The 72,089-nt window shown below is 37.2% G+C and overlaps 1 pseudogene; it reads left to right on the top strand.

The window, feature by feature from the left end:
• Window positions 1–25,363: 25,363 nt before the first annotated feature.
• Window positions 25,364–35,970, top strand: LOC140512380 (ATP-binding cassette sub-family E member 1 pseudogene; annotated as a pseudogene).
• The last annotated feature ends 36,119 nt before the right edge of the window (window positions 35,971–72,089 follow it).

Here is a 72,089-nt window from a genome sequence, read left to right as displayed (position 1 = left end):
GTATATGTTATTCCCTCCTGAAGCTGATGAGAAAAAGGCTCCCTTATTCCTTCTCCTTTTCCCCTTCTTTTCCTCCATCATAAAAGCTCTTTCTTGCCTCTTTTATGTGACATGACTTACTACCTTCTACCTCTCCCTTTCTCTTTCTCCTAGTACATTATTCTCAACACTTAATTTTCTTTTTTAGCTATTATCCCTTGTTAGGCCTAGAGGCCGATGGGCTACCTGAGTCTTCTTACCTTTTCACTGGTCTTCAGTGGCCAACCGGATAAACATATTGAGAGAAGAGACTTTCCAGAGTCAAACAAGGGTTAGGTTTTATTCAGGGTCTTAGTTATGTATCCATATGCAGGGTGAGTTCTTTCCCAGGAGAAAGGAATCCTCCTCCTCCCAAGGGGCAAGGATCATACAGCAAGAGGATGGGAGCAGAAGAGGGGAGGGACCCTCTTCCCTCTCAGGGCCCTGCAGCCAGAAGAGGGCCTTCAGGCTTTCCTGTCCCTACTTAAGCTCTCCCAGCCACATAGTTTGCACGTGAATACTGTGCATGCTCTCAGCCCCTAGCTAATTAACAATAGGTGTGCTCAGACCACGGACCAATCTCAAGGGTGGGATGCTCTCCCCAGCAAGTTTCCCACTGAGAAGAGGTGGAAATACACAAGATAGTCCGTGTTTCATGCCTCAATCCCCAGCTGTTCCCTGGGGGGCCTCGTGAGAGCTCTGAGGTTTAGAAGCCCTCACTTTTACCTGCCCAAAACCATTCACGTGAAAACTGAGCTTACATCCCCAACAATCCCTTCATAATCAGCTCACCCTGTGACCTCTGGCTCTCTCTGTATGTCTCTATCTCTCTCTCTTTCCACACACATACACACACACATACACACACACACACACACACACACACACACACACACACACACATATTCCCTCCAACTATCCTAATACTGAAAAAGGTCGCATGAGTTACACATATCATTTTTCCATGTAGGAATGTAAACAGTTCAACCTTTCAACCTTAATAACTCCCTTATGGCTTCTCTTTCCTGTTTACCCTTTCATGCTTCTCTTGATTCTTGTATTTGAAAGTCAAATTTTCTATTCAGCTCTGGCCTTTTCAACAAGAATCCTTGAAAGTCCTCTATTTCATTGAAGTTCCATTTTTTCCCCTGAATTATTATACTCAGTTTTGTTAGGTAGGTGATCTGGTTTCAATCCTAGCTCCTTTGCCCTCTGTAACATCATAATCTAAACTCTCCAATAACTTAGTCTTGTGTTATCCTGATTGTGTTTCCACAATACCTGAATTTTTTGTTTCTGGCTGCTTGTGATATTTTCCCCTTGGCTTGGGAACTCTGGAATTTGGCTACAATATTCCTAGAAGTTTTCCTTTTGGGATCTCTTTCAGAAGGTGATCAGTGAATTCTTTCCATTTCTATTTTACCCCCTGGTTCTAGAATATCAGGGCAGTTTTCCTTGATAATTTCTTTTTTAAAAAATTTAATTAATTTATTTGCTTTCAGTTTTCAACAACCAGTTCCATAAGTTTTAAATTTTTTACCCTTCCCTCTCCCCCCTGTCCCCAAGATGGTATGCACTCTTATATGGATTCTATACATTCATTTTTATTAAACACATTTTCGCATTAGTCAAGTTGCATAGATGAATTAAAATGAATGGGAGAAACCATGAGAAAAACCAAACCAAATCAAAACATAACGTAAGAGAAAATAATCTGTTTCATTCTGTGTTCCAATTCCATAGTTCTTTTTCTGGATGTAGATGGCATTTTGCCTCCAAAGTCCTTTGGAAATGTTTTATATCCTTATGTTGCTGTGAAGGACTAAGTATATTAGAAATTGTCCTCATACAGTGTGGCTGTTACTGTGTACAATGTTCTCCTGGTTCTGCTCATTTCACTCAGCATCAGTTCATATAAGTCTTTCCAGGTTTTTCTGAAGTCTAACTGTTCATCATTTCTTATAGCACAACAGTATTTCATTACATTCATATACTGCAACTTGTTCAGCCATTCCTCAATTGATGGATGTTCCCTTAATTTCCAGTTCTTGGTCACCATAAAAAGAGCTGCTATAAATATTTTTTGTACATGTGAGACCTTTTTGCATTTTTATGATCTCTTTGGGATACAGCCCTAGAAGCAATATTGCTCAGTGAAAGGGTATGTGCTAAAGGCCTTCCTAACCCACTTAGCCCGCCAACTGCCAGGCCTAGAGGCCTGTGGGCTACCCGAGTCTTCTTACCTCACCTCTCGAGGTCTTCGGCTGGCCAAGCCGGATGCTCGTATGAGAGAAAGGACGTTCCAGAGTCGAGCAAGGGTTGAGCTTTATTCAAGGTTCTGGTTACAAGTGCAGGGGAATTCTTCCTTAGCAGGGAGCGAAAAATCTCCCAAGGAGGCAAAGATCTTATAATAAGAGATTGGAAGTAGAAGTGTAAGTGGGGAGAGAGGGAGAGGGGAGAGAGGAGAGAGGAAAAGCGGAGCCTTCTGTCCTCACACGTGGCCCCTCCGCCCAAGAGAGCTTTCAGGCTTTCCTGACCCTACTTAAGCTCTCCCGTCGCGTAGTTTGCACGTCAATACCGAGCCTGTTAGGTAACAACAGGTGTGCTCCAATCTGGGGCAATCTCGAAGGCAGGGAGAGCTCTCTCCCATCATGTTTCTCACGGGAAGAGGCGGAAATACAAGAGATAGCTCGGTTCACCTCGATTCCCAGTCGTTTCCTGGGGGGCCTCGTGAGAACTCTAAGATTTAGAAGTTCCCACCTTTACCCGCCCGAGACCGCCCATACGGAATTGAGCTTCCAACCCCAGCAGGTATGCACATTTTTGTAGCCCTTTGGGTATAGTTCCAAATTGTTCTCCAGAATGACTGAATAAGTTCACAGATCCACCAACAATGAATTAGTGTTCCAACTTTCCCACATCTTCTCCAACATTTATCATCTTCCTGTTTTGTGAAGTTAGCCAATCTGATAGATGTGATGTGGTACCTCAGAGTTGTTTTGATTTTCATCTCTCTAACCCATAGTGATTTAGAGCATTTTTTCAGATGACTATAGATAGCTTTAATTTCTTCCTCTTAAAACTGCCTATTCGGCGGAGCCAAGATGGCGGAGTAGAGAGACACACATACACTAGCTCCAAACCCACCGCCCATAAAATATCTGTAAAAAAGAACTTCCAACAAATTCTGGAGCAGCAGAAGCCACAGAACAACAGAGTAGACAAGATTTCTGTTCCAGAGAGCCTGAAAATCTCTTGCAAAGGTCCTCGCACTGCTGACCCGGAGCCCAGCCCTGCCTTAGCCACGTGGTGCCAAGAGAAGCAGATCCAAACAGGGAGCAGATCCAAGCAGGCTTCAGGGACGGGATCTCCAGCGGCCTCGTGGGTCCCTCCACCCACAGGTGACAAGGGTTGATGAGAGAGTCTCTCTGGCGGGTCGAGAGGAGACTGGGGTGCCCCCATAACTCAGGCCGCCTCGGGAGGCAGCAGCGGACTGGGGCTCCCCAAGCAGGCAGGAGCCTGGATCCATTGTTAAAGGTCTCTGCACAAACCCGCTGAGGGAACTGAGCCCAGGAGGCGGCCCTGCCCCCACCTGAGCACCGGAACTTAATCTCACACTGAATAGCAGCCCTGCCCCTGCCCAAAGCACTGAGGCTGGGAAGCAGCATTGGAATCTCAGACCCCAAGTGCTGGCTGGGCAGATCTGGAGGCCAAGTGGGTGTGAAGAGAATATTCAGAAGTCAAGTCACTGGCTGGGAAAATGCCCAGAAAAGGGAAAAAAATAAGACTATAGAAGGCTACTTTCTTGGTGAACAGGTATTTCCTCCCTTCCTTTCTGATGAGGAAGAACAATGCTTACCATCAGGGAAAGACACAGAAGTCAAGGCTTCTGTATCCTAACCCACTCAGTGGGCTCAGGCCATGGAAGAGCTCAAAAAGGATTTTGAAAATCAAGTTAGAGAGGTGGAGGAAAAACTGGGAAGACAAATGAGAGACATGCAAGCAAACCATGAAAAACAAACACCCTGCTAAAGGAGACCCAAAAAAATGCTGAAGAAAATAACACCTTGAGAAATAGGCTAACTCAATTGGCAAAAGAGGTTCAAAAAGCCAATGAGGAGAAGAATGCTTTCAAAAGCAGAATTAGCCAAATGGAAAAGGAGATTCAAAATCTCACTGAAGAAAATAGTTCTTTCAAAAGTAGAATGGAACAGATGGAGGCTAATGACTTTATGAGAAACCAAGAAATCACAAAATAAAGCCAAAAGAATGAAAAAATGGAAGATAATGTGAAATATCTCATTGGAAAAACAACTGACCTGGAAAATGGATCCAGGAGAGACAATTTAAAAATTATGGGCCTACCTGAAAGCCATGATCAAAAAAAGAGCCTAGACATCATCTTGCATGAAATTATCAAGGAAAACTGCCCTGATATTCTGGAACCAGAGGGCAAAATAAGTATTCAAGGAATCCACAGATCACTGCCTGAAAGAGATCCAAAAAGAGAAACTCCTAGGAACATTGTGGCCAAATTCCAGAGTTCCCAGGTCAAGGAGAAAATATTGCAAGCAGCTAGACAGAAACAATTCAAATATTGTGGAAATACAATCAGGATAACACAAAATCTAGCAGCTTCTACGTTAAGGGATTGAAGGGTGTGGAATAGGATATTCCAGAAGTCAAAGGAACTAGGACTAAAACCAAGAATCACCTACCCAGCAAAACTGAGTGTAATACTTCAGGGGAAAAATTGGTCTTTCAATGAAATAGAGGAGTTTCAAGCATTCTTGATGAAAAGACCAGAGCTGAAAAGAAAATTTGACTTTCAAACACAAGAATGAAGAGAAACATGAAAAGGTAAACAGCAAAGAGAAGTCATAAGAAACTTACAAAAGATGAACTGTTTACATTCCTACATGGAAAGACAATATTTGTAACTCTTGAAACTTTTCGGTATCTGGGTATTAGGTGGGATTACACACACACACACACACACGCACACGCACACGCACACACACATAGAGACAGAGTGCACAGAGTGAATTGAAGAGGATGGGATCACATCTTAAAAAAATGAAATCAAGCAGTGAGAGAGAAATATATGGGGAGGAGAAAGGGAGAAATGGAATGGGGCAAATTATCTCTCATAAAAGAGGCAAGCAAAAGACTTATTAGTGGAGGGATAAAGAGGGGAGGTGAGAGAAAAACATGAAGTTTACTCTCATCACATTCCACTAAAGGAAGGAATAAAATACACACTCAGTTTGGTATGAAAACCTATCTTACAATACAGGAAAGTGGGGGATGAGGGGATAAGCAGGGTGGGGGGGATGATGGAAGGGAGGGCATGGGGAGGAGGGAGCAATCTGAGGTCCACACTCATGGGGAGGGACAGGATCAAAAGACAGAATAGAAGTAATGGGGGACAGGATAGGATGGAGGGAAGTATAGTTAGTCTTATATAACACGACGATTATGGAAGTCATTTTCAAAACTACACAGATTTGGCCTATATTGAATTGCTTGCCTTCCAAAGGGAGGGGGTGGGGAGGGAGGGAGGAAAAGAAGTTGGAACTCAAAGTTTTAGGAACAACTCTTGAGTACTGTTCTTGCCACTAGGAAATAAGAAATACAGGTAAAGGGATATAGAAAGTTATTTGGCCCTACAGGACAAAAGAGAAGATGGAGACAAGGGCAGAGAGGGATGATAGAAGAGAGAGCAGATAGGGGCAATTAGAATGCTCGGTGTTTTGGGGTGGGGGGAGGGGACAAAAGGGGAAAAATGTGGAACCCAAAATTTTGTTAAAATGAATGTTAAAAGTTAAATAAATAAATAATTAAAAAACAAACAAACAAACAAACAAAAACTGCCTATTCATATCCTTTGACCATTTATCAATTGGGGAATGACTTGCATTCTTGTAAATTTGACTCAGTTCTCTATATATTTTAGAAATGAGACCTTTATCACAGACACTAGTTGTAAAAATTCTTTTCCAGTTTTCTGCTTCCCTCCTAATCTTGGTTGCATTGACATTGTTTGTGCAAAAACTTTTCAATTTATTGTAATTAAAACTATCCATTTTGCATTTCATAATGCTTTCTATCTCTTGTTTGTCATAAATTTCTTCATTCTCCACAAATCTGACAAATACACTATCCCTTGCCCCCCTAATTTGTTTTATAGTATCAGCCTTTGTACCTAGATCATGTACTCATTTAGACTTTATTCTTGTTTATGGTGTCAGGCAATGGTTTATGTCCTACTTTTGCCACACTTTTTTTTCCAGTTTTATCCTTGATAATTGCTTGAAACACAATGTCTAAGCTTTTTTTTTTAAATCATGGCTTTCAAGGAGTCCAATAATTTTTAAATTATCTCTCCTGGATACATTTTCCAGGTCAGTTGTTTTTCCAATGAGATATTTCACATTGTCTTCTATTTTTCATTCTTTTGGTTTTGTTTTATAATTTCTGAAATTCTGCTAAAGTCATTAGCTTCCATTTGCTCCATTCTAATTTTTAAGGAATTATTTTCTTCAGTGTGCTTTTGGACCTCTTTTTCCATTTAGCCCATTCTGGTTTTTAAGGCATTCTTTTCATTGGCTTTTTGGATCACTTTTGCCATTTGTGCTAGTCTAATTTTAAAGTTGTTATTTTCTTCAGCATTTTTTGGTTTCCCTTTAGCAAACTGTTGACTCATTTTTCATGATTTTCTTGCATCATTCTCATTTCTCTTCCCAATTTTTCATCTACTTCTCTTACTTGATTTTTAAAATCCTTTTTGAGCTCTTCTGCAGCCTGAAACCAATTCTTATTTTTCTTGAAGACTCTGGATACAGGAACTTTGGCTTTGTTGTCTTCTGGATGTATGCTTTGATCTCCCTCATCACCACTGATGTCAGAAAATACCTCTTAACCAAGAAAGTAAGAATCTTTAGTTTGTTTCTTTTTCCTCATTTCCTCATTTCCCCAGCCAATTACTTGGCTTTTGAGCTCTTTGTTAAATGGAGGGCTCTAGATACAACCTCTGCTTCCACAGTGCCTGCTGCCACCCTGGAGCTAAGGCTGGACTGGAGCCAGAGCCAGGGCTGGGGCAGGGATTGGGTCTGGGACTAGAGCATGCTCCCTTCTCAGACAAGTGAGAAACTCTTCCCACTGAACTTTGAAGTTTTCTTTGGCTTTTGTGGGTTGAGTAATCTGGAAACCAAAGCCACCCCACCACTGATTCAGTCCCAAAGGCCTGCTCCAGCTCTGTCCATGCAGGCACATCCCATTCTGAACTGCACTCTGCTCTCAACCCAGTGCTATAGACCCTTCCTGTCAACCTTCCAGATTGTCTTGGCCTGGAAAGTTGCTTCAGTCTGTCATTTTGTGGCTTCTGCTGCTTTAGAATTTGTTTTGAGTCATTTTTACAGTTTTTTTTGAGGAGTCTGGGGTGAGAGTTCTAGCAGGTCCCTGTTTCTACCTTGACATTTTGGCTCTGCCCCCTGATATTCAGAATCTTAAGGAAGAAAATGACACCTTGAAAATTAGAACTGGGCAAAGGGAAGTCAGCAAAGTTATAAGAAAATCAAGAAATAATAAAATAAATATAAGGAACGAAGAAATAGAAGAGAAAGTCAAACATCTTACAAGAAAACAATTGATCTGGAGAGCAGATCAAGAACAGAAAACATAAGAATAATCAGACTACCCGAAAGTTATGATCAAAAAACCAAATCTTGATACAATAATACAAGCAAAATTAAATAAAATTGTCCTGAAGCATTAGAACAAGGGGGGAAAGTAGAAACAGAAAAAAATCTGTCAGTTACCACTTGAAGGAGACCCTATGAGGAAAACACAGGGATATTTTAGCCAAATTCCAAAACCCTCAACTGAAGAATAAAATATTAAAAGCAATAACAAAAAAAACCATTTACATATGATGGTGCCACAATTAGAGTCACACAAGGCCTAGCAGTGGAGACCCTAAAAGACCACAGGCCTTGGAATACTATATATTGAAGAGCAAAAGAAATGGGGTTCCAGCTGAAAATAATACATCCAACAAAGTTAAGCATAATGAATATTTGATCAACTGTGAGACTTTCAGGACTTGGTTTAGGAAAAAAAAACCCCTAGAATTTAATAAAATGTTAGACATACAAGAGCCAAGAGAAACATATAAAACATACAAAAGAATTACAAAGGATTCAATAAGGACAGACTGTTTACCTTTTCTGTATGTAAAATGTAAAATGTGTGTCTTAGATTGTCATTAATAATTTGGTAATTCATAAGAAGGATTGGGGTAGACCTGAGCATGATATGACTTTAAAAAAACACAGAGGAATTAGATGGGGGAAGAGGACTGGTAGTTCTGGTAACCTACTTTCATCTAGAATTCGAATTTAAGAGGGAACAATACTATATATATTTAGAAGAGTATAAAAATCTTCTAAAGAAATAAAATGGTTAGGGGATAGGAAGGGAGAAGAGGATAAGGGAGGGATCTCTAGAGGGGCAGGGGAGGAAATAGGTCAAAGGGGTTATAGAAGGCTGTTTAGATTTATGGGAACGCAAGGACAGGGGAGGGAACTTTAGAGCAGGGTTAGGCTAAGTAATAAGAGGGCAAGGCAATTGGTAGAAGTAGAGCAGTCAGGAGGGGTAGAAAATAAGAAATATGCACAAACATAAAAACAAAACTCAGGAGTCGAATTTGTTAGGGAAGATATATGAGTTGGATTCAGTTGAATTTTCCTTCAGTTGGATCTCTTTGTGCATTTCTTCATCTATAAAACTGGTGCTAGGTTAGATTTCTAAGTTCAGTTCCACAGCACTGAGATTCTATGAGGACCCATTACCTGCTCTGTATTATGTCTCCCACAGTGCCTTAAACATAGCAGGTCCTCAGTAAACATTAATAAAATAAATGAAAATCAAAAGACAATGAATTGTAACAGTATTGAAGACAAGATGAGTAGCAGAATATATTATATTGTCCCAGATACTTTCTAAGTGTCTAATCATAATGAATTTTAGAATAATGTAAGATAATGGACTTAGACACTTTAGAAACAGACATTTACCAACTGTGTGACCCGGGGCAAGTTACTTAACCATATTTGCCTCAGTTTCCTCATCTTTAAAATGACCAGGAGAAGGAATTGGCAAACCATTCCCACATCTTTGCCAAGAAAACCCCAAATAGGGTCACAGAGAGTTGGACATGACTGAAAAATTACTGAACAGCAACAATAGATTTAGATCTAGAATCTAGTGTCCTTCTCCCTACCCCCTTCTTATTTTGAAGAAGAGGAAACTGAAACATAGAAAGATTAAATGACTTGTCTGGTGCCATACAACCAGTAGATACCTGAAGTGGGATCTGAACCCAGCTATTATTTACTCACATTCACTGCCATACCCATATGTGGGTATATGTATTTACTATTTTATTTTCCCCAATTACATGTAAAAACAATTTTTAACATTTATTTAAATTTTGAGTTCCAAATTCTCTTGCTTCCTACCCTCACCCCTCACTGAGAAAGTAAGCAACTGATAATACTTAATATATAATACATCATGCAAAACATATTTCCATGTTAGTCACTATAAAATAAAATAGATCAAAAAGAAAAAAAAAGTTTAGAAAGTATGATTCAATCTGTATACAGATTACATCAATTTTTTCTCCAGAGATGCATAGCATTTTTCACCATAAGTCCTTTCGGTCCTTTGATCATTGTATTTCTAAGAATTTCTAAGTCATTCACAATTGATCATTATATAATATTACTGTTACTATGTACAGTGTTCTTCTGGTTCTACTCATTTCACTTTACACAAGTTCATGTAAATCTTTCTAGGTTTTTCTGAGAGCATCCTGCTTGCCATTTCTTACAGCACAATAATAATCCATCGCAACATATACCACAACTTGGTTAGTCATTCTCCAATTGATGGGCATCCCAATTTCCAATTCGTTGCCAAAGAAGCTACAATAAATATTTATTTATATGTACTTTTTGGGTTTTGTGTCTTTGGGATATAGACCTAGCAGGTGTGTTGCTGGGTCAAAGGGCATGCATGGTTTTATGACCCATTGTGCATAGTTCCAAATTACTCACTAGAATGGCTGAATCAATTTACAATTCCATGGACAATGCATTAGTTGTCTCAACATTCCCATATCCTCTCCAACATTTGGCCTCTTCATTTTTTATCCTATTGAACAATCTGATAGGTGTAGGGTGATACCTCAGAGTTAATTTTGATTTGTATTTCTCTCATCAAAAGTGATTTAGAACATTTTTCATATGACTGTTAATAGGTTGGATATTTTCCTATAAAAATTGCCTATTCATATCATTTTACTATTTATCACTTGGGTAATGTCTCTTAATTTTATAAATTTGACTCAATTCATCATATTTTTTGAGGAATTAGACCTTTAACAAAGAAACTTGCTCTAAAATTTTTCACATTTGTGATGACTATGTATTTCTCTCTATCCTATTTTTCCCCATTCCCCATTCTCTGACTCTCTTTTCATCTTGTCCATCTGACTACCTCTTCCTTGAGTTTTCCTTCCCTTCTATTAATCTGGCGTTATTCTCTTATCCCATTTCCTTTCTACTTTCCCATAGGGTAATACAGATTTCTATACCCAACTGAATGTGTATGTTATTCCCTCTTTGAGCTAATTCTGATGAGAGTAAGGTTCAAGCATCTCCCCCAGTCTTTTTTCTATTGTAAAAGCTCTTTTCTGCCTCTTATGTGAAATAATTTATTCCATTCTACCTCTCCTTTTATCCTTCTCCCAATGCATTCATCTTTTTCACCCCTTAATTTTATCTTTTTAGATATCCCATCATAGTCAACTCATATCCGTTTCCTTTATTTAATTATGCTCCTTCTAACTGCAAAAATAATGAGAAAGCTTTTAGGTGTTACAGGTATTATCTTTCCATGTAGGAATACAAACAGTTTAACCTTATTGAATCCCTATGATTTCTCTTTCATGTTTACCTTTTTATGCTTCTCTTGTGTCTTGTATTTGAAAGTCAAATTTTCTATTCAACTCTGGTCTTTTCATCAAGAAATGCTTAAATGTCCTCTATTTCATTGAATAACCATTTTCCCCCTAAAGGGGGTTAGATTCCACTGGGTAGGTGATTCTTGGTTGTAATTCTAGATCTTTTGCCCTCTAGAATATCATTTTTGAAGCCCTCTGAACCTTTAATGTATAAAGTGTCAATTTTGTTTTAGCCAGGGTGTGGTTCCACAATACTTAAATTGTTTCTGGCTGTTTGCAATATTTTCTCCTTGACCAGAGAACTCTGGTATTTGGCTATAATATTCCTGGAAGTTTTCATTTTGGCATATCTTTTAGGTGATTATCAGTGGATTCTTTCCATTTCTATTTTACCCTCTGGTTCTAGAATACAAGGACATTTTTCTTTGATAACTTCATGAAGGATAACATCTAGGCTACTTTTTAGATCATGGCTTTCTGGTGGTTCAAGAATTCTTACATTATCTATCCTGGATCTACTTTCCAGGTCAGTTGTTTTTCCAGTGAGATATTTCACATTGTCTTCTATTTTTCTTTTCATTCTTCTGGGGATTTCTTGATTGTTTCTTGGTGTCTCATAAAGTCATTAGTTTTCACTTGCCCAGTTCTGATTTTTAAGGAATTATGTTTCTTCATTAAGCTTTTGTATCTCCTTTCCCTTTTGGCCAAGTATACTTTTTAAGGAGTACAAAAACTATACTTTTCTTCAGTGAAATTTTGTACCTCTTTTTCCATGCGGCCAATTTTGCTTTGTAAAAAGGAGTTCTCTTCAGTGAATTCTTGTATATCTTTTTCTATTTGCCTAGTTCTGTTTCTTAAGGAGCTTTCTTCAGTGAGTTTTTACGCTTCATTTTGCCATTTGGCCTATTCTGTTTCATAAGATGTTTTATCTTCAATATTTTTTGTGCCTCCTGTACTAAGCTGTTGACCCTTTTTTCATGATTTGCTTGCATCACTCTCATTGTTTTCCCTATTTTTTCTTTGCTTTCTCTTATTTGATTTTTAAAACCTTTTTGACATCTCCCAGAAACTCTTTTTGAGCCTGAGAAAAATTCACATTTTTTTTTGCATCTTTGGATATAATAATTTTGACTTTGTTGTTTTTTGATTTTGGTTTTTTTTGGGGGGGGGGGGTGCGGAGCCAAGATGGCAGAGTAGAAAGATACACATATGTAGGCTTTCCCCACACAGCCCATAAAATAAATTTTGATGGACTCTCAACAAATTTTGGAGCAGCAGAAGTGGAGAACAACAGAATGGAGGAGATTTCCAGCCCAGCATGACCTGAAAGGCCCATGGGAAACGTCTCTTGCACCAGATGCAGAGAGGAGCCCAGCCCAGCCTTGGCCACACTGTGTGGTGTGGCTCTGGGAAGAGGACACTTCAGGGGCAGAATCCCCAGCCCCAGCAGCAGCGGTTCCCAGATCCCCCAACCCGCAGGCACCAAAGGTCAGTGACAGGGTTTTTCAGCTGGCCAGGAAGGGAGAAGGGCCTTCCTACAGCTCCGGTCTCAGACAGCTGTCTCAGATTCCACATTGGGCAGGCAGCAGCAGTTCCCACAGCAGCCTGTACAGCAGCCTGCATCCATTGTTGGATCGTAAAAACCCTGGGGGCACTGAGGAGCTGATTATCACCTCAGCCCTGTGTAGAGGCCCTGAGGGAGCTGATCTTTATCTCACACTGAATGGTGGAGGAACTGGAGACCAAGTGGCTGTGGAGAGGAAACTCTGCTAAGATTCTGGGCACAAAAATCTCTGCCTGCTCCCAGACTAGTGTATATGCTTGATTATGCCACCTTGGAGGAACTGAAATCTTCCAGATCCCCAGAGTATATCCTACTCTTGACAAAGGACCCAAAAGTCAAGTAACTGGTTGGGAAAATGCCCCAAAAAGGGGAAAAAAAAGTAAGACTACAGAAGGTTACTTTCTTGGTGAACAGATATCTTCTCCCATCCTTTCAGGGTGAGGAAGAACAATGCTTACCATCAGGGAAAGACATAAAAGTCAAGGCTTCTGTATCCCAAACATCCAAAATAAATATTTAATGGTCTCAGGCCATGGAAGAGCTCAAAAAGGATTTTGAAAATCAAGTAAGAAAGGTAGAGGAAAAATTGGGAAGAGAAATGAGAGAGATGCAAGAAAAGCATGGAAAGTGGGTCAACACCTTACTAAAGGGGACCCAAAAAATGCTGAAGAAAATAAAACCTTGAAAAACAGGCTAACTCAATTGACAAAAGAGGTTCAAAAAACCAATGAGGAGAAGAATTAGCCAAATGGAAAAGGAGATTAAAAAGCTCACTGAAGAAAATAGTTCTTTAAAAATTAGAATGGAACAGATGGAGGCTAATGACTTTATGAGAAACCAAGAAATCACAAAACAAAACCAAAAGAATGAAAAAATGGAAGATAATGTGAAATATCTCACTGGAAAAACAACTGACCTGGAAAGTAGATCCAGGAGAGACAATTTAAAAATTATGGGACTACCTGAAAGCCATGATAAAAAAAAAAAGCCTAGACATCATCTTTCATGAAATTATCAAGGAAAACTGCTCTGATATTCTAGAACCAGGGGGTAAAATAAATATTGAAAGAATCCTCCAATCACCTCCTGAAAGAGATCCAAAAAAAGAAACTTGTAGGAACATTGTGGCCAAATTCCAGAGTTCCCAGGTCAAGGAGAAAATATTGCAAGGAGCTAGAAAGAAACAATTCAAGTATTGTGGAAATATAGTCAGGATAACACAAGATCTGGCAGCTTCTACATTAAGGGATCAAAGGACATGGACTATGATATTCCAGAAGTCTAAGACTAAAACAAAGAGTCACCTATCCAGCAAAACTCAGTATAATACTTCAGGAGAAAAAATGTCCTTTAAATGAAATAGAGGACTTTCAAGCATTCTTGATGAAAATACCAGAACTGAAAAGAAAATTTGACTGTCAAACCCAAGAATCAAGAGAAGCATGAAAACGTAAACAGCTAAGAGAAATCATAATGGACTTACTGAAATTGAACTGTTTACATTCCTACATTGAAAGACAATATTTGTAACTCTTGAACCTTTTTTCAGTATCTGGGTAGTTGATGGGATAACACACACACACACACACACACACACACACACACACACTCACACACACAGAGCACAGGGTGAATTGAATAGGATGGGATCATATCTTAAAAAATGAAATTAAGGGGTGAGAGAGAAATATATTGGGAGGAGAAAGGGAAAAATTGGGGGGCAAATTATCTCTCATAATAGAGGCAAGTAAAAGACATTTCAGTGGAGGGAAAAAGGGGGGAGGTGAGAGAAAAAAACATGAAGCTTACTCTCATCACATTCGACCAAAGGAAGGAATAAAATGCACACTCATTTTGGTATGAAAATCTATCTTACAATACAGATTTTATGTTTTGATCTTTCCTGTCACCATAATAACTTTTTATAGTCAATTTCTTTTTGTTGCTATTGTTTGCCCATTTTTGCCAGCGTATTTATTGACTTTTAACTCTATATCAAAGTGGGGCTCTGCTTCCAGAGTGGTGGGGGCACTGTTCCAAGCTTCAGCTTTTTTTGGTGTTGCTCTCAGAGATAGTTCTGTAAAGTTTCAGTTCTTCCTAGGTGGTGTCATCTAAGGAGATGAGTGGTCATTGCTGTCCTGGCCTTTGCTAGTTGGTGAGGGACCACAAGTACTCTTTTCCACCCTGGAACAGTGACCAGGATCCCTGCTCCTCTGTGGCTACAAGCTCTGGTGAGCTAGTATTTTTTCTCATCCCTGGATGGTGACACAGGACTGAGACCTTGATCTATGTATGAGTAATCCATCAGAGTCCTCCACCCAGCGCCTGCAAAGGGACCCCTGTAATCTCAGATCAGTTGCCTGACCCTCTTACCATCTGTGGGCTGAGTGATCCAGAAGACACTTCTTCCACTGCTGATTCAGTTAACCCCAAAACCTGCTGCTTTAGTGTGGAGTGACTTTAACTGGTCCATCGTGCATTGAACTAACCTCTCCTCTCACCTTGGTGGGACAAACCTTTCCTGTCAACACTTCTAAATTGTCTTGGGCTGGAAAATATTTCCATTCTCTCCTTTTCTGGGGTTCTGCTGCTCCAGAATTCATTTCAAGGTTTTATTTAAAGTTGTTTGGAAGAGAATTTGGAAGAGCTCAGGCAAGTCCCTGCCTTTTCTCTGTCATCTTGACTCCTTGTCTCTCATTCTTAAAAGAAGAACACAACTTCCCTAAATAGTTAACTCAGAACCATGTAGCAGCTATGATTCTGGGAGGCTATAGTCTTAACAGATTTAGTACTATGTCTCAGTCATTTCATGGCTGTTTGGATTCTTTTGCTATTTTTTGGGGGATAAATCCATCTATGCTACAGATGGTCTAGATGATCCATTTGACTTCTTGAGCAGGTTCGTTACGAGGATTCAGAAGACATCCTTAACATGATCTGGCAAAACAGATTACCAACAATGAGATCCAAGAGTGCAGTTAACTCTCCTGAGTTGAAGATAATGCTTACCTTGTCAGGCTGGATATAAGCAGATCACAGTAGACAATGGGATATTCTAACAGCTATCTTGTGATATGAATTAATTAGTCAATCAGTCAATAAGTATTATTGAGCATGTACAATATATAGAGGTCTATATTGGGAACTACCATGAGGTGACTGGTTGAACAGAGTTAAGACAAAAGGACATCCCTCTCTCCTTGTTGCTCAGTCATACCTGACTCTTTGTGACCACAGTTGAGGTTTTCTTGGCAAAGATACTAAGATGGTTTGCCATTTCCTTTTCCAGCTCATTTTACAGATGAGGAAAGTGAGGCAAATAAGGTTAAGTGACTTGCCCAGACTACAGAGCTAGTTAATATCTAAGGCTGAATTTGAATCCTGATCTTACTGACTTCAGACCCAGTGCTCTATCTCATGTGCTACCTAGCTGCCCCCTCCCACTTTAGGGAGTTGGTAATCTAATTGAGCAACTTCAAGTAGGTTGAGTGGAAGACAATGAAACGTTGTCTTTAAACAAAGTAGCCTAGATGTGAAATACCAGGACGTCAATCATTTTCTTCATCTGTATACTGAGTAGGTGGAACTTAATGGTCTCTAACGTCCCTTCTAGTTCTAACTGTATGGTGACCAGTGGGGTATCCTGGGAAGAACACTAACTCTGGAGTCTGAAAACTTGGGTTTGAATCTCATTTCTAATGCTACTTTGATCTCCCTAGATCAGTTTCCCCATCTGAAGGATAGGTAAAGCCCCTTCCAGCTTTACATGTCTGGTGGTCTATGGTCCTCTGAGATGAGAAGTCAGAAATATGGTGGTTCAGCTTGGACAAAGGCATGTTGAAGAAGAGGCATCCAAGAGAGAGTTTACAAATGAAACCAGTGGCTGGGAAGTTCTAGGTCATCCACCAAAGAGCCCTGGATTACTTAACAGATCTGCACATAGGACAAAAGTATGAAAAAGGGATGTCGTTGAGGCATGCTATATATACCAACGCCTCCTGGAAACACAGTGTTCTCTTCTGAACAATGAGTGGGGGCTAGAAGTAGGAAAGGTTGAAAATAATTTCTGTTCAAGGTGAAATTATGATAAAAGAAGGATAATGAAGGACAGGACGTAAAGAAGAATATCTAACTAGAAGTGATGGGTATTTGGGTTTGGGTGTTGATTCTGCCACTTATTAGCTGAGGAACCTTGAAGAAGGCACAATTTCTCAGAAGCCAGTTTTATCTGCAAAATGAGTACAGTATTTGTTTCACAAAGGGTGACTGTATTGATCAAAAGAGATAATATATCTAAAAGCATATTGTAATCATAAAGGCATATATAAACGCAAGTTGTCAAAAATTATACTTTATGTGTTACTTTTCATAAGAGTATTTGCATTTTAAAAGAGAATCTAGGTTGGGAAGGTAATGAAAGTAAGTTTAAAGGTAGAATTTCAGCTCTTTTTAATGCTGATATTTTTGGCGATGTTATGGGATGGAATGACATGAAAACCATAGTATCTGAAGAATTATAGTTTAGCAATATCGACAGGGCAACCAAGAGGCACAGGCTGTAATAAATAGGCTACAATCTACGTCCAATAGTGACTTGATCAAGAGAAATGAGATAAGGGACGTCATCAGAGAAGGACTGGAAAGGGAGGTGGGCAACATACATACCTCCCCAGCATTCACTTCATCAGATTTAGAGGGAAGACTCCCAGAACTTTGGGCAAAGACAGGGACAAGAGTCACATATCATGAGGAAGCCTGGATGGTTTTATTCTGTACTGTTAGAGAGTATCCATAAGAATATGAAACTGCAGCTCTATTGAAATAGAGATAGAAGGCTTAAAGATGCATTCAGTTCCCTCCCTAGTAGAACACTGCCCACTCTCCCCAGCCAAGCACAGGGTAAACTTTAATTTCATTTATTGCCAATAAACTCACCTCTCATCTGACAAGGATAAAAATAGGCTTTAGGACTTAGGGTTGGAAGGGACTTGATCTAATCCAAAAAGTTCTTAACCTCAGGTCCTTGAATCTGTTTTTTAAAATATTTTTAGAACTGCATTTCACTATAATTGGTTTCACTTGGAATTCAATGTATTTTATTTATGCATTTAAAAACAATATTCTGAGAAAGGTCTCAGCAGATTGCCAAAGAGAACCATGCCACAATACATTAAATACCTCTGATTTCATCCATCTCCCTTATTTCTCAGATGAAGGAAGTAAAGTGATTTGCTCAGGGTCACACAGCAGAGTCAGAATTCACACCCAGGTCTTTTGAGCCTGAAATCAGTGCTCTTTGCAACTAAACTTAACAAATGTATATGCCATTGCATAAGTGAAAAGACTCAAATAACACAAAAGAAAAAAAGTTTAAAGCAGGGAATGCTCAGACTTGGCCTACAGAAGATTTGGGGAGAGTTTGCAATAATAAAGGCAACACTAGAAATATGTCATCTCCCAGTGGTAATTGAATAGGTTTGTAATTCTGTTTGCTTTAGAATCTTCCTGGTTCCCTTTGTCCCTTTGTCTGTGATGAGCATAGGCTGTGTACTAACAAGCACCACCTAAGACAAGAGTCTATTCTTTGAGGTGTGAAATCTTTCTGGCAGCAAGTGTAGCAAAGACGATTAAATAGAATGTCTGTTAGAGCAGCTGCAGAGGAGGCCCATGGTGTGCTCCTGACACCTTGTGGATTTGCATGGACTTGCACCTGCGACTTCGCAAGCCCGTGCTCACCTTAAACCCCAGCACCTGCAGGAGTCTGAATCTGAGCAACCTCTTTCTTTAGAATGAGGTTAAGAGATTTACCTTCTAGGAATGGCAGTTTCTTTTTCAACCAAATTCATAAGCTCAGCTTTCACAGTGAAAATAGCACCAGTGTGATGAATGGATAAGGGAGGCAGTGGGAAGGAGACAAGGTGTGAAGTCAGTAGGTCTGAATTCAAATCCCCTCCTTTCACCCTCCCTTCTCCTCCCTGAGTCCCAGGGCTCTAAAATCTAGGCAAACTATGAAACATATTTCCCCTGCTTTACCAGTTTAACGATCCAAAAAACAAAACAGAAACAAAAACCCTTAATCTCACTGTGATGTTAGGCAAGCAAATCCATTTCACCTCTATGGGCCTCAGTTTCCTCATCTGTAAAAGGAAGGTATAGGAGTTGTTAACCTCTAAATTCCCTTCCAATTCTAAGTCTATGGTCTTGTCATTTCTACTGATGCCGTTGGAGATAATATTATTTTCCCCACCAATCTCTTGTAAAAGACTTATAGTTCTACAGTCTCTCCTAATTTCTTGTAGTTTCTCGAGTTTAACAGTTTTTAAATGATACAAGTGGTGATGTTCTCTCTCACTTGTTCCAAAGCAATGATGTTTATGAGGAGTGAAACTTTGGGCTGTAGTTTTTATGATTGTGCCACAGGAATGATTTGGAGTACAATAGTTTAGTTAATATTCTTCTATTTCATGAGGAACATTCTATCCCATCCCATCCCATCCTAGACCTTCCTATCCCTGAAATGGTAATTTAAATGGGAAGATCTTTCCCACTCATTTAATAGGCCCATGTAACCTGCCTGGGTCACATGGAAGTCTGAGTCACATGGAGCCTGTGGTGGGAAGAGTTTGCTGAAAGGGTGGAATAGGAAGAGGCAGAGCTAGAGCAGAGCTGAGAGGAAGTTAATCACGAGAGCAGTCAGAGTTAGGAAGGATATTGGCTGCTGGCCAGCATGAGTAAGAGAGCTTATTGTGATTTTGTTTAAGGGAGTTGGTTAGTAGGAAACCTAGCAGGGGGAAGGCTTGGGGATGGTGTTGTCCTCTGCATTGTTACCATGTATAGATTTTTGTTACTATGATGGATTTGACTTCCTGGTGTCTGACTACATGTTTTGGTTCTGTCTTCCATGTGGAGAGTCTGCTGTATTTTGCAATTCAGAATTGCACCGGAATATTCATGGCTGCTGTAGGCACTGTCAATATCACATTGGTGCTGTAATCCCATAACATAACATCAGAATGGCATAATATAACATTACATTACATTATATAACCTCTTACTGCATTAAAATTGCAATATAATAATTAATGCATTATTACATTATAATTATAGTATATATTTATTATATATGATAAATTTTATGTTTATTACATTATATCACATCATATGAACTGAAACTGCAATATACTCTTTACTCATTAAGTCACTAAAGAGTAAAAAATAAAGACTTTTTTTCACACAACCAATCTAGGTTTCTTATACCATGAAAAAAAAAGATAAATAACTTCTCAAGGCCCCCAGCAAACTCTGCAAGTTTCAGGGATGGTGTTAATCTGCTCTTTTAGAAGTTACTCAGTAGGAGTTCTCTACTAATGAAATCACATATCCAAGCAAGGGGAAAAATAAAAATCTACCTACCTATCTATTTATCTATCAATTTTCTATATAGATAAATATCTATAAGTAATTAATGTATACAAAGATAACATATTCAAACTTCATTATAAAGAACATCATTTGATCATTTAACAAGTAACCATCATATCACAATTAGATTATCATGTATACTATCTATGACAAATTGTTACTTTCAGTAAGATTTTTTAGCATGCTCCTGGACATTTCCTTCTACTTCCAAGGAAGCAAATCTTCCAGAAATGAAAATTATTTTCAACATAAGCCCCAAATCCTTCTACCTTTTCCTGGAAAACTTTCCAGTATGGAGGAGGGAGTACCAACTACATCCTGAGACTGTCTATTCCATTTTGGGATAGCTCTCATTGTTCAATCAACAAACTTTTATCAAGCACCTACTATGTGCCAGACACTATTTGCTAGGGATAAAAAGACATAAATTAGTCCTTAGTTTCAAGGAGCTTTCATTCTATTAGGGAAAAGAACATGCATGTATGTACATATATATGTATATACACACATGCATATATAAACATACATACATGTGTGTTTAAACATGTATACACACATTATTTATTATGTGCACACACACAACACAATATAGTGGGAGGGAGGGGACTAGGTATTCTTTTCTCCCAAGTAAATATTTCCAGGTCTTTTAACCAATCTTAAAATGACATGAATAAAAAAATTATCCTCTGGACACTCCCTATCCTAATATGTTTCATAAACTTTTGGATTACATAATTGAACTAGATATTTCAGATGCAGGCTAATCAGGGAAGAGTGGAATTCCTATCATTCCCTTATGCCTGGAAGTTATTCTTCTCAGTGCAGCACAAGCTTATATTAGCTTTTCTTGGATACTTGTATTGGAGGAGGAGGAAAAGAAGTAAGCATTCATATAGTGCTCACTATCAGCCAATCACTGTGCTAAGCACTTTACAAATACCTCATTTGATCCTCGGGGAAACTCTGTGAAGCTGCTGTTATATCTCTATTTTATGATTGAAGAAACAGGTAGATAGAGGTTCATTCACTACCCCAGAGTTACACTGCTGCTTAATGTCTGAGGTCAGATTTGAATTTGTGCCTTCCTGACTCCAGGCCCAGTATTTTATCCACTGTGCCACCTTGCTATCTAATTTGCTTATAGAATTTAGCAGCCCACTAAAACCCTCAGATCTTTTTCAGATGAACTATTGTATAACCATTCTGTCCTTATATTGTATTTGTGAATTTGATTATTTGGACCTACGTAGAATTTTAAATTATACCTATTACATTTTGTCTTACTAGATTCAGCCAGATGTCAAAGTTTGGGGATCCTGACTAGCATCTAGTGTGATAGCTATCCCTCCCAGTTTTCTGTCATCTGTAAATTGATTAGCATAAAATCTCTTTCTTCATCCAAGTCATTTATAAAAATGTTAAACATGGGGAACTCTACTGGAGACCTCTTACCCAACTGACATTGAACCATTAACAAGCTACATTTTGAGTCTGGCCATTCAATCAGTTTTGGATCCATTGATCTAATTGTACTATTGTTCTAGCCCAAATAACTTCATGTTTTCCACAAGAATAGCACGAGGTTATTTATCAAAGCAGTCCTTTAAAATCTAGGCAAACTATGAAACATAGCTCTCCCGATTTACCAGTTTAACAAAACTGTAAAAGCAAACACAACTTAGTCTGATCTAATCTGATCTTCGTGATCTCCTGATAGCTCACTGAAATCCCTGCTTTCTTTTCTAGACGTTCATTAATCATTATTTTGGATTTCAACTCCCTATCACTCATTCTGTTCTTTACTGCCTAAACGTCATTCTCGTTGGCAGAGAAAAACAGAAGCAAACTGAGAACTGAGTAGTTCTACCTTCACTCTGGTTTTGACTGTCATCAGCTTTTCCACCTGAATAGTGTTTTGCTCTCTTCTTTGATCCTCCTTATTTCCCCAAAAGAGTTTTAAAAAATCCTTTTTGTTCTCCCTAGCTTTGCCCACTAGCCTCAGCTTATTCTTAATTTTTATAATCCTGATAAATTTTTTCCAATCCCTTCTGGGCTATTTCCCAGGTAGAATTTTAGTTCATGACCTACCTATCCTTCTGCTGAACCATTTATAATATACTCTACCAAATGCAGAGGGTGTGCTTTTCTTCTCTCTTTAACAAACTCTATGAAGAATGATCATTGAGGGTTTCCTCATTTCTGTCCCACAAATCATTTTCTTCTATTCGTAAGGATCAGATCCAGAACAAAATTTCCCTTTCTTGGTCATTTGATTGTTTGAAGAACTTATCATTGTTTTAGCAGTTAATAGTTGCTTTGCTTGTAGCAGAGACAACTCAAGCACATTTCTAAATAAATGAAGTCCCCAGCACTGCCATAGTGAACATATGTCTATGCTAGGATTGTAATCTGTTTCACAAACTCCTCATCTGTTTCCTTTCTGTCCAGGTGGTCTATGTACAAAAAAAAATTGCTTGTGTTTCTCCCTGGTTTTATCTTTACTCAAACATTTCCCCATATGTTTCTCCCCTCTGGTTGTTCTTCTCCTTTCACCTACTCTGTCTCTTTCAAATAAGATAGACCCAATTAGAACACAACAATACATTCTGATTCTATTTCATCTTGCTGATTTATCTATAAGGTCAAACTCACTTTATATTAGGACTTCTGGTTGTCAGCAATTAATGTAGCATCCATGAATATAACAGGAGATCAAATTAGCTTTCTTTGGCTACTATGTTGCAAGGTTGACTTGTGTCATATCAAATGAGATAATTTTGAAAGTGTTTTGAAAATCTTAAAGTTGATGGACAAATTCTTGATACTGTTATTATATTATTATTGTATTTTATTGCCTGTAACTAGCAAAGGTACTGGATGCTTACTACAGAATGTGGTCTGCTTACCATGGAGTCATAGGATTGAGAATTTGAAAGGTCCTTAGTGGCGATCTGTTTCAATCCCATTTCGGTAAAGAATGACATTAAGCAGAATTGCAGGTAGGTGGTGTTAATCATTAGCACCCCAGTCTTATCTGGGGGATTGCTACTGTTCACTTGTTTCAGTAATATTTGACTCTTTGTGACCCCCATTCAGGGTTTTCTTGACAAAGATACTAGAGTAGTTTGCCATTTTCTTCTCTAGCTTGTTTTACAGAGGAGGAACTGAGGCAAACAGGGTCAAGTCACCAGGATCACACAGCCAGTTAATCTGAGACTGGATTTCAACTCTGGAAGATAAGTTCAAGTCCAGTGCTCCATCCACTGTACCACCTAGCTCTTCCCTCCCCATTTGGGGGATGCCTTTGGCTTACTTGGTTTCCCTCACTGATATAAATAAGCTAAGGTAAATGGTAAGAAAGTGCCTGAAGCCTTCACCTTTGTTTTTTTGCAGGGGATGAGGAAAGAGTGAATTTAAAGAACAGGAATCTGATAGGCAAGGAAAAGGTTAAAAGACTCATCCAAGTTCTCACATCTAGTGTTAACTACCATTCCTAGTCAGAAGTAAAACCCAGGTCCACTGATTCCAAATCCAGAACACTTTCCCCAACATTAAACTACAGCATTCGGTACTGATGACTGGTTCTATGTGGCTCAGGGGGTAGAATTAGAGGATCTCAATTTAAACACATTAGCAAAAACATTGCTCTAAGTGAATTACCATGGTCTTCATGCAGAAACACATCCTTTTCTTCACCTGGTAGACTGAGAAGTAATCTTGTTAGTGACCCCTAACATAGCATGGCCTTTGGTATCCTTCCTAATCTCAGTTGTAAAGGTCTGCGATTCCTTTCTAGGAACACCATATTGGCCATCCAAGAGATTTCAGGTCGCTCCATTATCTCTCAGTTTACCATTACTATGAGTCACTTGAAGACAATCTCCAAATAAACAGGACATGTCTTTACATCTACTAAGGTATGTTGATCTTAGAAGGAAATCTTACAAATTAGCATGATATGACAGTAGTTTGGCATTTGAAGCCCTTCTTAACCTAGTTGGCTCCTACTTTCCAATCTTATTAGACCTTGCTCCCCACCAAACACTTTTCAATCTAGTAACACTGCCCTATTGGCTGTTCTATAAGAAGACACTCATTTTTTCAGCTCTAGGCATTTTCTCTGACTGTACCTCATGCCTGGAATGCTCTTCCTCCTTATACTTGCCTGGTTTCTTTCAAGTCCCAACCTAAATCTCACCTTGCATAGGAAGGCTTTCCCAACTCCTCATGATTTTACATCTTCCCTCTGTTTATTAGCTCTAATTTATTCATATACATATACATATATATGTGTATATATATGTATATATATCATTTGTACTATTTGCTTCGCTTATTGTCTCCCCTTTTAGAGTGTGAGTTCCTTGAGATCAAGAACTATCTTTTGACTCTTTTTGTGTTCCCAGGGCTTATCACAGTACCTGGCATATAGTAGGCATTAATAAATGTTTATTGACTACTAACTGGTGACCCTTATGAAAACAGAGAAGAAGGAATAGGTTCAGTGTCTTGCTTCAGCAGAGATAGTTTGTACCAGAAAGAACAATTTAGTAGTTTGGGGTTAAGTACTGAAATATCATCTGATTTTCCTATGTTAAACTGATATATTTTAAATTCCAAGTGGTGGGTATATACATAAATATCAAAGGGCAGAGTTAGTCCCTTAAAGTCTTATTGAAAATGTTTGCATATAAGGTGAAAGTTTTCTTCTGAGCAAGGATAATTTCTCTCATTGGTTGTTAGGAAAACTATTATTTCTGACTTCTTTCCCATTTTAATTCTCAGATTTTAACTCATTTTGACTTTTATTTTCAAAACTCATTCTGATGCATATTTTTGTGTGTTCAAAGAACCTCTAAACCAATCTTTCTTTCCTATCTAATTCATTACTACTGACATCTAGATATGAAGTTTACTTTTCTTTCCCTAGTTCCTGTTGACTTGAGGTTATTTGGATATGCTAAAAATATGAAAAAAAAGAAAATGTTCTATAATTTTAGAAATATGTTGCAGTTGCCATGATATGCTGCTAAATGACACAGCTTTTGCATAAATCTGCTGGTTACCTGATCTGGAAGCTAATTGATCATTCTGTGTTAGGAGTACGTACTATAAAATCAAAATGCTTCTATCGCAAACCTTCATGAAAATGCAGATGCAAATTACTTTGGGGATCAGAAATGGATCAACATACTTAGAGGTGCAAATAAAAAGCAGCCAAGAAAACCAGTGAATTCAATTAATAAGCAGTAGCACTTTAAATGAAATTGAGATGACAAGTTTTTGAAAACTCCAGCAAACTTTTTGAGTTTCCATGACCTACTGGGTACATGGGGATGCTGGATATACAAGGAAGTATGACAGTCATTTATGTTCCTATTAATGCCAGAGCCTGTATTGAAGTCATTTGGGAAAGTGAAATGTTAGCCACCTCCCAAGAATGCTCTTACATGCTATTGTGGAATCCTTTTACTGAAAGTTACTTATTTAGCACAGTAGTGTATCTTGACAACTGCAATTAAAAGAAAACAAATAAGACTCTAACAAACATTTATATTCTGACCTTGTTTGAGTCTCCCTTTTTACACCCATGTCTTATAAATCATTGAGATGATGTCAAGTATTTTCTTTTGTAGTTATACATGGTTTTTCATTTTCTTAGCTCATAAATAGAGTTCCACATGCATTTTTCCCCCTTTAATTAGAGTCTACTCTTAAAATGAGTTCTTGTCTGATTAAAATGTAGTGATTTTACTCCCTTGAGGACCTTAGTATTTTGGCCCTTTTCAGCTCTCTATAATCGCATGTTGTCACTATTCTCAGAGTTGTTCCTTCAGTATACAGCCATGTTGAAGGACTTTTTCATTTCTTGCTTGTTTACTAAAAATCAGCATCCCTGAAGTCATAAAATTCAAAAGAACTCCCAGCTGGGGTTTGGAATGGTTCAAACCATTCAAATCTTCCTAGACAGGGAGATATCTTACTTTGTGAAGTCATAGATATCTGGAGGTGTGTTAGTCTGACAATTCAATTGGATTCACCAAATATCTAATAAGCTCCTCCAAGGTTTCTTAAGGAACCTACAGTCTACCAAAGGAAACAAAAGATTTATACAGATAATTAAATGAAAAGTTCATAAAAATAATTGCAAATTGAAAAGTAAATTCAGAAGGAAAAGGGCTCAAGAAAGTCTTCCCAGGCAGAACTGAGATGACAGAGTAGAAAGATGGACCTGTAGAAGCTCCCCCGCACAGCCCATAAAATACCTGTAAAAATGACTCTAAACAAATTCTAGAGCAGCAGAAGCCAAAAAAAGACAGAGTGAAAGACATTTCCAACCCAAGGCAACCTGGAAGGCCAACAGGAAAGGTCCATCGCATGGGGAATGGAGGGGAGCACAGCCCACAGAGTAAATCCTAGCCTTGGCTGCATAGCATCAGCAAGAACAGGACCAGAGCAGGCCTGGGGGTGGAATCCCCAACAGTAGTCACAGTTCCTAGATTGCTTAACCCGCAAATGCCAGAGAAAGCTTCAAAGGTCAGTGAGAAAGCACTTTCATCTGGGTGAGAAGGGAAAATGGTCTGGCCCCACCAGAAGCAGCCACTGTAGTAGCAGTGTCCATTTTTGGAGCCCTCAGCCTAAAGCCCCTAGGGGAATTGAGCAACTGATCTGGATCTCATCTGTGAGTGGTGGCCCTGGGATAAGGGGGAGGAGCGCTAGGATAGTGGAGCTGGAGGTGGTTGTGAAGAAGAAATTCTACTTATAGATCCTGGGAAGAAAAGAGTGCTTGTGATTGCTCACAGACCAGAACAAGGCCAGGAGAGACATTAACTCCTCTCCCTTGATTGTGCCACCTTAGAGGAATTGAGAACTTACCGGTCCCCAGAGTATACCCTCCTCTTCACAAAGGACTAAAAAGTCAAGTAACTGACTGGGAAAATGCCCCAAAAATGGGAAAAATGAGACTATAGAAAACTACTTTCTTGGTGAACAGGTATTTTCTTCCATCCTTTCAGATGAGGAATAGCAATGTATACCATCACAGGAAGACCTAAAAGTCAAGGCTTTTGCATCCAAAACCTCCAAAATAAATATGCAATGGTCTCATGTCATGAAAGAGCTCGAAAAGGATTTTGAAAAACAAGTAAGAGAGGTGGAGGAAAAATTGAGAATAGAAAGGAGAGTGATGCAAGAAAATCATGAAAAGCAAGTCAACAGCTTGCTAAAGGAGACCAAAAAAAAATGCTGAAGAAAATAACACCTTGAAAAATAGGCTAACTCAATTGGCAAAAGAGGTCCAAAAAGCCAATGAAGAAAATAATGCTTTAAAAAGCAGAATTAGCCAAATGGAAAAGGAGGTTCAAAAGGTCATTGAAGAAAATAGTTCTTTAAAAACTAGAATGGAACAGGTGGAAGCTAATGACTTTATGAGAAACCAAGAAATTACAAAACAAAACCAAAAGAATAAAAAAAATTGAAGATAATGTGAGATATCTCATTGGAAAAACAACTGACCAGGAAAATAGATCCAGGAGAGACAATTTAAAAATTAAGGGCCTACCTGAAAGCCATGATCAAAAAAAGAGCCTAGACATCATCTTTCATGAAATTATCAAAGAAAACTGCCCTGATATTCTAGAACCAGAGGGCAAAATAAGCATTCAAGGAATCCACTGATCACTGCCTGAGAGATATCCAAAAAGAGAAACTCCTAGAAATGTTGTGGTAAAATTCCAGAGTTCCCAGGTGAAGGAGAAAATATTGCAACCAGCTAGAAAGAAACAATTCTAGTATTGTGGAAATAAAATCAGGATAACACAAGATCTAGCAGCTTCTATATTAAGGGATCAAAGGACTTGGATTCCAGAAGTCAAAGGAGCTAGGATTAAAACCAAGAATCACCTACCCAGCAAAACTGAGCATAATACTTCAGGGGAAAAAAATGGTCTTTCAATGAAATAGAGGACTTTCAAGCATTCTTGATGAAAAGACCAGAATTGAATACAAAATTTGACTTTCAAACACAAGAATCAAGGGAAACATGAAAAGGTAAATAGCAAAGAGAAATCATAAGGGACTTATTAAAGTTGAACTGTTTACATTCCTACATGGAAAGAGAATATTTGTAACTCTTGAAACTTTTCTCAGTATTTCGGCAGTTGGAGGGATTATACACATATAAATATATAGCCATAGAGCACAGGGTGAGTTGAATAGGAAGGGATGATATCTTAAAAAATAAAATTAAGAGGTGAAAGAGGAATATATTGAGAGGAGAAATGGAGAAATGGAATGAGGCAGGGTATATCTCATGAAAGAGGCAAGAAAAAGCTTTTTCAGTGCAGGGGAAAAGCGGGGAGGTAAGAGGAAAAAAATGAAACTTACTCTTATGACATTAGGCTTAAGAAGAGAATAACATGCACACTAAATTTGGCATGAAAATTTATCTTACACTACAGGAAAGTAGGGGAGAAGAGGATAAGTGTGGTAGGGAGAGATGATAGAAAGGAGGACAAATGGGAGGAAGGAGTAATTAGAAGAATATACTTTGGGGAAGGAACAAAGTCAAAAGAGAGAATAGAATAAATGGGGGGCAGGATAGGATGGAGGGAAATATAGTTAGTCTTACAGAACATGAATATTATGGAAGTCTTTAGCAAAACTACACATATATAGCCTATATTGAATTGCTTGCCTTCTCAGTGGGGATGGTTGGGGAGGGAAGAAGGGAGAGAAGTTGGAACTCAGAGTTTTAGAAACAAATGTTGAGAATGGTTTTTGCATGCAACCTGGAAACAAAAAGTACATGCAGTGGGGTATAGAAATCTATCTTACCCTACAAGAAAAGAGAGAAGATGGGGATAAGGGAAGGGAGGGGTATGATAGAAGAAAGGACAGATTGGGGGAAGGGGCAATCAGAATGGATGGTGTTTTGAGGTGGAGGAGGAGAGATGGGCAGAAAATTTAGAACCCAAAATTTTGTGGAAATGAATGTTAAAAACTAAAAATAAATAAATAAACACAAACAATTAATAAAGACATTTATAAAGAAAAAAAATCTTCCCAGACTTTAATCTATACTAGACTGATAATGTGTTCTTTCTCTCCACCAGAAATTTTTGGGGGCATTTGGAGATTCCAGAGTTGCATTCATTTTCCAGTTGTTGAATTTGGTTAACTCCCAGATCTTCTTTAAGTGGCTGTGAGTGTGTGTGTGTGTGTGTGTGTGTGTGTGTGTGTGTGTGTGAGAGAGAGAGAGAGAGAGAGAGAGAGAGAGAGAGAGAGAGAGAGAGAGACTTAAAACCTTAATTACTCTCTTTTTAATTCAATTTTTATTTTATTTTCAGCTCCAAATTCTTTTCTCCACCATCCTTCTCCCACCAATTAGGCAGACAAGAAATACAAAACATTACAAATATGAAATAATGCCAGATCAGTGTCTATATTAGCAATGCTCAAAAAAAAAGGCAAGAAAAAAGGAAGAGAAAAAAGTATGCTCCAGTCTGCATTTTGAGTCCATTAGTTCTCTATCTGGAGACGGACAGCATTTTTCAACATGAGACCTTTGGAATTATGGTGGGTCACTATGCTTATCAAATTTACTAAGTCTTTTTCAGTTGGTTATCTTTACAATATTATTGTTACTATGTAAATTGTTCTTATCGTGCTCACTTTTACTTTGCATCTGTTCATATGGCTTCACAGCTTTTTCTGAAACCAGTGTTCTGCCACATTCCTATACCACAACTTGTTTTTTGCTGTTCTCCAACTGATGAGCATTCCCTCAGTTTCCAATTCTCTACCATCACAAAAAAAAAAACAAAAAAACTACTGTAAACATTTTTGTACATATAGATCCTTTCCTCTTTTTCTGATGTCTTTGGAATATAGATCCAGTAATGGTATTGATGGGACAAAGAGTATACACAGTTTAAAAGCTTTTTGGCCGTAGTTCCAAATTGCTTTCCAGAATGGTTAGACTAGTTCACAGTTCTACCAAAAGTGATTTGTTGAGTATCTATTTTCCCACACCCCCTGTAACATTTGTCAAATTCCTTTTCTGTCATGTTCATTAATTTAATATACATGAGATGGTACTTCAGGGTTGTTGAGGTTTTTTTTGGTATTTAGTTTAATTTTATTTTTTTCTCAATTACATGAAAATATTTTAACATTCATTTTTTAAAAAATTTGACTTCCAAATTCTCTCCCTTTCTCCCCCTACTCCCCTCTCTTTGAGAATGCAATTTAAGTATATTATATCTGTGCAGTTATGTAAAACATTTCCATATTAGCCATGTTACAAAAACTCAGACCAAAAAAAAAAAAAAACCCACAGAAAAAAAAGAAAAAATACAGTTAAAAAATATGCCTTAATCTGCCCTCATGTTTCATCAGATTTCTCTCTAGAGACAGACAGCATTTATTTTTCATCATAGATCCTTTGGAATTATTTTAGATCACTGTATTGGTCAGAGTAGCTAAGTCATTCACAGTTGATCATTGTACAATATTTCTGTTACTCCGTATAATGTTCTCTTGGTTCTACTCACTTCACTTTGCATCAGTTCACGTAAATCTTCCCAGTTTTTTTTTTTTCTGAAAGCATCTTACTAATCATTTCTTACGGCACAATGGTATTCTATCACAATCATGTACCACAACTTGTTCAGCCTTTCCCCAATTGATGGATATTGTATCAATTTCCGATTCTTTGTCACCACAAAAAGAGCTGCTATAAATATTTTTTGTACATAAAGGTCTTTCTTCTTTTTCTTTGATCTCTTTGGGATAGAGACCTAGTAGTGGCCCTGCTAGATCAAAGGGTATGCACAATTTCATAACCCTTTGAGAATAGTCCCAAACCACTTTACAGAATGGTTGAATCAGTTCACAGCTATAATATTAGTGTCCCTGTTTTTCTATATCCTCTTCAACATATCTTTTGTCATTTTCTTTTTCTGTTATATTAGCCAATCTAATAAGTGTGAAGTGGTATTTCAAAATTGTTTTAATTTTCATTTCTCTAATCAATAGTTATTTAGAGCACTTTTTAAATGACTATAGAGAGCTTTGATTCTTCTAAGAACTGCCTATTCAGATCTTTTGACCAGTTATCAATTGGAGAATGACTTGGATTCTTATAAATTTGTCTCATTTCTCTATTTATTTGAGAAATGAGACTTTTATCAGAGAAACTTACTGTTAAAAATTTTCCCCCAGTTTTCTGTATTCTTTCTAATCTTGGCTACTTTGCTTTTGGTTTTGCAAAATATTTTTAATTTAATTAATTAAAATTATCCATTTGGCATCCCATAATGCTCTTTATCTCTTATTTGGTCGTAAATTCTTCCTTTAGCCATAGATCTGACAGATAAAACTTTCCTATGCTTCCCTAATTTGCTTATGGTATAACTCTTAATGGTTAAATCGTGAACATATTTTGACTTTATCAGGGTATATGGTATGAGATGTTGGTCTAAACTCAGTTTCTGCCACACTGTTTTCCAGTTTTCCCAGTGGTTTTTATCAAACAGTGAGTACTTGTCCCAAAAGCTTGGATCTTTGAGGTTCTCAAACACTAGAAAACTATGGTCATTTAGTACTGTTTATTATGTACCGAATTGATTCCATTGATCCACCACCCTATTTCTTAGCCAATACCAGATTGTTTTGATGTTCACACAGTTTGAGACCTGATATGACTAGGCCACCTTTCTTCATACTTCTTTCATTGATTCTTTTGATATTCTTAACCTATTTTTCTTCTACATGAATTTTGTAATTATTTTATAACATACTCACATATTTGTAATTTGGTATGGCACTGAATAAGTAAATTAATTTAGGCAGAATTGTCATTTTTTATATTGATTCAGCTTACCCATTAACTGTTAATATTTCTCCATTTGTTTAGATCTGACTTTACTTGTGTGAATGGTGTTTTATAATTGTGTCTATATAGTTCCTGAGTTTGCCTTGGCAGGTAGACAACCAAGTATTTTATATTTTCTGCAGTTATTTTAAATAAAATTTTCTCTTTCTATCTCTTTCTCATGGACTTTTTTTGGTAATATATTAATATAGGTTTATTTTATATCCTGCAACTTTGCTGAAGTTGTTAATTATTTCCAGTATTTTTAGTTGATTCTCTAAGTATACCATCATATCATCTGCAAATGGTTTTGTTTCCTCATTGCCCATTCTAATTCCTTTAGCTTCTTTTTCTTCTCTTTTCACTATAGTTTGACATTTCTGTACAATATTGAATAATAGTGTTGAGAATGAACATCTTGCTTCACTCCTGATCATACTGGGAAAGCTTCAAGTTTATCCCCATTACAAATAATGCTTGCTGATGATTTTAGATAGATACAATTTATCATTTTAAGGAAAGTTTCATTTATTCCTATGCTTTCTAGTGTTTTTTTTAAAAGGAATAGATATTTTATTTTGTTAAATGCTTTTTCTCCATCTAGTGAGATAATCTTATGATTTCTGATAGCTTTGTTATTGATATGGTCAGTTATGCTGATAGCTTTCCTAATATTGAACCAGCCCTGTCTGTATTCCTGGTATAAATCCCACCTGGTCACAGTGTATGATCTTTTTGATGTATTTCTATAATCTCCTTGATGGTATTTTATTTAAAATTTTTGTATCAGTTAGGGAAGTTGCTCTATAGCTTTCTTTTTCTGTTTTTGCTCTACCTGGTTTAGGTATCATCACCACATTTGTGTTGTAAAAGGAATTTGGTAAGACTCCTTCTTAGTTTATTTTTCCAAATACCTGATATAGTATTGGAATTGTTATTTAAATGTTTGGTAGAATTCACTTGTAAATCTATCTGGCCTGGGGATTTTTCTTACAGAGTTCATTTATGAGTCTTTCAATTTTTTTCTTTAAGATAGGATTCTTTAAGTATCCTATTTCCTCTTCTGTTAATCTAGGAAATGCATATTTTCGTATATATTCATTCATTTCACTTAAATGGCATATAATTAGGTAAAATAAATCCTAATAATTGCTTTAATTTCATGTTCATTGGTGGGGAATCCATTCTTTTCATTTTGGATACTGGTCATTTAGTTTCTTCTATTTTAAAATAATTCAAATTAAGCAAGTATATTTTATTATTTTTTAATATAAAACCCACTTTTAGTATTATTTATTAGTTTAATGTTTTTCTTATTTTAAATTTAAATAACCTCTCCTTTGAGTTTTGGGATTTCTAATTTGGTGCTTAATTAGGGATTTTTAATTTGTCCTTTTTAAAAATTTTTTTTAGATACATGACCAGTTCATTGATCTATTCTTTCTCTACTTTATAGATGTAAGTATCTAGAGATATAAATTTTCTCTTAAGTGCTGATTTGGCTGCATCCCATAAACTGATATGTTGTCTCATTGTTGTCATTTTTTAATGAAATCATTTGTTTATATGATTTATTCTTTGACCATTCATTCTTTGAGATTAGATTATTCAGTTTCCAATTAATTTTTAGTTTGTTTCCATGACCCTTTATTGAATATAATTTTTATTACATTAGAGTCTAAAAAGTATGCATCTAATATTTCTGCTTTTCTGCATTTGGTTGCAAAGTTTTTATGCCCTAATACATGCTCAATTTTTGTGGAGGTGTCAGTGTAGCTGAGAGAAAGGTATACTCCTTTCTATTCCCATCCAGTTTTTCCCAGAGGTCTATTATATCTAACTTTTCTAAAATTCTTTTTGTCTACTAAACTTCTTGTTTATTTTATGGTTAGATTTATTTAGTTCTGAGAATAGAAAGTTGAAGTCCCCACTATAATAGTTCTGCTGTCTATTTCATCCTCTAATTTATTTAATTTTTCCCTCTTCCAAAATATGGTTTCCTTGCTTATCCCATTTATTTAGGTCTATTATAGTTTTTACTTTGTCTGAAATTATGACTGCTATCCCTGCTTTTTTTTTTTTTTAACTTCTACTGGAGCATAATAGATTCTGCTCTAGGCCCTTATTTTAACTCTGTGTGCCTTTCTCTGTTACAAGTTAGTTTCTTGTAAACAACATATTATTGGATTCTGTTTTTTTTAAATCCATTCTGCTATCTGCTTCTGTTTTATGGGTGAGTACTTCTTATGTACGTTCACAGTTATAATTACTATGTATTTCTATCCCACTTTCCTGTTTATCCTCTCTCTCTCTCTCTCTCTCTCTCTCTCTCTCTCTCTCTGTCTTCCCTATCCTTCCTCAAAAGTCTCTTTTGCTTTTGACCATTGCCTCCCCTAATCCAACCTCCCTTCTACCAGCCCTTCTCTTATCCCCTTACCCTTTTACTTTTCTATAGGTCAAAATGGATTTCTATATCCAACTAAGTGTGTTTGTTATTTCCTCTTTGAGTCAATTCCAGTAAAAGTAAGGTTCAAGCATTGTTCACAACCCTCCCCATCTTCCTTTCTGCTGTAAAATCAACTGCCTTGAAAATTGAGCGGGAAAGTAAAAAACCAAACCTTGGAAAATATGATGATCCACCAAATTGGCAAGATAATTTCACCTATTTTCAAGGACCTGCATTGCAAAATTATTTCACCAGGATTCTAGAAGATAACCTAAAAGTGGTTATCAAGCCTCAAATGTAAACCAGATTCTGAAAGCTGCAAAGAGTACTGTGGGGTTCTAATTTGCACCAGAAGGATGAAACAAAGACACAAGTTATTGTGTGTCAGCATCTTGACTTAACCCATCTCAAAGAATGAAATGCTGAGGACTTCTCAGGAGGAGAGTTGCAAAGATTTACTTGTGCTGTTGTCTGCATACAAAAAGTAGACATTTTTGTGTTTGATGAACCTTCTCGCTACCTAGCTATTAAGTAGTGGCTGAAGGCTGCCATTATTCTAGGATCACTAATAAATCCAGATAGATATATCATTTTTGTGAAGCATTACCTAAGTGTTTTAGATTATCTCTCTGACTTCATCTGTTGTTTGTATGGGGTGTCAAGTGCTTATGATGTTGTCGCTATGCCTTTTAGCATAGGATAAGGTACAAATATTTTCTTAGATGGTTACATTCCTATGGGAAACTTACAATTCAGAGATACATCACTGATTTTTAAAGTTGAGGTAGTTTGAGGTTTTTAAAGGTTGAGGCAGCAAATGAGAAAGAGGTGAAAAAGATATGTGTGTATCAATGTCCAGGAATGAAGAAAAGGATGGGTGAGTTTAAGCTTGCAATCATTGCTGGAGAATTTACAGACTCTGAAATCACGGTGATGCTGGGAGAAAGTGGTAGCGGTAAACTACATTCAACAGAATGCTTGCTGGCCAACTTAAACCTCATGAAGGAGGGGAGGTAACCAGTTCTAAATGTCAGCTATAAGCCACAGAAAATCAGTCCCAAATCAGCAGGAAGTATACAGAAATTACTACATGAGAAGAGACGAGATGCTTATACTCACCCACAATTTGTCACTGATATAATGAAACCTCGAAGATTGAAAACATCACAGATCAAGAGGTGCAGTCGTTATCTGGTGGTGAGTTACAACGAGTTGCTTTAGCTATTTGTCTGAGCAAACCTGCTGAGGTCTATTTAATTGATGAACCATCTGCATACTTGGATTCTGAGCAGTGTCTAGTGAGAGCCAGAGTTATCAAACTCTGTCAAACATTCTCCTTGCAAAAAAGACAGCCATTGTGGTAGAACATAGCTTTATCATGACCACCTATCTAGCAGATAAGGTCGTAGTTTTTTATGGCATTCCGTCTAAGAACACACTTTCAAACAGTTCTCAAACCCTTTTGGTTAGTATGAATAAATTTTGTCTCAGTTTGAAATCACTTTCAGAAGAGATAAAACAACCACCAGCCAAAAATAAATAAATTTAATTCAATCAAGGATGTTGAAGAAAACAAGAGTGGAAGCTGCTTTTTCCTGGATGATTACACTGACTAAGAATTTTGATAATACTTTTCTACAACTAAATATAATAAGAATTTTTGATGTATAAAAGTGAAATCAGGTTTTAGAATGCCTCACACTCTCTGGAGTTTGAAATACTATTTACTTTAATATCACAAACTAGTATTGTTACATATAATTATACTCCATCAGACCAGTTTTCTGTACTTATTGACAAAACCATTCTTTGTGTAATGTTCTAGGATGAAGACATTTCAAGTTATATAAATTACCTTCTGAATTTCAAAACTTATGGGGAGATTTTCAATGTAAGTGTAATTTATTCATGTACCAAATGCTACCCAGTGTTTCCAATTTTAAAAACCTTTAAGAACTGTTTTCTGTACAATATGGTTTACCCACATATGTCAAGAAATAGAAGCTGCTCTTATTTTAAAAAGCCAGTCAAAGACTCTTACAGTGAGAGTTTGATAAATAAATATCTATCAGAATTATATTAAAAAAGAATACATTTCATGTGTACAAATCTTTTTTGTTCAGTAGATCTGATGATCCTGATCAATCATTATGATTTAGTGGCTTAATGAGTTAAGAAACTTTTATCTTTTGAGGGAAGAAAGCTCCTCCACCAAGACCAATTTTGAGCAGTCTGGAATTTATAGTCTTGGACAGTTTCCTGAAACTCACATGCAAGCTTAATTGGCTCATGATCACACAGTATCAGAGGCGGGATTTGAATGTAAGTCTTATCTCAGTTGGTAACTCATGAAAAATTTGAACTGTTCTCCCTCTCCATCTTTTTCCTTATCCTTAACCTCTCAAGCTATATTTGTACAATGTTGTATAATCCATACATAGCTGTATGCTCCTTCTTATCACTTCTCAATTGTTACAGACAGAGCCATATGTTTATAGATACAGTTATTTGTTATCCATCAGAGGGTTTATTGAATGGTTGTGAATATTCATTATGCTTTTCTGTCATTCACTTGCAATGCAATGCTAAACTTTGTAATACTAGAGAAAGAATCCCAGTATACAGAAATGGTCAATTGAGCAGAGTTTGGTTTTGTTGATTTTTTTCCCCTTCAAACTGAAGACTCTATTGCACATAGAACAGGAAACTCCTATTCAAAATGGAAATAGTCTGCACACTTCAACCACCTGACATTCCATATTTGAACAGCAAGACATTTGGAATGAAATTGAAAAGGCAGTTAGATTGTTCATAGTGTTGTGTATGTGTCTGCTCCCACTCAGAGAATAAATCAGAATGCCTCAGGGAGGATGGACTACTCTGGTGCTGAAACTCTCATAAAGGCTCACTCAGCTACTAGATCCATGGGGAAAAGAAGGCTTCGAGGGTAGTTCTCTTTCTTACAGGTACAGCATAAAAATGACTTGGAGCTTGAGGCCACAAGGATCTTGGAGGTAGTAAAGGAAAGAAGATGCTCAGAATTTATAATGCACCCCCAAACAAAAATCACATTAGCATCCCTAATTTTCTTGTCCTGAAAATATTTCTTATGTTTGTTGTATAAATCTCATCTAAGTAATTCAACTGTGAAAAAACTTGAAATTATTTTAGTGTGTCCCTTTAGGCACTGAATTAATTTTTCCTGCTCTCAGTTTTTTTTCAGAAGTAATTCTTTTCTTCAGCAAACCCTAATCTTTCTTTAATATTCTTTGAGAAAGAGACAGTAGAAATAACCCAAATAAAGTATTTTACCATTGGAGTTCAACCTTTCCTCACTTAGAGACTTGGTTGTATTTGGCTCTAAATTCTTCAAAGTAACATGACAACCATAATTAGGTTTAGATACACTTTAAGGACTACAAAATGCCTTATATATTATTCTCATTCATTCCTCACAACAACCCTGTGAAGTAGGTGTTATTATTAACCTGATTTTTCACATGAGGAAACTTAGGCAAATAGAGGTTAAGTGACTAGAACAGGGTCATATATCTAGGAAGTGTTCAAGACAGGATTTGAACTAGTATCTTCCTACCTCAGTCAAGCACTCTATTTACCACCACTTCTAATTACTTTATCAAATCCCTTATGAGCCCAAATATTTTTCCCTTGCTGCCTGAAGCTAGGATTTTTTTTTAATGCCTTATATTTATAATCATGATGAAATAATGGATTAAATTCTGCCTCTGACATACACTGACTGTGTGATGTAGGGTAAGTTACTGAAGCTCTCAAAGCTCCAGAAAACATAAATATTGAAAAGCTTAAGGTTATAGTTTGCAGAATGTTCTGAGTGATATTGATAGAGCCAGTTTTGTCACTTGGGAGTTCCTTATACCAAATTACAGCTCTAGTATTATTCATGTGTTGGTATTCACTTGTTTGCAGTCTTGTCTGACTCTTCATGACCCTATCTGGAGGCTTTCTTGGCATGGATATTGGAATGGTTTGCTGTTTCTTTCTCCAGCTCAATTTACAGATGAGGAAACTGAGGCAAACAAAGTTAAGTGACTTGCCCAAGGTCACACAGCTAGTAAATGTCTGAGGCTAGATTTGAACTTAGGAAGATGAACCTTCCTGACTCCAGACCCTAAGCCCCTATATTCCTATAGTTTGGATATAATTTTAGTATTATAAGTACTGAACATGGACTACATAGAAAATTTCATATCTTTATCTTTTTCTGATCATAGAAGTGATTAAATTAATCTTCCTCAATATTTCTGAAAATGAAGCAAAGAGATGACTGGTCTGGGGAAAGAGATAACATATTTCCAACATCCAACTAACATGCTAGAATTCTTGACTATGCAGTGATCTGTATAATCAACTCAGTTTTTCCTATCAGGGCTATACATATTTATTGATTAATAAAATAGTGGAAGAAAGGAGCTAAGCAAGAGACATATGTTAGCCTATTTTAAAAGGTACCTGGAAAAAAGAACATGTCAGACTCAATTGTTGAGAAGTCCTTGAGTATAATTATTTTTGAACCCAAATTGCATTCTTATTTTTTCCTATAGCTGTGAATGTATCTGTTTTTTGAGGTGCTGTGTTTAGAATAACCTATATTCACCTTCATATGAAGGGCCTCTGGCTGCCTCATTGGTTTGGTCTTTGGTAGACAGGCACACAGTCCTTTGCTGAACCCTTTCCAGCAAAGTATGGTTGGTCTAACAGAATGTGCTTCTTTTGGCAGAGCCTTTGGATCAGAGATTGTGGGAGGATGTACGTTGGTGGAGGGGAGTACCCATGGAGATGAGATCATGGATCTTTCAAAGTATCCAAGCAAATAAGTACTTATTAAGTGCTCAGAAGTCTGCACAGTTCAAGACCAAGGTATAGATCCCTGTTCAGAGCTTGGGATTTAAGCATAAGCAAAAACTTGGATAAAAAAAATTATCAAGAAACTGAGCATTTTTCAAGATAGCAATTCTTTAGTATTATTTTTAATATTCATGACTTTGTGAAAGAACATCAGGATGATTTCCTGAAAGAAGGTAATTATTAAGATTTGAAATGAAAGAAGAACAGAGGGCAGGCAGTCTTGCATGGATATTATTAGAGGTTAAATATTTTCCTGAGACTGGAAAAAATGAAGTCAGAAATCTGAATATATGGGAACCAACATTCAAATAAGAGTCAGAGTAATGTACATCTCTTAAAATGAGACTAAAAAATTAAAATTTGAATAATAAATAAGAACATTTAAGGGATGTCCTATCCTTATCCCTCACTTTACACACATACACACATGCCTACACATAACACCCACATATATACACATAGAGACTCATCTTATTTTCTGGGTGGATGATAACCATGTTACTCCACATATGTATATTCACAACTATTAGAGAGTTAGTCATTCAGTTTCCACTCTCTATATGATGATGGTCATTCATCTTTTACTTTTATTGTTAATTCAACAATTCAGCATTTGTTAAGCATTGATTATGTACAATTCACAAGGGCTGCAAATTCAAAAGCAACACATTTCTGCCTTCAAGGAGCATGCCTTGTACTGGAGTGACACAACTGTTAGTTGTAGTCTAAAGATCCACCTACATCTGACTCTTTGTGATTCTGTGTGTCATAGCACACCAGGCCCTTCTATCTTCCACTATTTCCTAAAGTCCGTCCAAGCTCATGATTGTTGCTTCCATGACACTATCTATCCATCTCATCCTCTGCTGTCCCCTTCTCCTTTTGCCTTCAATCTTCCCAACATCAGGGTCTTCTCCAATGAGTCCTAGCTTCTCATTATGCTGCCAAAGTATTTAACTTCCAGCTTCAGTATTTGTCCTTCCAGTGAATAGTCTGAATTAATTTATCTTAATATCAAATGTATAAAGGCAAATAAACTCAAAGTATATGAAAACCAATACCAAATTATTTCAAAGAAGAAAGAGAGCTAGTGTTTGGGGGAAAAGGATAAGGGGGGGGTGGATTCAGAAAGAAATCTTGTAGAAGGTGGTACGTGAACTGTTCTCATAAGGAAACTAGAGATTCTACAAGGCAGAACAGAGACCAGAGTGAATTCCAGACCTGGAAGTGAGAGATGGAATATTATGTTTAGGGAACACCTAACAGGTTGCTTGACAAGAACAGAGATTATGGGAAACAGTGTGATTTGATATGTGATTAGAAAGATAAGTGGGAGTCAGATAATATAAAGGCTTCATCAACCAGGATGAGGGATTTTGTATTTTATTCTGGAGGCAATATGATGCCATTTAAAAATTTTGAGTATAGGTTGACACAGTCAGATTTATGTTTTAAGAATATCAATTTGGTTGCTATGTGAAGGACAAAAGGGGAGAGAGGGGAAATTGAAAAGGAGTCCAAGTAGGAATCAATTGTGTTATTCCAGGTAATTGATGGAAAAGATCTTACTGTTTCTTCTCAACATGACTGATGATTTTGCTTAATATAAAACACTGAGGATTTTGGAATTCTAGGTCATTTTGTCCTAACTGCCACACAGTTTATAGTTGTGTATAGATGAATCTCAGATGCATGTTGTTATATAAATTTTTACAAATATTCTCTATCTCTCCAACTTGATATAAGGCCCTCAAAAGTATAAAGTGTGTATTTTGCCTTTCTGTCCCTAATACGGTATCTTTCATGTAGTGAGTGTTCATTAAATATCATTCATAAGTTGGTAATGAGTAGATGAGTACCAATTTTAGGATGATTTAGGGAGTTAACTAAGTTCCATCTGCTACCGATATTTGTCACCTTCTTGGCTTCCTAGGATACCTGTAATTCATACCAACAATCACAATATTCTCACAGTTTTATGAAATATCCAACTTGGATCAATGAAGAATGTTTTAGAACACATTTTTTTCCTATACTACTCTACCTTAGCCAGATTACCTCTATGGTGATCACTTATGGCATTGGGACAACTGGAAAAAGTTTTGTGTACTCTATGTGGAAAGGGACATCTATTCTCAATTCATTCATCTATGTTGCATTTCAAGATTTGTTATTGACCTCTTCTTGCCTCCTTTTAATGTTAAGAATGTCTTCTACTTAATGCTGATGAAGCTGCTTAATATTATTAAATATAATATCCGCTGAGTGAAAGGAGCAGAACCAGGAGAACTTTATGCACAGCAACAACCACAGTGTGTGAGAGTTTTTTCTGGTAGACTTAGATTTTTGTAATAACACAAGAACTTCTTACCAAAAAAAAAAAAATCCCAATGGAGGATCTCAAGGCAAAATGCCTGCCACACTCAGAGAGAGAAATATGGAAGTCACTCACATATTGTAGCAGATCATGTTTGTGTATGTGTATGTGTTTGTGTATCATGTTCTGATTTGTTATACGATTTCTTTCATTTATCTTAGTCTGACTACATAGCATGACTATAGTGAAAATATACTCAATAGGAAAGTATATGTAGAATCTATACAGAATTGTATGCAGTCGTGGGGAGGGAGGGGGGGAGTGGGGGGTAGGTAGGGGGGATAAAATCACAATTGTATGGCAGTGATTGTTAAACATTATAAAATAAAAAAAATAAAAAATAAAAAAAAATAAAAAAAAATATAATATCCATAACATATTCAAGTTTTGCCATCACTTAGGATAAATACTCTCCAACAGATGTCATGGTTGTATCAGTATTTAGTGATGACAGAGTTATAAGACCTGTGATTTTATTGGTAAAGGGAACTTCCAGTGAAGAATTTCCCTCTACCAATGCAGAGTATCTCCTCTTCTGCAACTTAAGATATCAAATCGTTGCCTGGGTCACCAAGAGCTTGTGACTTTCCAAGGGTCACACAACCAGTATATGTTAGAGGTGGGAGTGTCTTGATTCTGAAGCAAACTCCATCCACTGTACCATACTGCCTGTCAAGGCGGAGTTCATATTTAACTATAAACTTCTGTTTCATGTTAATGAACCAGCACATTGGAACATCAGTGAGAGACCAATTTCTATTTCCTATCATGTTGTAAAAGTTAACTGAGTATCCTGTATTATATGCTTATATATTTGGCCTTCATGATGGTTAGACTAACCTTGAAACCTCAAGTCTTTGAAATTTAGGACATTAAAGATATTGAAATGTCTAAGTCATTCTTATCACTAAAGTCCAAACAATGATGGCAAATTGTTCATATGGTGAAGTCTGCTCTTAGCTACCTCCTTAATTCATTCACTATCGAACTTTAAGCAGCATGAGCTAAGTTTTCATATGAATCTCATAGAATCATAGGGTCCTTGTAACAGAAAGCTTCATTCAAGCAGCTAGTCAGTAGCTCAGCCAGGATTGGCTCCATCTCCAGTTGTCCTGATCTCCATCTTGCCACTGGACCCAGACAGCTCCAGAGGAGAAAGTGAGGCTGGTGACCTTGCACAGCCCTCCCTCACTTAAATCCAATTGACTTGCAAGTCATGGCATCTTCTTCCCGATGTCATGGTTCTCTTCAAGAATGAAGAACAAACAGTAATTACAACATGCCACATTGACTCTTTAGGTAGGGAGATAGGACACTGAGAGAATTGTCTGTAATTCACCCTAATCTGAATCCTTATGTTTTGCCTAAAACTTGATTCTATAGGCTGTTCTTCAGGGGAAAATGCTTCCTTTTTTTCCAGTTTGTTCTTCTTCCTTGTCATATCTGGGTGGGAAGATCTAAATCACATAAATTAGTGGCAGCATTTAGCTTGAATTACTGATGGAAATCTTGGCTGCATGTATTTTTTTCCTGGAACAGATTTCAATCTTGCTCAAGATTCTTGTTAGTCTATAAATTCATGCTATAAGCTCTGCCAAAGGATCCATAATTCTTTATGTATTTTATACTTAAACACATATGGGCAATCTTCAACATACGTCAGCTCCTAGATTTAGTTCGACTTTCTTCAGCAAGCATTTATTAATTGACTGCTAAATTCAAGGCACTAAGAACACTGAAACAGAATAGTCACTACCCTCAAGTGGTGTACATTCTCTGGGAAAGGCATACACACACACATACATACACATGTAAAAGTATATGTATATTTATGTATATATGTATGTACACACATATATACATCCCATGCACAGATCAATAAATATAAAATATAAGCAAGATGATATTGAAAGTCTGGAGAATGCTAATAACTGCATGGTTTGGAGAAGACCTTGTGGGCGAGTTGGTATCTGATCTAAACATAGGAAGCTACGAGTTTCAATGGATAGACAACTATTTGAGGATATTGATGATCTTGACAAGAACTCTGGACTGAAAGAGTTTCCTACGAGACTGGAAATGATGTCAGAACCCAACTTTCTTTGTGTCAACTTCCAATAAAGCTGTTTAAAATAGAATTAATGAATCTACTACATAGGAATACTTCAATCTAAGGTAATGGAGAAAGAACCATCAACCCTAATTTTTTAGTACAGTGGTGAACTTCCCAGGGTGGTCAAACTTGCTAGATATGTCTCAGACCAAAGAGCTACTGACAATCATGAAGTCACAATATGTCAGAGCCAGAGAGGACCTTGGCAATCATTTAATCTAAATCCCTCTTTTTATGGACGAGGAAAATCAGACCCAGACAAGGAAAATGATTACCCAAGGAAACAGTTGCAGAATTCTTTCCCCTGTTCCACACTGCTGCCTCTGTCTGTCTTTTTGTCTGCTATGACACTAGAATTAATCCCATGAGGCAGGAGCAAGGAAACTATGTGCTTGGTCTCTACTGGGAGAGAGCTTGACTTAGGGAAAAGATTTGACCCTGAATTCCAATCATACCTCAGATATTTATTATGTTTTGATTTTGGGCAAGTCATTGTACCTCCCAGGGCCTCAGTCTCTTTTGTCTTGAGGAGGCTGAGTTGGATGGCTTCTGAGATCCATTACAGCTCTTACACTAATGATTGATCCTTTGATTATCTATAGTTATGCTATAGACATTTCAGTGTTGTTCTCAGGACTTCTGGACTGTATCTTTTGAAAAGCAAAGATCTTGTCTTGTATGATCACATTATAAGCTAACTCTCTAGCATTCGGATTCCAGCAGCCCATGTTGGAGTAAAATGTTGAACATTTAACTCATGAAGGTTTTTCAGGCAAAAGCTCCTAGGACAATAGTGAAAGAGAATGCAAAGTAATTCAGATACTTGATTTAGCATTGGTTTTGGATTTAGCAACAGGAGAAGGGAGGAGTCAAATGTTCTGCCAGAGGAGCGCTAGTGGAATACTGGAATTCAAGATGATAAAGAACTGAGGGAGTGTTTGGTAGGAATAATAATAAACTCCATCTTGGCCACCTCAGCACATCTACATCTGCAAGTAGATCCTGGAGATACAAAATTTGGGGGAGGAGAGACTGACAGAGACAGAGAGAGACAGACAGAGACCGAGAGAAACAGACAGAGAAAGAAAAAGAGAAAGAGACAGAGACAGAGAGAGAGACAGAGAGACATAGACAGAGAGAGACACAGAGAGGGACACACAAAGAGAGAGAGAGACAGAGAGATAAAGAGAGATAGAGAAAAAGAGATAGAGAGACAGAGACAGAAACTGAGAGAGACAGAGAGACAGAGAGATAGAGAGAGACAGAGAGAGACAGAGAGATCAGATAGTACTTATAGCCTTCATAATAGATGAAATTGTCAATTAAAACCCATTAGTCAGAGTTGTAATTAGCGTAGCACTAATAAAAATCAGTCCTTAGCAAAGCCAAGAAGAGGCTTACAAAAATTTTGTTTAACATCAATTGTTTATTATGCATTTCATTTTGAAGGATCACTGCATTTGTTGAAGGAATATAACACCACATGCTTAGAACTTACCTACTGATTCCATTTCAAGGGCCCACAAAGCACATCATCTCACCAACAAATCTCAGATACTTACCAGGCACATACACATATACATACACATAACGTACTACTCTTACAAAGTAGCAGATAAAGAGATTAGTGTTTTAAATAGCCTTCATTTATCAATCTCTGAGTTCCAAGGCCATATCTCTATCCTGTCACCTATATCTATTTCTACACAAAGATGGTAAACACATGTCTTTTTAAACTCCAATCCAAATTCAATCACCTAATGTTTAGCAGCTTGAAATAAATCAGAGATGTAAAAAATTTTCAGATTCTAGACTTAAGAAATATAGATCTTTAATATTTAAATGGCAACAGGAGAGGTAGATCAAGGAGTCTTAGAGGTTGTCATGACAACATGAGGCAGTGTTCTATTGCAAAGGATTTGGGCTTGATCACATTTGCAGTTGCCCCGGTAACATGACAGCCTGACTCAAGGAAGGAGGTGTCACTTTGCCAGTTCAACTGGTTTGAAGATATCCAAACTGGATAGTTCTTAGAATTAGAAAGTCATTTACTTGTTGGAAAGATAAACTGAGAAAATTGGATTTAGAGAGAGAGAAGTGGAGACAAAATGCGTCAAAAAAGCGCAGGAAGTGTGATAACAAAAGAAAAAAAGAAAAGACAAAAAAGAATGAGACAAAAAAATGGAAAAGGAGAAGGGAGTCAATAAATCAGTGCTACTAATAAGGAGGAAAAGGTGAGAAAAAATAGGAAAAAAGTAAATATGGAAGCAAGAATATAACTGAAATGAACAAACAAATCAACAAATTAATAATACCATGTAGGATAAAATAACAATCTAGACCAGGACCAAAACATTGTTCTGGATTCGTGACAACTCAATTTTAACTAAGTAGATCTCAGAAATTCACATCAAAACATGGCTTGAATTTACGTATTTTTTTCTTCAACTAATAGGAAGCAGGTAAGTAATAATCATAGAACCATGTTAAAGGAAAAGAAACCGTAGAGAATTTGAAGTCAAACTACCTCATTTCTATACAAGGAAACAGGTCAAGAGCAGGAAACTGATTTGCCCAAGGTCATAGCAATAATAACCTACAGGGCTGAAGTTCAAACCCAGCTCTTCTGAATCTCAATAAAATGCACTTTCTGTTATACCACACTCCTAATTTTGCTATATGAATGTGAGATCTGGACCCAAGCCATTTAATCTCCCTTGCCTCATTTTTAAATTGGCAAAATATGTGTGTGTGTGTGTGTGTGTGTGTGTATGTGTGTGTGTATCCATCCTTCGTTGCTGAAGAAGACCATGCCATCAGAGAAGTAATGACATGACTTGCCCTTGACTTTGTTTTACAGAGTGAGGGAGGGCTATGCAGGTCACCAGCTTCAACTTCTCCTCCAGAGCTATCTGAATCCAGTGACCAGATATTCATCAGGATGACTGGAGATGACCCAGGATGAAGCAATTGGTATTAAGTGACTTGCCCAAGGTCACACAGCAAGTGAGTGTCAAAGTGTCTGAGGTGAGATTTGAACTCAGGTCCTCCTGAGTCCTGCACTGGTACTCTATCCACTGCACCACCTAGCTGCCCCAACATTCTGAGGTGAAGGAGGCACAGTTGCAATTGGATGGCCTATAAAAGCAGTGGGTGGAGGATGGGGGAAAAGGAATGAACCAGTAACTCTTCCCCCATATCCCATCACACCTTTAATCAAAACCCCAGAGCCTTCGGTCCTTTTCATTGCTCCAGAATTAGTAGGTCAGGGTAGACAGAATGCACTATCAGTTGGAGGTTCCACTAGTATCTGGTGGGCTGGAGATCTGACTGTACATTCAGGAGAAAGAAAACAGGAAACCTTTCGTGAGCCCCGCAGGCTGTATTCCTGCTGAGGGGAATAGAGAACTTGTTTTGACTGGTAAACTTATCCAGGGTATAATACTTGCCCTGATGTCACAGGGTAGTGTAATTCAGAACCTATCAGATAACCAATTTATCCCACAAATAATGATGAGCTCAAGAATGCAGAGTAAATAAATAGCTGAAGTAAGATATGAATCCTTACCTTCTCAGTGTAAAACATGCTAAGACATCAACTCCCAGAGCTGTTGTGAATAAGGTTTGCAATGCCTTAAAAAACTGAACTACTATTGATGCCTCAAGGGATAAAAGTCACATCCAGTGGGCATCTGTTGCTTTACAACACTCTTCAACCTCTTCCATGTCATGAAATACTATGGCATCAGTGATGAGGGTTGAGCACAAAAATGTAGAGAGGCTTGACAAGAGGAACAGTGTGGAGTTTTTTGGTTGAGTACTGGATATATAGACAAATATTAGACATGTAATGGGAGGAATATATAGCTCTTGAAGGCATGACACACCCCCAGTCTGCTAATGTTCCCTCCAAAGACTCTGCTCCTCCTTGACAAAGACACATAGGGATGATCTGGCCATAGAACCTACCATGATAGTGATTCAAATTACTCTTCTAAGTTTCACACTCAACAACTTTAATTCAATTTGCTTAAGAATTTGTTCTGTAAAACTCAGACTCAATCAAAAGGCCACACCTAAGGATCTAGAGGGCCACATGTAGCCTTAGGTTGCAGGTTCCCCACTCCTGAGTATAAGGTATTTTCAGTTTTCCTGCCAGAATCAAGCTAAGGGGACACGGTCTATAAAATAAAGCACTTATGGACAATAAAGCATGCAAAATGACTCATCCTGAAGCCCATAGAGTCAAGAAAGCTTTCCCTTCTGATGAGCCCTAGTACCTCTGGATCTGATGCAACAGCTCCAATCTTATAGTACCACCCATGGGGTTGCCCTTATCCCTTTCCCTCAACAAGGAAAGAATTTGGGGTTGCAAGGGAGTTAAGCAACCTTCCTCCATGGGAAGTTCAATATTCTCCGGGGACTTATAAAGTTGTTCCAGACTATGGTTGACACTCTCCCAAGAAAGGAAGAAATCAATATTGTCAGAGTGATAAATAGCCCTCTCCTGTCTTTGGTCCCACCTTCCATCAGGCACAGTCCAGAGAACTCACAGTATGAATGTAGGGTAAGGTCCAGGTCTGCTCCTCCATATTGCATCTCTGGACCTTGTTTGTCCTCAATTTGGCGGTTCCTTGACATAGCCCAGGAACTCCCTCACCCTTTATCCTAGCTGTTATACATGGAATCTCTTATCAAAGCTTGAAAGCTCCTCTGCTAATGTACTCAGTCTTTGAAGAAAGAATCTGAAGAGGATAATATATCTCAGAGATAGGCACCACATTTGTAGTCTCTGTTGTTTACCAGTCCTATAGTTCCTTTTGGCAGGCACAGGAAAGACTCCCTCAGGTAAGTATAGAAACCTCCAGAATCAGTTTCTCAAAGTAAGGGCCCAATCCCTTACTTCTGATTGAATTAGAATTGAGCATCTACATCTTCCATGGCTCAGGGTTCAGGCAGTATACTATCTTGCTCCCAACTATGACTAGGTGTTAAAATGATCTTTAGGCTCAAAACCTCAAAAAGAAACTGGAAACATAGGAGGATGCAGAGAGGTTACTGCTGCCCTTTCTGTTACCTGTGAAAAGATCCACCCCATCTTCCCATGACATTGAGAAATTCGATAAGAAATTTGAGCAAGATTTCCATAATTGAAACTACTTATTATTTGAAATAAATTATGGTCCATTTACATTAACAGGAAATACACAGAGTAATCAGAAGTTGTTACTTTAATTTGGTTCCTAGAAGGCAAGGACAATTGCAATTTAATAATTTTGTAAAAAATCTGGTGCCATCCATAGCAGAGCATGAAAGGAATTAGTTCATTCATTCATTCTGCATTTACAGATATTTTCATTATGATTATGGTGGTAATAACTTCCCTAAAATTTATAATAAACTTTTTGTGGTGCTACAAAGCACAAAAAATGTGATAGAAGAGTTCCTGTGTTTTCTGAATGCATAATAATTAATAGCAAACACAAAGGGGGAGAGGAATGTTTCCAAGATAATATGGTGATTTGTATTATATACATAAGAATATTTAATTGTGAAGTTCTACTGTACTTATTCCTTCAGAACCTGTAATGAATAATGAACAAATTTCTTTTCTTTGACTAACTGGGAATATCCCTTAATCTCACTGAAGTGGAAAAGTGGCCCAGATTTAGTTTAAAGACATATTTACTTGAAAAAAATAACATTTTCTACAGTAGCTGGAATTATGACCTGATCAGGTAAAATTCAAAATTTGCTTAATTTGAGGAGTCAGGTGGAAAGAATTGATTTGCTGGACTGGATTGTTTGATCATGATCGTCTTACAACAGAAGCTATCTATTATTAAAGTGAGCAAATTCAAAATCTGAAGCATCATGCGGAGCCAGGATCTATCAAAATAAGAGCTTAGGACCCAAGAAAGTCATTTATAGGTTAGGGTAATCATCAAAGCAGGCTGCATGACTGCCATTCCCTTTTGTAGACTATTAAGTTGAAAAGGAAGTATTTTATTTTGTAATTTGACTTATTCATGTTCAAAGGAAACATTTATTTTATGGATATTTCAGATTGAATGTTTCATACTATCATCCTACCCCATGGATCCTTATATTTCAGTTCAAGAGAGGTTTATTTTAACCTCCTCTCTAGTGTCATTCCTATTTACATGTATACAGATATCCATAGATGTATTATAAAATAAATAGAATATATAATAGTGAAGACAAGTGACAGAGTGTACAGAATGCTGGACCTGGAGTCAAAAAACCTGAGTTTCAATCTTACTTCAGTCATTGACCAGCCATGTGAGCTTGGCCAAGTCTTTTATCCTACCTCACCTTCAGGTTCCCCCTTTGCAAAATGGGAATGATAATAGCACCTTCCTCAGTGTTGTTGGGGGATTGAATGAGATAATATATGTAAAACACTTTGACAACCTAATGTGATATAGACATATTTGTCTATCACTCCGTCCTCTCTTTATTTCTATTTACTCTTCCTCCTTCTCCTCCTCTTCCTTCACCTTTGCCTCCTTTTTCTTCTCCTTCTGTTTTTTCTATTAGTTCAACACTTCAAGGATCTGTGATTTCGTTGATATGAACTCTCCCACTACAAATGTAAAATAAAGCCATGCTATGAGTTAGTAGAGGTTTTTCAATAATTTTTGTATTTTAAAACTATCCACCCCTTTCTATCTTACATGCCAGTGGGCTTCCCTATGCTTTACTAGATTGGTCTTGAAAGGAATAGTCTACTGTCATTGATGTTCAGTTATTTCAGTCATGTATGACTCTCTGGACCGCCATTTGGAATTTTCTTGACAAAGATACCAGAGTGGTTCCTGAATGAAACTTTTTCACACTGGTGGTTTGCTGGAGGAGGTCCCTTTGCTTGGACACCATGATGGTCTGATCTCTTAGACTTTCTCTTGTGGGGTCACATTAAAACTTGTGCATGAATCAAAACCTCATTCTTTGGATCACTTAAGACTAATATTACAAATATAATCCTTTCAGTCACTGAGTAAAAGCTGATGAAAGCTTTTACAAATTTCCAAAACTTGTTTTCCAAAGCAAAATGTGTAGTCCAAGTTGGTGGTTATCTTTAATTCTAAATAGAAAGGTATCAATATTTTCTATTTGTCAGTAATTATCTTTTAAAAATATATTCTTATGCTTCTGATACTATTAAAGCTTAAAATTGCACTTAAGACTTTTGGGACACCCTGTATATATGTAATTATGCTGTATGTGTGTATATATATATATATATATATATATATATAAAACCTCTTTCCCTCTAAATGGCTTGAAGTCAAAGTTAAACTTTGAAAGTTCATTTAACTAAAGGAGCTGTTGATTGAGATGTAGAATAACACAGTGGGGTATCTAGGTGGCACCATGAATAGAGTGCTGGGCCTGCAGTCAGGGATTGATCTTTCTGAGTTCAAATCCAACCTCCAACACTTACTGGCTATATGATCCTGAGCAATTTACTTAACTCCTTTTGCCTCAGTTTCTTCATCTGTAAAATGAGCTGGAGAAAGAACTGGCAAACTACTCCAGTATCTTCACCAAGAAAACCTCAAATGGGGTCACAAAGAGTCGAACCTGACTGATAAGGACTAAACAACAACAGTTTTGCACGGAGCTGTCTTCAGAACCAGGAAGACCCGGAGTTAAGGTCCAGCCTTTGACATGTACTAACTGTGAAATTCTGGGCAAGCTACTTAATTGCAGTGCTTGTCAATTCTGTAAGGCCATAGGTTGCAGAGAAAGCTCCAATCTATAGGGATAAAGGGAATTTCCCCATTCAGGCTTTCCCTCTGCTAGTGGAAACCCATGCCCAGGTCCTGACCCTATCCTTATCTTAGGGTTACAGACACACATACATCTACTTTCACATTGTTATGAAATCATTGGGAGACCAGTTTAAGTTTCATCTGTAATATTTTTGTTGAAAATATAAGAAAATTTCCACATGTGCACCAAACAATGTCATTTTGTTCTTTGTTTAGTGCTAAAAAAAATACAGCAGGATTCAAAATAACCAACAGGCAAGTGTAACTTCAATGGACTAAATAAATAACAGAGCCTGCATGGATAATGTGGCCTGGTGGATTGAGCAGTAAACCTACGATCAGCTTGAATTGGGTTCACATTCTGCCTCTAACCCATGTTAAGCTCTTAAATTTTAAGCTACTGAAAAAAAAAAAAAGACCTCTCTTTAAACCTCTTCCTCAGCATCATTAAAAATATTCTCAGCTAGATCACAATTTTAATGATTCTTTTATGAAATGTGTTTAGAAAGTTAATCTTGTATATTAAGAAACTCTCTGGTTATTAGCTCTAATTACTCAAAATCATTTATTCTACTTAGTCTTTTCTATGACATTCAGAAGATACTTTATATTGATGAGTAATTCAACTGCTTAAAACAAAAACCCCAAATAATATATCTCTGGATTAGTAAGGACAAAAAATAATTTTTAAAGCATTCAATCAATATAGAGAGGAAGAATTTCTAAAGAAAAGAACATAAGATTTGAATTTAGGAGTAACCTGATATTGAATCCTGCCTCAGAAACTTACTAGCTATATCTCTATAGGCAAATCATTTGCTCTCCGTGAGTCTAAGTTTCCTCATCTGGAAAATGGGATAATAATTCTGTAGTACCTACCTCAAGGAATTGCTGTCAAAATCAGTCAAGATGACATATGAGAAGTGCTCTGCAAACTTTAAGATGTTATATGAATATCAGCTCTTATGACCACTTTCATTGCCTTCATGTATTTAATTTAAACTCAACCTAAAGGAAAATTTCTCAATGTAGACAAGTTTGCGACTCAGCTACCCCAGCGCTAAATCTAGTGCTAGGTGCTACCAAGAACGTGTAGCTGTCTGTACTTACAAGAAAAATAATCAGATAGAAAATAAAAAGTTTATAGTAATTTTTTAATCCTATAAAAACTAATACTTTTAAGTGAAAGTGAGAGAGACTAATTTTGTTCTAACTCAGGAATGGCTCTAAACTTTTAGATTTATAATTCAGAGAAAAACAGCTGAATCTCTGTATTTCATCTACTTTGATTGTCTGTATTTATATTCCAAAGCATTTTTGTCTTATTATAAGTTCAGTTCCATATGTTTCATTTCTTTGAGGTCCCGGATTGTTTTCTGCTTTGCTTTTGTAGCCCCCAATGCATACCATGCTGCTTTGCACAATGTAGGCACCTGATAAATTCTGGCTGGGTTGGTTTGGAATGAATATGTAAAGAACCAGTTTTGAAGAATTGTTTTTGTAAGATCTGTAGCTGATTTCCTTTGTTCCACCGTTGCACATTTAAGCTTTTTAATGAGGTAGCAGTGAAAGAAGGCACCAGGACCCCCTGACTCTTTTCACTAACATGGGAACACTAGCTATGGTCTTTAATATAAATTTCTTTTAACAAGTGACTGTTAACAAGTTAAAAGTTCCTACTTTTAACAAGCGCCTTATTCTTCTGAATGGATATACTAGCTTTCATGGTTTTTGTTGCTGAGTTGTTTGGTTTTCTTGGCAAAGATATTGGAATGGTTTGCCATTTCCTTCTCCAGCTCATTTTACAGACGAGGAAAGTGTGGCAAGCAAAGTTAAGTGACTTGCCCTGGGTGACACAACTAGCAAATAGATTTGAACTCAGGAACTTGAGTCTTCCTGACTCCAGGCCCAGCTCTCTATCCACTGTGCCGCCTAGCTACCTCCTAGTTGGGGTTATAAATCTTGAGGTCCAAGGTCTCTCCATAAGCACTATCTTCCCCAGTTCCTTCCTGCATTTGAAATCACCTTTCAGTTCTTTTATCTATCACCTTTTCAGCTGCTTGATCTAAACATTCGCTGTACGTTTTGCCTCACCAGAGCTTCTAGCTGATAGAATCTTAGAGGCCATCTAGTTTAATCCTCTCATTTTTACAGATGAGAAAGCTGAGGGCCAGAGAGGTTTGTGACCTTATCCAAGTTCTTAAGGTCACACAGGTAGTAAGTGACAAAGACCATACTGAAAATAGTGTGCTTTTGACATTTAATCGCAAGCTTTCCATTGCTATGGCCCTGCACAGCCTCATTTAATGACCTTTGGTAGGATCTGTCTGCAGAAGTATGGCTTTGCCCTAAAAGCCAACTCTGAAATCAAAAGCAGATATAACCTTCTTTTTTTCAGCTATTTAGCAGTCAAGACCTTAAATGATCTCGTTAGCTCTTCTCACTGGATAACCTAGATCTGCAATGCAGTTGGGAAACAGTCCCAATCCCTTGTTAAAATAGGACTCAAAGCAGCTGTTACATTTCACCTTGCTTGTTGAGTAATGAGAATTTTTGTATATATCTTTTTTCATGATCTAATTCTAAGATATTAGGAGGAATCACATTGAATTTGTGACTGATTAGGCATGGTTTGATCCAAACAAAACAGATCGATAGGGGCTGAAATTAACCTCCCACAGAGTAAAATTTGGAAAAGATTTATCAAATAAAGAAAGAGGAAAGCAATGGTCTGGCAGGTAAATCTAATCGCCTGCTGTTAAAGTCTAATAATCAGTGGGAAAGATCACTTACCTGATAAAAATAGAACCCAATGTCTAAGAAATTCAGGGCATTATGGGAGAAAAAAATCAATCACCCATACCACATTACTGACGGCAAAAAGGGGGAAAAATACAAATATTTACTGTTTGGGGAAGTGATGAAGGGAATCCGTATCTTCAACAAGACACTAGACTAAATCCATTCACAGACATAGTCAATGTTCTAGCATCATCTCACAGGTCTTTGATTTAATGAAATTTGGGCTCTTTTGCAATAGTTAGCAAACCACTAAAGGACATACTCTAGATCAGAGTTTCTTAGTTTGGGGTCCATAGATGTTTTAATTATTTTATCATTTTTAATTATTTTCTTTTTATTATTTATCATTTTAAAATTATTTTTAATATTATATGGTAATTATCATTTTATAATAAATATCATTTAATTAATTTATTATTATATTATCTTGGCAACTATACTTCAATGTAACTGGTAGCCTTTGTAATCTTTTATATTTTTTTTTATTTAGTCACTACATCGTAGAGTCTTTGTGAAGATCCAATGAGATAATATAAAGTGCTACATAATTGCTAGCTATCATCATCATCATCATTATAGTTGTGTGCATTTTAAAATATTATTCTGAGAAGTGATCCAGCTGTTTTGCCAGACTGCCTAAGGGATAAATGGTGTGTGTAGGGGAAATGGGGGAGCGGGATTAAGACCTCTTGCTCGAGGTTGCTTTTGAAAATGAAGAGTTGAATGATTTGCCAAAAGTTACAGAAAAAAAATGATCTAGGCAGGATTTAAACCCAGGATCTCTGACTCCAAAAATAGTGTTCCTTCCTCAGAGGTCAAGCCAGTAGGAAGAGTTTTCAATGTTATCAGGCCTTTAATCAATTAAACTGTCTCTGAGGACAAAAAATTCCTCAGGTCAGAGGACAAGGGTCCTTACTGCCTGCTGGATTTATCCAAATTGGTCCTCAAGGGCTTGAGGTATAGTGTGAGAATCAGGATAGCTCCTTGTCTATAAAATGTTGGAACTTTCCTGACTCTTTCTTCCTGGGAGCTCTTCCGCTTAGCCAGGACACCCTCATTTCAACACCATAGTTGTCATGATGCTATGATATTGGGTTTGGGCTCTATACAGTAATGTAATAGTGTCAAATTCAAATTGAAATAGCTACTAAGCCATACACAAGGATCCCTGCTGGTTACATATTGAATTAGATAACCACATATTAACATTATCTACATTTTATGGTATTTTTACTTATTTTACTATTTCCCAATGACATTTAATCTGATTAGGCTCACACTGGGAATATTACTGCCCATGGGGTGTGTGATTAACACCTCTGTAGTAAAGCAGCTCCTTGTGACTATTACATAATCACTTTTCCTGGTGGCAACATGATTCCACTATGGTTCAACAAAATAAAACAGTCCCTGGTGTGATTTGTTATTGATTTATTGATAGCTACAATAGGGAACTCAGTTATTTAAACCTCTTCTAGTATGAAGAAGGTTCATGTTATCATAGAAATAATTTTTAAAAAAACCTTTACCATTCCCTGGAATTGGATGAGGGATGAATGCAGGGCCCTATCAATTACAATAATAGCTCTGTGTACATCCACAGTTATGAGCCCAAGATAATAAAAATAGCTCCTGCTACTTTAGGATTTACAAGCCCTTCCTCCACAATAACCCTCTGAGGTATATACTAGAAGCATTATTTCTATTTTATGGATGATGACATTGAGGGTTGAAGAGGTTAACAGTCTGTAGGTGAAAGGCATAGCCCTTGACCCTACGTCTCCTGGCTCTAGGACCAAAAATACTTTTCATTAATGTTCTTGGGTTTTTTTAAAGTATGTATATATGTGTGCATATAAATATAAATATATACATACACATAAATATATCCAAATATATGAGTGTGTATAAAATAGTTGTTGCTTGTCCATAGCTCTTTCCTTTGTCATACACATAATAGAATTTTCCCTCGGAAAAAGGAAGTAAAATTAAGCAAAAAAAAAATATTTCCAACACCTTGGCCATGAAGTGTGCCTTATTCCACACTGGCAATCTACCTGACAAAAGACAGGAAACCTATATTATTACCAGTCATGTAAAGCAGGACTGTTCTTCTTACCACTGTACAACAGAGGTTTCTGCCAAAGGGAGGTATTAAACCCAACGAGTGGGTGGTGAAAATTGGTCACATTCCCAATTGTTATCATGTCTACTTATCGCTTATTCGAAACTGTGGGCTTATAAAGAAATACAACATGAGCAAGGATGTGAGGCTCTGGCTATTCTGACATCTCTGGTTGCAGGACCTAGAAAAACTGGGTTTGGAAAAGGGAAATTTCATCATCACCTAAGCAAGGCCCTGGGTACATCAGTTACTCGATCAACAAGCATTTATTAGGAACGTTCTGTGTCTGAGGTTCTGTGCTAGGTGCTGGGGATACAAAGGCAAAAAAATCAGTTTCAGTCCTCTAGGAACTTATTCCATTCTATCAGCAGAGATAAATCTATGCAGATGATTTTACACATATAACTCATATCACATGCCTTACCTTCTTTATGGGTGGGGGAGCAGCAAGAGAGAGAGAATTCAGAGCTCAAAAAAAATCTCAAGATGAGTGTTAAAAATAAATAACTTTATTTAAAAAATAAGGATATGCAGAATATATGCAAAATAAATGCACGGTTGCTTGAGGAGGCGGGGCACTAGCAGGGTTTGGGGGTTTTTTTGGTGGGAGGCACATAGATCAGGGATTCTAAGAGGTGAAGATGATGAGACGTTCCAAGCACGAGGAGTGGCCAGAGGAAAGACACCCAGAGGGGAAATAGAGGGTAATGTGTGGGGAACTCCATGGAGGCCAACAGAAAGGCAGATACGCCTGGTCCCATTTACTGAGAGATCTGAAGGAAGAAAGCCCTGCAAATAAATGTTAAAACCACTGCTGATTCATGCTAGTGTTGCAAGTAATTTGGAATGAGTCATCAAATCTTGTTTCTAAGAAAAAAATTCTGAAAATTTGAAAAGAGTTTTGTAGTTTGTAGGTGCACAGTCTGTAGTCTGGAAGAGGTAGAACCCAGCTCTTTGTAAACTGCAGCTAAGGAGATTTTACAGTTTTTGTAAAATCCTCAGTTGCAGTTTGCAAAAAGCTGGGTTCTACTTCTGCCAAAGCTATTGCATGGGAGGATTAACTCTCTTTTCAGTATATATTAACCCTTTCAGTGCAATTGGATATAGCAATTGTTTTTTTTCGTTTCAGACTATTTACTTAAAAAAATATATATAAATGCTGCACATTGTTTTCAAAGCTACCTTGCTTTTTTGTACTTCCTTCTAAGTTTATTTTTTGTTCTCTGCTGTGCTCTTTTTATTTTATTTTTCTCCCTCCTTTCCCATCCTGCCCTAGAGGAGGCTACAATTGAACACACACACACACACACACACACACACACACACACACACTCTGTAAGACCCTATTACATCTATTTTCCATTTCTTTCTTTGAAGGTAGATAGAATCTTTCTTTATAGGTCTTTTGTAGTTGGTTTGAGTATTTTTAATACTCAACATTAATTAGTCATTCAAAATCGTTCTTAGGATAATATCTGTTAATATTTACAACCTTCTCTTGGTACTACTACTCATTTCACTTTTCATTATTTCATGCAAGTCTTTCTGTGTTTTTTCTAAAATCAACTGGCTCATCATTTCTTACAGCACAGCAGTATTCAATCATATGGCAATTTCTAAATGACATTTGCTTTAATTATGAGTTTATAATAGGAAATGTGGTTCCCACATTAGAAGAATTCGTTGCAGTTAAAGATTCTGTGAAAAGGTGGAAGCCTTTAAACTCTGCCATTCCACAAATGGTCTTTTGAGTCATGATTCAGATGACTGCTTGGATGTTCCAGAAAGAACATAATATAGATTGTTAATCTTCTTCATGGCTCTCAATGAATAAAACTAAAGAAATAAAGAAATATCAAGTAATTCATGCAACATTAGAATACGTCAGTTCTAGACCATCATATTTCTCAGATCAATAATAGGAGTCAATGGATTTGGTGCAGGTTACTTGAGTCAGTTAGCTGCAGTTACTTTGGACTCAGTTTAAAGAATATGGACAAGGGAAACTGAGGGGTGGGCTCAAAAGAGTGGGATGACAATAAGGTCATTAGCTATAGCAGTCCCATTCTGCTGACCAGTTAGACAAGAATACCGTCATCACTTCTTGGTTCTTCTGTAGCTTGATGTTATGACTTGTCCCTCTAGATCTCCCATGTACAATGATAAAGGTACATAAGAAATAAGAAACTAGGGTAACCTGACTGAGAGAACCTCCATTCCACTTTTAAAAGTTTTATTGATGCCTTTAATTTTTTTATATCACAGCGAATTCTTGATATAATTATTCCTGCTCCCCCCAAACCTTCCTTAGTAACAAAAAAAAAATTAAGCCAAACTGACCAACAAAATAACCATCTTTGACAGCATATGAACAATGGTTCCACATATGTGTTTCCTCACCTCTCAGAGGAGAGGAAGAAAGTACATTTCATCATGTCTTCTTCAGAACCACAATGCGTTATGATATTTGATTTTAATTACAGCTGCCTATCTCATGTATTTAGTTATATTAGATATAAAAATTGAACCACTGATTTCATTAGTATGGGGAGCTCCTGGTTGAGGATACCTCCTCTTTCCAAAGCAGATTGGAACCTTTTTTTCGTAATTTACATTTTTAGAGAGTTGCCTATATTCCTCAGAGATTGAGTGACTTGTCCAAGGTCATGAAGCCAGTAAGTGTCTAAGGTAGGACTGGAATCCAACTTCACTGTTGAAAGATTTCCTCTCTTCTAAAAAATACTTGTTTTCAAGCTCATTTTAGTGATTTGATTTTTAAAATTCAAAAGGCTTTTTGTTTTCCCTATTGTCTGGAAGCTTTTGTTTTCATGATGAGTTATCACATTTTTATTTAAAATTGGACCATATGTTGCAGTTGCTGTTAGAAAATCTGTATCTTTCTTGATTGCCAGGTATAAAACAAGTAAAGAAGCTCTCAACAAGTACAGTACAATGACTAAGCATGACTAAAATAAACTAATTAAGGGTTCTGGTTTACTATGGTTATTGTGGCAGTTGCTTTCTATTTCAGTGAAAAAAATTAAGGGCTTTCGTGGAATGGAGTTTGTGGCTTCATTCATTTTCCTTTGGTTGTCTTCTTAAGAAGTAATTTTGTATCATCCAAAAAGCTCTTAACTGTATTCAACTGGTTAATAGGATTTTCAAGAGGAGCTTTGCATTTGTGAACTAAGCAACTCAGGCTAATATCTGCACTAGTGATTTTCTGAGTATAGTCCAGGGACCCTTAGGAGTATTAAGGGTCCTTTCAGGGAGTCTGTGAGATCAAAATTATTTTCATAATAATATAAAGGTGTTGATTTCTAATATGATAAATATTGATAGATATAAATTTGCATGAAGAAAGTTCTTGGTAGGGGTATCCTCAATCATTGTTAAGAGTATAAAGGATACGAGAGATCTTAAAAAAAACAGTTGAGAACTGCTGGCCTCCATATTGGTCATGAGGAGGTCAAAACGCACCAACATTCTATAGTAGGCTGCCCAACTCTTCATGTCTCAATGTGGAATAATAATAAAATACTACATAAGTAAGTAAGCAGGTTCAAGTTATGCCAGTCCATTATTCTGAGAAAGGACCAGAGCTTTCCTTTCCAGATTCAATGTTTTCCTCTTTGTCTATATCTAATTTGCATGTTTGAAGAGGTTGTTTCCACATCTTCATTAAAATGGCCCCCCCAAAAAAGATTCTATGTTTTAACAGGTCATCCTTTCAGAAAACTCTTCCTGATATTTTTGCCTCTCTCTGCTCTTTTTGTACCATGGTCCCAATTCTTTGCCCCTTCTCAATTAAACTTTCAGCAGTTGGTTTGTTGGGGTTTGAGTCAATCATTTCCATCAGGGTGGTTCCATGAAATTCACATCCTCCCTTTTCTATCTCTGTTCTCCCCAGAGACTTGTATGGATCTGCAAGCCCTCCTTTTCTCAGGCTTCATTCAAATGTTGAAAAGAAAAAAAAAGAAAAATGGATGGCTAGGTGGTACAGTAGAGCACTGACCATGGAGTCAGGAGCATGTGATTCAAATGTGTCCCCAGACACTTACTAGCTGTGTGATCCTGGGCAAGTCACTTGACCCTGGCTGCCAATAAAAAAAAAAGGAAAGAAAAGAAAAAAAGCAATGACTATGAAGCTGAAGGCCATTACCAGTCTTCCCCAGAGTTAGCAATGCTTTTTGATCAGAAAACAAAGAGAAAATTATCTAAGTTTTGCAATATTATTGTTGTCTTCAACTTTGACCACATTTCTTTCTAAGCACTAGGAACACACTCATCTTTGACTACTGAAATATACAGGGATCCTAGCAATGGACCTTATAAATGTGGATCACAATAGCATAATAGCATTAAATATGGGAGTTGAGTGGCTTTCATTTCATCTTTTGTTACTACATGGAAGTCTGGGTAATTCTTCAAGATATTTTTAGTAAACCAATCTGTGAAGAAAACTAGTCTTATTTTTCCTTCCCAAATGTTTTCAGGTGCTCCCTCTCCCTAAACTATGTACATCTCACCCCAGGCAGAAGAGTGATTTCCCCCTTTGGGGTGTGCTTCAGTACTAAACTGTCAATGAGAATTCATAGTTTGTATTTGAGTTCAGGAACAAATTTCCATTTAGACATTTATTCTGGGGCAGGACATTCCATCCTCTTGGTTTTCCACCAAAGTTTTCTGGAAAAGGATGACCATTATAGATTTCTATTTGCTCAGAAAATCTATTATTTTCTCCTTTTGGGTCTATAACTATGATCCCTGACTTGGATGCCTTTAGCTTGAATCATCCAGGCTTGAAACTGAAGGTCATCGTCATGTACCTCACATATCTAATCATTTTCTAGCTCTTGTAATTTCTTTGTCTATGACATCTCTCCCATTCAGGAAGAGGCAACCAGCTACAGAGTGGAGAGAGTGTTAGGCTTGGAGTTAGGAAATCCTGAATTCAAATCCAGCCTCAGATACTTACTACCTCTGTTGGCCTCAGTTTCCTCAGCTGTAAAATGAAGATGATAATAGCACCTACCACTTAGGGTTGTTATAAGGATTAAATGCGATAATATTTGAGTGCTTTTTAAATGCTAAACAATGCCTGTCAATAATAAGCTTTATATAAATGTTTATTCCCTTCCCTTCCCGAAGAGATTCTTCTATCCACACTCACAGAACCATCGCCTTAATTTAGGCCCATGTCACCTCTTTCCTATTACAATAAGTGTCTATTTGTGTCCCATGCTGCAATTCTCTCTAATCCATCCTTCACATAAGTCCCCGTGTGATTTTCCTAAAGCATAGTTCTGCCCATATCACCCTCCCCTCACCGCCCACCAACCCACCCAACTCAATAGACTTAATAGCCTCCTATTACCTTCAGGATCAAATATAAACTCCTAACTTTTGCATTTAAAGTTCTTCACAGCTGGTTCCCTTCCTGTCTTTCAAATCTCATAACACATTATTTCTATCCAGGTACTCTATCGTCCAGCTGTTGTTCAGCCATGTCCAACTCTCCGTGACCCTAGTTGGGCTTTTCTTGGCAAAGATGCTAATGTGGTTTTGCTATTTCTTTCTCCAGCTTATTTTTTTACCAATGAGGAAACTGAGGCAAATAGGGATAAGTAGCTTGACCAGGATCACATAGCAAATAAGATTTGAATTCAGGAAGATGTCTTTCTGACGCCAGGCCAGCGCTCTATCACTGAGCCACCTAGCTTCCCTGTAGAATCTTTCTTCCTTTAAGACTCAGTTCAAATCTCATTTTCTTCATGTAGCTTTCCTCTGCCTATGTCATCTCTCCCACCCAGCTAACTCTTTATTTCTTCCACTGTACTGCTTTCTTCTGTATATAAATCCTACAATAAAATGCAAATTCTTTTTTGTTTTTCTTCTATTCTCTGTTCTTAGCACTGTGCCTTCTTAATATAAATGCTTCAATCTGTGGATTGTGAATTTGCCATCTCTCAGGAGTACAGTTCACCCCTCCCTCTGAATATTCTAATATATAGAATCATAACAGGATAAATTTTTTAGAGATATTTTCTGAAGGCTCTAACCTACTCCATTCATTTGCAAGGTCATTTTATTAGTCAATTTTATGAAACTGGTTAGTTCATCCCCAAACCTGAGAAAAATAATTTAACAAATTGTCACTGAGGTTGAACACTTTGTGTCTGCAAATCTAAGCTCAGTTGGCTGTCTTCTTCTCAGGTTGTTTCTAATTTAATAATCTTGATTCAGCAAGCATTTATTAAATGTCTACTTTGCATAAGAGTGTAGCAGTTCCTGCTAGACAAGACTGTTGTGGGACAAGGTACTTTGTAAGTGTTTAAGCACTCTAAAAACACAAGCTGCTATTATCTCTATTTCCAGATAAATGAACATTCTGAATATCATTTTGATTTGTGGTAGTTTGTATTAACTGAAACAACTGCTATTGCTGATCCTAAATTAATTGAAGTTCAAGAGTTGTAGCAGTGATTGCAACAAAATGGAATAAAATGCTTTGAAGAGAGATTAAACCCACTGATGAATGTAAATACTTCTTGAGAGACTAAAAATAAAATGGATCAAAGTTCAAATGCTCATTAGGACACAGGAAAAAACTTTATATTTTGCTAAATTAGATTAAACTGATAAAAAGAATTTAATAGATTTAAATCTCAATGAATGGAAGCATTACCAGCTATATTGTAGAGATACTGAATAACGATAAAGTTGCTTTCAGAAGATCTGGGTTTGAGTTCTAATTCTTGCCACTTACTACTCTGAGACTTGCCCAGGGTCACACAACTAGAAAACGTCTATGCCACCTATTTGCCCTACTGAGCCTTAATTATCTCATTTATAAGTTGAGGATATTCATTCTGAACCTATTTCAGAGAATTGTGAGGAAAGTATTCTGTAAAACTTCACTGGAAATGGGAGCAGATGATGCAATGGGTAGAATATTTTTAGGTAATTCATAGATAACTCATAGGAATGTATAGATTGAAGGTATTTTTCTTATATTTTCTGTAGTGAAAAGTCCCAAATGTCTCTAAATTTTGCATTTGTTTTTAGGTTTATAAATGTTTATAATCCTGTATTTTTTCATTTTCTATGGAAAATTTTAATTTTAATTCTACATTAAAAAATTATAAATAATTTATATACAAATTCTTGTTATGTTAACAATATATATTAACAATAAGGTGTTAGTCTAGGGATTCACCGCAAAAATAATTCTTACTCAGGTCATTGTATTAATTGTAGGCTGCCATAGTCATTTATTTAGAAGCTGAAATGTGGGTTGTCCTTCGTTCTGGAAGAGGACCATGATATCAGGAAGATGATGTGCCTTGAGAGCTATATGTCTGTTCAATACCTTTAGCATATGGCATTGAATGGGCTGGACAGTTTTTTCCATAGGTTCAATTGCAATTATTGGTAAGCAGAGTCCCCACTATTAAGAAGCTCACTAAACATGGGGAAGGGCAAGTACAACACAAAGCCAGGGAACTATAACTGATAACATTTTATGATGGGGAGCTAAAGAGGTGCCGATCAAAATGATCTATGATGTTCTTTGTGGCCGAGGTTGGACAGATGGTACCTTAGCTATGGTGAAAGTCTATTGTTAGTAATTGACAAATGAATTAGTAGTACACATACCCTCTCACCTTTCTGCCTTTCATGGCTTCTTTGCCAGTGACAGGTAAAGAAAGTGCTGCCTTCAAGGGATTGTAATAAACTACCCCATTAAGGGAAATCTATTCAGGGAAGCCTTTGTTCTCAGTCATGTTTCCCAACTAGGTCAGAAGGGGAGCCAACGTCATGTCTCCAAAGTTTCAGCAAAGACATTTTAAGTGGGGAAGCAGGAACTGATCTGGAAGCAGAGCATTTCAGTTCATGGCCCACTTGTTCCGTAAAACTTTTCTCATTTACAGAAGACCACGTATAGAACTATAGCTCTACGTCAGTGAAGTCTGATGATTCTCTGATTTTGATGAAATATATCTTCATATAGAAATTTTGTCTAGATTGTAATGTCCTAAAAGGCAAAGACTGTTTTCACTTTGTCTTCCCAGTGCCTAGTACAGTGCCTGGCACATAAGTGCCCATTTTTATGGGCGAGTGAAAGTGATTGTACCAAGAAACTAATATTTTTAGTTTCTCAGTTATTAATTTTTATATACTAGATACTGAATTATTATATGGCTCTTCTATATAGTATCAGCAAATGACCATGGACAAACTTTTTTATCAATGATAATTCCTAAAGATTTTCAAACTGGGAAACTGTTTTGCTATACAAGATTAAATTAAGTAACCAGAAAATCATGACGATGCTTTCTATGGGGGTTTGCATCTATGGTCAGGTACCAAGACATCTTTACTTCTTTAGGTGCTTCAGATGAAACACCCCAACAAATTTTTTAGCAAATATTTTATAATGTATTCTTCTCCTTTAAATGGTTGTTAAAAAGTGTTTAGATAAATTAATAGCTTCCTCATGCTAATAAGGAAGAAAAAAATTGGTATTCTTTGATCATCTTCTTGATGTGGGAATTTTACTGGATAATTAATAAAGCTTTACAGGAACAAATATGAGACTGAAGAAAGCTAGCAAGGGGGAGCCACTACCACACAAGTTTAACAATTCAGAATGAAATTATCATTTTAATGAGGCATTAAATTATCCAGTCTGCTGTTGAGGAAATAAACCCTAACACATCAGATTCCTTCATAGCTGATAAAACTCAGCATTGCCAAGACAGAACCAAGGTATCATTTGTCTTTGGTATGGGAACTTGTTCACACATATTCCAAGGAGAAATTCAATAGGTTTCAAGTGTTTAAAACTAGTGATAAGGCTAACTGAAATCAGAGTCTGATTGTCTTCAGTAGGGCAATATTGACTTGAGGAAGAGAAGAGAATCTTTCTCTTTTATGAGTGTTGTTTAGATCACCTTTTTGTGGAGCCCAAAGGAATTCTCCCTGACTTCCATCTATTTCTCCATGAACTTAAACCTGATTTAGTAACCATTGAGTTCATCACAAAATCATTCTGGTATCATTTAACAGTTTAAAAACCACACACTTGATAAATGTCTAAGTAATGTTTAAAAAGTTAAAGAAATCTAAGAATCAAAAATAAATCTTAGATCCATAACACCATCATAAAATAATCCTCAATCTGTAATGCTCAAAACTTATTCAAATCATTTATTCCTCCTCCTGCTCAGGCTAAAATATTACTTCAAGATTCCTTCACTTTGCAAGCTTTGTCTAGGAGATTGTTTGGGAAAAAAGACATTGTTATTATTCTGTTGTTAAAAATATGTGGAAAGAATTCACCCCCATGACCCATCCATACAAAACTTCAGTAGCCAAATACAACTGAGTGACCAAGGCGGTGTGCATGATAGAGGAAGGTGAGGCAAGAGGATTTAAAAGAGATGATTTGAAATGTGGTGAGGAAACGGGGATAATAGCCATTTGTTTGAAGGAATTGGTGTCTTTTCTCTCTGGGATTGTGGTAGTCAATTTGTGACTCTAGAGGCAAACTTCTTCAACCACTTCCTTGTGTTAAGGGGCTGTCCTAGGGGGTCTTTTCATCAGTCTGTGCCTTATTTGAATGACTAACTCCTGGACTTCAGAGTTCAAGATGCTACTGCTGCCTGAATTTCTACCCACATAAATAAAAGATAAGTGATAGACCATTATTATTTAGGAATTATTGCAGTTTGAAGTTGCAGAAGCAGTCTCCACTTTTGGAAGTTTCTTCCTAAGTAGAAGAAATAGTTGCATTAAGGGATGGTTAATTATTGATATTTTTTGTTAGACGTTTTCTTTGAAGTATAACCACTTGTATCCTTATAGTTTGCTTTCATCATTTAATGATAAAATAGTGATGTTTACCATGTAATTGGTAGTGCTTAGCATGCTGTTGAATAAAGTTATCACCACCACGATTTCCATTATAGAATCTTGCATAATTTTATTTCTTTATAAGGGACAAATTTGTCCAAGAAGAACCTTCAATGAGGATTTTTAAAGAGAAAGATCTTCTGTTTAGTTCTTTCTGATCCTGGGGTGGGCCTGAGGGGAAATCTATTGAAGACTGTGGTTATCTAGGGTCCACAGTGCTGACTGAAGCCTCCCTACCCACAATGGGGAGCTGGGAAAAAGAAAAGGGGATAAAAACCTACTGCAGGTGGAGATCAGGTATCATCAGAATCAGGAACTAGTCAGGCATATCAATGACTGGAAAAGGGTTAGCAACAGGAAATGGTTTTAGAAGTGGAATCAGGGTCAAAACTAGAAATTCACAACATTTAAGAGGGGAATTGAAGGAGACAAGCTTTAAATTTTGAGTTTTTGCTGGAATAGGTCAGACATCAGAGTGTTCCCAAATATCTGCTTCCTTTATAATCCTATGTATTTTATCTTATGCATTTAAAGGCATTGTTCTGAGGAGGCTACATCCTTCATTTAACCACAGTAGGGGTCATATACTAAAAGACTAAGATTGACATATACTAAAGAGATTAAGAACCTCTCTTCTGGAAAATAGACAGGAGGTCTAGCTAGGCAAGACTTTCTACCATATCATACCATACCATGCCATGCCATACCATAACCTTACCATAACTATACCATACCACACCACACCATACCACACCACACCACACCACACCATACCACATCACATCACACCACACCACACCATACCATGCCACACCACACCATGCACGCCATGCCACACCATGCCATGCCATGCCATGCCATGCCATATACTATACCATACCATACCATAGTATCAAAGGATATTGTAAAGCTTAGCTGGGCTCTGAAACCTTCTCTAAGCTAGCCAGACTTTAAATTTCCAGGAATCTACCAGGTGGCAGGCATCTCAAATGACTTCCATAGGTCTTCTCTAAGGAAAACATGGACCACCGTAGTCCAGGATGAGAAGGTCTTGGAGAAATTGCATTCTGAAGGGCAAGAAGGTGTCTATTTTACAATGATTAAATTATGGATTCATCAAATTATAAAATATCACTAAGGAAAAGAAATGCTGGAAATGACTTAAGCAGATACTGATTCCTAAGAGCAAGCCTTTATAGTCCCATGATATATGCCAAATTCTATCATATATGCATAGCATTGTTGGTGGCTTGCTTGTGCAGAAATACAGGACTAGCCTTTCATATAAATACATAAAATAAACATTTGTTATTATTTTAGGGTCAATGAGAAATAGTGCTCAAAATTTCTCTCTTACTGGCTTCTTATAGTTAAATTCCACAATTTTTTGTAGCTTATTAAAGTATGCCTAGGAGGGAAAAACTTTGAGACTAATTAGTCATCTCTACTTGTGTAGGAATTAATTTATCAGTTCCTTTTATGAGAGTGGCTTTGATCAGGGTGGTAAACAGGAGCCCTAGGACATCAAATACTCCAGTAAAGGAAGAGACAGAGGTCTAGAACCTCATTTCCTTGAGGGTGGGGACTGTTTTTGCCTTTCTTTGTAAATCTAACACTTGACAGAGTGGCTGGCATATATGCTTAATCAAATGCTTAATAAAAACTTGTTAACTGACAATATAGAGGAATAAAAAAGGCAATATGAGGAGTTCTGAAGACAAGTTCCCTGTATCACAATTTCATTTAATGGTTTACCCTGCAAAATGCATTATAGTTTGAATTTAGCTGAATTATCACCAATAATGATACATGATAAATTGTCTGTACCTTATTCTTCCATAAAAATGTGGAATAGAGTAGGGGGGACTGCAGATACTAATGATAATAATTTATAAATGAGATGATTTATGTAAAATACTTCCAAATCTTTAAGTTACATAATAGTAATAAATAATATTTCTCTGCTTGATCTATACGCATTTCTTTCTATCGTGGCTACCAAAATTGGCAGAGAAAAGCAACAAAAGGCTATAGAGTTGTAATTTATATTGCCTTGTAGTCAAAGGTTATGGGGTTGAATCCCAGTTTTTTATGTATGACTTATATGATAATGAAACTTGGTTAATATTTCATACAATGGAAACACTCTCAGTTTGAATCCAATTTCTTTAAAGAATAGGAATTTCTGGATTTTAGAACTAGAAAAGAATAAACTCATTTGGTAGATGAACCTTTCACTTCAATTCCAAAATCACAGAATTGAAACTTGTCCAGGGTGACTCAAATGCTAAGTGGAAGAATTGAAATTTGAACCCAAGGCTTTTGACTCCAAGTTCAGTGCTCTTTCTACTAAATTATGACTTCTAGGCAACTAGACAACTTATTGTACAATGTGAATTACTTAGGGCAAAATTTAAAAAAATAGATTTTTGATGTGCAATAAACTTCATCACTTTTTACATCTTTAGGAAATGTTTAATATGTAATAGACAGTTATTCCTGTTGTTGAGATCATTTGTTTTACATGATTTGACATTTAGTTCCCAAGATTTTGACATATCTTATTTAATTCTTTGTCATGAAACCACACTGTTATCATATTGCAAGTTCAATATACCTTTGACAGATCCACTGTTCTAAGTCTAGCCTTAATTGTAGTTCACAGGTTTTTCATGTGGTTTAAGGGGCCAAATTTGGCCTCAGACACTTACTGGCTGTATGATCCTGGGCAAATCACTTCACCCTGTTTGCCTCAGTTTCCTCATCTGTGAAATGATCTGGAGAAAGAAATGACAAACCATTCAGTATCTTTGCCAAGAATATCCAAAATAGGGTCTTGAAGAGTTTACACAACTGACAAACAAATGAACAAAAATCACGTTAATTCCCAGGCCCCTGGATAATGTTTATCTCCATCTCTTGGATATATTTCTTAATTTTCCATGATCTGCGGCATTGCTCAAGGCTGTGTTATAGTCTTCTAACTCTTTCAGATCATGCCCCTTAACTCTAAGCTGCTCTCTGGGTTCTGTCCTGAGCCCTCCTCTCATCTTCTCTACTGTGCTCTCTTCTCTTCTCTTTTCTTCTCTTCTCCCTCTATATCTCAACAACTCCCATAAATTTGATTAACATTTTATGCTGATGATTGTCAAATTTACTTTTCATGTCCAAACTCTCTGTTGACCTCCAATCTCACATTTCCAACCATCTTTCAGACATTTCGAACTGTATGTCCAGTAGACACCTGAAACTCAAATGTCTAAAACAGAATTTATTATCTTTTACCCATTCTCCCAGTCCCTTAGGCTCAAAACCTAAGAGTCATCCTGGACTCCTTACTGGACCCCTACCTCCCCCCTAGGAGGGCCTGCCAAGGCCCTATTGATTTACCTTTGACCCATTCCCTTCTCCCCCCTGACACTGCTACCACTCAGTACAGGTCCTCATCACCTCACAACTGGATTATTGCAATAGTTTGCTGGTGGGTCTATCTGCCTCATCTCTCTCCCAACTCCAATCCATCCTCCATTCACCAATTAAAGTGATTTTCCTGAAGTACAAGTCCAGTCATGTCACCTATATCCTCCCCACCCCCATCCTCATTCAGCAAAATCCTTGGCTCCCTATTGCTACCAGGATCCAATACAAAAGGCTCTGTTTGACATTCAAAGCCTTTTTATAAGCTAACACCCTCCTACCTTTCCAGTCTTCTTATACCTCACTGCCTGACATAAATGCTTTGATGTGACACTGGTCTCCTGGCTGTTACATGAATAAAGGCACTCTATCTCTCAGTTTCAGGCATATTCTGTGGTTGTCCTCCATTCCTGGAAAGTTCTTCTTCCTATGTTCCAACTTCTGGCTCACTTAGCTTTCCCTGAGTTAATTAAAATCCCATCTTCTACAGGAAGCTTTCCCCAACCTCTCTTAATTCCAGTGCCTTTCCTCTGTTAACTATTTACTATTTGTCCTTGCTTTGTATATATTTGTCTACATGTCGTCTCCCCCATTAGATTATAAGCTCCTTGAAGGCAAGGACTGTCTTTTGCCTCTATTATGCACCCTCAGTGTTCGGTACAGTGACTGGTACATACTAGGTGCTTAATAAATGGTAATTAATTAATTGATTCCATCTCCATTCTGAAATTTCTGTAATTCAAGAACAATTCTAGCTTCTCTGTTTATCAATGTATTTCCCAGAGTTCAACATTGCTGAAATGATGGGACTGACGTGCCTGTTGAGGTTAAAATATGTTCTCACCAAAATGTTTTGAGTTGACATCTTACAAATGAATGAAGATACCTAGATCTTACAGGCTGACTTGGACTTCTTTTTGAAATGGTTCTGGGGAGGGGGAGACAAGATGACTAAGTAACAGTATGAACTTTCTAGAGTGCTCTTTTCAAGCCCAGTCAAATACATGTAAAAAATGACTCTAAACTAATTCTGGAGCTGCAGAACCCCCAGAATGATGGAGTGAAGCAAATCTCCAGCCTAAAACAGCCCAGCAGGTCACCAGGAATTGTTTATAAAGCCATGCTGGGAGCAGAGATGTGAGGCCCAGCAGTCACAGATAGGACCTGAGCAGGACTCCGGGGAACTGAATCTCAAGCCCCTGTGGTGGTTTCCAGACTTCACAAGTGGAAAAGACTTTCAAAGTGGAAAAAATCTGTGGGACCCCTGTGAGAAAGTAGAGTGGTCTGGCCTCAGCCCTAGGGCAGCAGAGTAGGGAGGGGGTGGAGGAACCCATGGCAACCACAGTAACAGCAGGGGCACCTGCAGTCACTGTTTCTGGAGCTCTAGGCCCACAGATTATGCAGGGATTCAGCAGCTGACAGTACACACCCCCCACTCCCACTGGAAGCAGAGAACTGCCTTGATAAAGAGCTCAAAAGTCAAGTGAATGGCTGGGGAAATGAGCAAAAATCAGAAAAAAAGAACCAGACTATAGAATCTTACTTTGGTGACAAGGAAGACCAAAACATCCAAACAGAAGTCAACAAAGTCAAAGTTCCTCCATCCAAAGTCTCCAAGAAAAATATGAATTGGTCTCAGGTCATGGAAGAACTCAAAAAGGATTCTGAAAATCAAGTAAGAGAAGTATAGCAAAGATTGGGGGAGAGAAATGGGAGTGATGCAAGACAATCATGAAAAAAGAGTCAACTTCTTGCTAAAGGAGACGCAAAAAATGCTGAAGAAAATAATATCTTTAAAAATAGACTAACTGAAATGACAAAAGAGTTCAAAAAGTAAATGAGGAGAAGAATGCCTTAAAAAAGCAGAATCGGACAGATGGAAAAGGAGGTCCAAAAGCTCGTGAAAGAAAATAATTACTTAAAGATTAGAATGGAGCAGATAGGAGCTAATGACTTTATGAAAAATCAAGAAGTTATAAGACAAAATCAAAGGAATGAAAAAATAGTAGACATTGTGAGATATCTCATTGGAAAAACAACTAATCTAGAAAATAGATCCAGGAGAGACAATTTAAAAATTATGGGACTACCTGAAAGGCACGATCAAAAAAGAGCCTAGACATCATCTTTCAAGAAATTATCAAGGAAGACTTGGAACTTCATAATAATGCAAGAACTTTAAAAAAAAATAATTCTCAATGGTTTTCTAAAACAAAATGCCTTCCACACAGAGAAAGAACTATGGAATTCATCTGCAGAATATAGCAGATTATGTTTGTATGTGTGTGTATGTGTGT

Source organism: Notamacropus eugenii, chromosome 6 (genome assembly GCF_028372415.1).
Source record: "Notamacropus eugenii isolate mMacEug1 chromosome 6, mMacEug1.pri_v2, whole genome shotgun sequence".
Taxonomy (NCBI): Eukaryota; Metazoa; Chordata; class Mammalia; order Diprotodontia; family Macropodidae; genus Notamacropus; species Notamacropus eugenii.
This window is presented reverse-complemented; position numbering and strand designations above follow the sequence as displayed.